Consider the following 72,089-nt stretch of genomic DNA (forward strand, 5'->3'; position numbering starts at 1 on the left):
TAACATATGCCAGTCCTAGGCTGACAAAGGCGTAGTCAAATTACTCAGTCACAGAAAAGGAGTGTTTGGCAATTGTTTGGGCAATCAGCAAATTTCACACTTGCCTCTTTTGGTGTCAGTTCGATGTTGTTACCGACCACCACACACTAGGCTGCCTGTCGTTCTTAAAAGGCCCGACTGGACGCCTCACTCGTTGGGCTTTACGATTACCGTAGTATTATATACGTGTGATTCGTCGCTCTGGATCAAAACAATTGGACGCTGACGCCCTATCTCGATCACCACTGCCTTTCGACTCTGCCGGCTCCTCATTTTCTACTTGTCATTATCATCTGTGACCGTCACAGACATGCCGCCATAACAGCGCAAAGATGGTTGGATCGCTCTTCCGCTTAATATTGTGTCTTCCCATCATCCGAACTCCTTCTCACGTACCCTTTTCTGTCAAGTCCAGTAATTCGCACTTCGTAAATCCTTGCTGTATCGTCGCAATTACCTGACCAACGGCCACAGGTGGCTCCTCGTGATCCCCCGTCATTTGCGCGCGGACATAAGAGCGCGAACATTTGCAGCGCCGTTCACGACGAACCTCAGTGCAGTCCCTCTGGCACGTTCAAGACGTACTCGCGTATTCGCCTGAGGTACTACAGGCGAGGCATGTACCGATTCTTTCGCAGGTACGTTCAGTCGTGCCCTGCGTGCAAACGTCGCAAGGTTCCCACTCACAGCATCGCTGCTCCTCAACAGCCACTTCACTGCCCTGCCCTGCCGTTCTACCGGTTCGACCAATCGAACTAGCAACCTCTCGGTTCCCTGCGCGCGGTGCCATCCACTGCGCCACAAAGCGTACGTTGGCTGAAATGCTAACGGCAAGCGATTAATATACACCGTACATCATTTGGCCGTCCTCAGAGCTTGAAAACTTTAGCGTGTTTTTGTTACCAGTAACTAGAACATGTTACCAGTGACACGTTCATGTTGGGCGTGTTCTGTCCGTCTGTCTGCCACTCTGTCTGTCTGTCCGTTCGTGCGACGCAGGAAGAATCGTGTCTGTTATTCGCGCTTCTCCTGTGTTACGTATGCACTCGTGTCGTGCTTCTTCCTGTTTGGTGGAACAGCGCGCTTTTTGTATCGAGCTGTGATAGTTGTTAGCCCGTGCTTGTCCTGTGAATTCCCATTTTATGCATGCTTTCTGCTTAGGGTGTTCGCTGCAAGCTTCAAGCTACTTGGCGTTCCTAGCGTGACTTTGCAATTCGTTGCTACTGGTAAAACAAAGCGAAGTAAACGCTCAACTACCTCTGCGACGACACGTTTTGCTTTCACGTTACACAGATTCCTGTAAAGTGATATCAGTCATGTTTTTTTTATGTTCAGTGGCTTTGGCAGTGGCTTTGAATTTCAGTGGCTTTGAATTTCAAAAACAGCTCAGGTTCCTGCATGATACGCCTCTGTAGTGCAGACCGTGCTGGTACGCCGCTAAAAAGGGGTGCCGATGCTGCTGTTCAAAATAGGATTTATTATTCACGGCTAAACGTGCCAATTTTATCAGTGTACAAGAGTTACATTAAGCACTTACATGTGTCGTATACGTGTTTTCAAAGCAGGTAATGGCGGCTGGTTGAAGCTCGCTTTCCTGCGCCGCATCATTCATGTATATTTATCTGCAACATTAGTGCAGCCATACCTGAATTCACCCTTATATTCACGTTGACTCACACGTATTCAAGAGCGGTATCATTCATACCCCATTTCTTTGTTTCTCGATCAGAGGCGTGAATAACGTAAGGGGGTGCTTTGAAGTGCCCCTAACCCAAACTATTCTAGGGAATTTCTAGAAAAAACTATATGTTGTGTTTTCATCTAGTTTCTTGTTTGCAAGCACATATATCTCGTATCCGGATGTACTATATCAAATGGCGCTCGGAAGGGCACCAAATACATGAAAAATTCGTGTTAAAAAGTGCTCACGCTATGGTCAAAGAAGCTAATTCCAGACTAATGGACTCATCAATCGGCTCACTTGGAGTCACTTAGGCTCAGATCAAGCCGTGTCTCTGAGTCTGAGTGAATTCGGGTGAGTTCTATACTAGTGAATTTGGGTCTGAGAGAACCCCGTTGAAACCTTTCGTGAGTGTGAACCCGGCTCAAGAAAAATTTGGTGAAACTGCGCCCGAATGCTTCAAAAGCACCAAATATATTTCATGAAGGAGTCTGAGTGAATTCCCAATTATTTGCTTACCTATGGAGTCAGAATTATATTTGGTCACTGCTCTCACAGTCGCGAGCGGCTCAAACACGTACAGATGTGTACATATCTCGACGGGAATTCCGTAGTTGACCATTCTAACAGCAACAATTGATTTTCAGCAGTAAAAACACTAACACGAAATCGCCTGCTGGCGAGTGCAGTCAGCTGTCCTCACCATGAAGATTATGACTTCTTGAAGCTTCAACCTATCGCTGGTGGCGGTGAAAGTCGCGAAGCCGGCCGAGGTGCCTGTTGCTATTTTCTGCAAATTGAAGTAATTTACGCTATTTTTGCAAATTTTTTACTCCAATTTTAAATTCACTGCACGAAACTACCTATCAAGACACCACAATCTCTTTTTTATGAAAAAAAAAAGAGCTTCAGTGTCTTTTTAGGAGAGTGCGACACTCAGTGCACATAAGATAAAGGACAACGGGGCCACCTCCCAATCCCTGCACTGTCGGGCGCTGCGGCATTTATTTTGCCCTTAAGCTTTTGTAGCAGACACTCGGTGACAGTGGCAATAATCCAACGAGGCTACCCCGCTTCTGCTAGCATGCCTGTCTGGGCACAGAAACTGTCACACACCTTGTGACCGCATGATTTTTTGAGAGAAGAATCCTGGCATGTCATCAAAAGAGCACGTTTCACTACTTTCAAATGTGCTTAGTAGAACGAAAGCACAGCATTTCTTTCTCTTGGCTACTGAAGCCCGCATACATGTTTTCCAGTCAGTTAGTTACGTGGAGTTTAACGTCTCAAAACCACCATATGAATATGAGAGACGCCGTAGTGGAGGGCTCCGGACATGTTTTCCACCATAGATCAAGTTAAGACAAACTGAAGCTAACTGTTAGCAGAAGTTTTAGGCGTAAACAATAATCCTCAAGCGTGCACATTGCAATCTTTAAAATGTATTCTACAATACGTTCCTATGTGAAGTTACCGCTAGGCGGCTGCAATTTTGATGGAGGCGAAAATGCTTGAGGCCCGTGTGCTAGGACTGAAGCACACGTTAAAGAACCCGAAGTGGTCAAAATTTTAAGAATATTTATTATTTTACGGCATATATCATTATCATAAGGCGGTTTCAGGACTCTAGACCTAAACATTTATCATTATTATTGTTACTTTCACACTGGTTATCAAGTAGGCTATAAAGGAATCAAAAGGTCATTCACGTATTTATAAACTCCTAGAATGACAGTCTTATCACAAGCCAGGTTAAGTTCGCTATCGATGAAAGCTAAAAAGATGTTGCAGAATATAGGTGCTACCTTCGACACCACGCAATTAGCTTTCTTTTAAAAAAATGACAGCATATCCACGGGGTGATGAATAAATAGAGAGTGGGGCAAAGCTGGGTCCGCATGCTGCTGCCAAGCGACGTCACCCGCGCGTTTCCGAACGCCGGGATTTTGTCGGCGCTGCTTCTCGGCGCACTTGTGCCTTGTGCGCTCGCACATCGGGGTTCCGTCTTTGAGCGCGAGCCGCCGCCGCCTAGCGCGCAGGCCACTCTGAAGCCTTGTCCATCCGCCAACCTTCTGAAGGCGCGTGCGCACCAAAACGGCTTTTATTTTATTTCACCGCGTCCCCTAGCGTACGGCACCACCGATGAACACGCAATCGCCAACGTCTTCAAGTGACGTCATTACTGATTTCTCGCGCACTCGCACACCTGGGCGCCGCCTTCGAGCATGGGCCGCCACCACCTTACGCGTATCATGCTTTTTGTAGGCAAACCGTGAATAATCCGCTGGTGGCGTCCGTCCATCGTCTGTCTGTCCGTTTGACGCATGGACGGATGGACGCATGAACGGATTCATGGACGCACAGATGGATGCACGAGAGGATGGACGGTTGGACGCACAGACGGTTGGATGGACGGATGCATAGACAGATGCACGAACGGATAGGCGCACGGATGAATGGACGGACGCACGAATGAAGGATGATTTCGATATGTGGGGTTTGACGTCCCAAAACTACCATATGATTATAACAGGCACCGTAGTGGAGGGCTCCAGAAATTTAGACCACCTAGGGTTCTTTAACGTGCGCCCAAATTCGAGCACACGGGCCTACACCATTTCCTCCTCAGACGTAAATGCAGCCACCGCAGCCGTAATCGGATACCGCGACCTCTGGGTCAGCAGCCGGGTACCTTAGCCACTAGACCACCGCGGTGGGGTTGGACGCACGGATGAACGGATGGACGCACGGATGGACGCATGGATGCACAGATGGACGCACGGAGTGACGCACGAGAGGATGGCCGGACGGAAGCATGGACAAACGGATGAACGCATGAACGAATGCACGAATAGGCGGACGCGCATATGGACGGAAGAACGCACAGTTCGGCGGATGGATGGACGCACGAATAGACGGAAGCAAGAACGAACAGACAGACGGAAGCACGGACTGATTTACGAACGCTTCGCCCCACTCATCATCATTCACTGCTTGGATATCCTGTGATTTTTATTAGTTATCATACTACAAGTAGCGTCCTCTAGCATCGTACCATTTGCATTTTTCAGCGTGTATACTTTTCGTTATATGTACAAATACCACCATCTATGGCCGCTTCAAGAAGTAACGAGAGGTGGCTACATATGATTACGACGGGACGCTCAGCCCATGCCTTAAAGGGGCCATGCAACACTTTTTGAGCATGGTCAAAAAACGCTGCCGATTGGTAGTAGAGCCTCCCAACAATCCGCAAGCCCAATATTATAGTGCAGCACGCGGCCTGACTTTCACAATCAACTATCAAATTCAGCTGAAAATAGCTTTCTCTTCTCTCGACAAATTACGGAATTAATCCCAGTAAGCCCATCTATCAGCCATTAGCTGATTTGAACATGGCGCGCTTGGTTGTTACAGAGATCTCCGTGAGAGGCCGTCACTTGTCCACGCATGTGCGCGCGAATGCACTGATAAAGTCGCGTCTTCGAAGAAAAAAAAAAGAATAGAAAACGCTAAAGTTTACAAAGCGCGAGTGACGTTTTTTGTTTGCCCCTCCCATCCCTCCCTGCTGAGCTTACAGCGCTTTCGTCGGGACGAGAGAAGGAAGAAAGTGATTTCACTCTCTTAAAGGAATGGTAGTACAAATGTAGTAACGGGACCCGTTACTACTTTTCTGACTCCGTTACTACATGTTGCGGCCATTTGCTACCTCAGAAGTATACCAGAGGTAGTAAATGTATGTGGTAGTATATGGTACTACCTCAGGTAATAAGCATTACTACTCGCGTACGTGCACATAGAGACGCGCGCTGGGTTCCCCATAAGGGGCAGGGGGGGGACTGGCCGAAGGCGTTTATAACACCCATTTTTATCATTTATTTTCGGTAAAACCCACACACATCCATCAGGTATTCGGAAAAGGGCCCAAGCCCCGCACTCCCCTGGCTACGGTGCTGAAGTAAAAGATCATAGGAGCGCCCCCTTTCCCTTACTAGGTCAATGTATCGGGCACTTTATACGCCGCCCTTCTTTTTTAGATAATTATAAAGGGAACCCTCCCCCTCCTTCTCCGTGCGCACGACTATGCGTGCACACCGACGTCCGCTTGTGCCGTGTGAAGGTAGAGGGTGCAACCGTATTTAGAGTTTCTAAGTTTCTAGGCCTAATGGGCCTTGAAACTTCTTGGGACAACCCAATAGTGTATCCTAAGCTGCCGACGGATATATATATATATATATATATATATATATATATATATATATAGTGGGAGTAATAATTCAATGGGCCAGTTAGTCTTCGTGAAGGTATGGGATATGGCACAACGGGAGCGTTGTCAACAAGGATAAATATATTTATTTCCCAACAGTTCCGGGAGGGGTCCTCCCTTCATCAGGGGATGAGTTATACTGACATGAACTTCCAAACTTCGTTGCTGCCGCGTCCCTCTCGCCTTGAAAGATGTTTGCGAGAGTGAGAGGGAACTAAAAAAAGGAAAAAACAAAAAAGGGGGAGAAAAAAGACGAAAAAGAAAAAGAAAGAAAAGAAAGAAAGTAAAAAAGAGGAACAACCACTGTCAACATTGAGAACGAAACCAACTGTCCGTGTACGTCCACATACGGTTCTTATCACGTGCTGTTCAGTTCTCGACGTGTGTCGGGCCACCCAAGATTGTCGGCGCGGTGCCAGGAGGGTCCGTGACGGCGTGCGTAAAGAAAGGGTTTCCCCGTAATGGGTCGGTCGGCGTGCGGCGTGCGTAAAGGAAGGGTTTCCCGTTAATGGGTCGGTAGGCTCTTTGCCTTTAATTTTCGTCCTTTAATCTTATCCCGGCTGCGGCGGCTGCATTTCCGATGGAGGCGGAAATGTTGTAGGCCCGTGTGCTCAGATTTGGGTGCACGTTAAAGAACCCCAGGTGGTCGAAATTTCCGGAGCCCTCCACTACGGCGTCTCTCATAATCAAATGGTGGTTTTGGGACGTTAAACCCCACATATCAATCAAATCAATCGTCCTTTAATCTTTGCCTTTAATCTCCGGATAAATATATTTATCCTTGTTGACAACGCTCCCGTTGTGCGATATCCAATATATATATATATATATATATATATATATATATATATATATATATATATATATATATATATATATATATATATTGTAGAGAAGCTGCCGAACACTGAAGTGGGTAAAACTCTCAAGTGTTCTCTAGTGGGTCTACCCGAAAAAGGACGCCGCTCGCGCTTGGAGTCCGTGCTTGGCCGTTACTGTCGCCATTGTCTATACTCGCTGTGTGCCTGCTAATAAACGCCATAACAAATTGGTGGAGAGTGCTACGATCCCCTTTGATGCCCTGGGAACTGCGCTCACGTACCCTGGAGTCTACCATGTCCCACGACGCCTCTCAGCAAACGCCTCCTCCCATGCCACCCCCTTGTCCCGGTGTCCCCAGGATCCGAGATCCACCCATCTTCACGGGCGCCGATGGCACTGACGTGGAGGACTGGCTCGCTATTTACGAGCGCGTGAGCGTGCCCAACAAATGGGACGAGGACGGCAAGTTGACAAACTTGGTGTTCTACCTTGCGGGCGTTGCGAGCTTGTGGTACAACAACCACGCGTCCGATATCGCAACCTGGTCCAATTTCAAGACCGCTATCACCAACGTTTTTGGCCGCCCTGCCGTTCGTAAGCTGCAAGCCGAGCAGCGCTTACGCGAACGCGCTCAGCAGGCCGGTGAGTCATTCACCAGTTACATAGAAGATGTCCTGGACCTGTGCAAGAAATCTAACGACAGCATGTCTGAATCAGACAAGATCCGGAACGTCATGAAGGGCATTGACGATGATGCCTTCACGATGCTGCTTGCCAAAAACCCAGGCACAGTAGCTGAGGTCATCACGCTGTGCCAGAGCTATGAGGAGCTCCGCCGGCAGCGTTCGATGACCCGTCGCTCCACACCACGAGATGCAGGGCTTGCAGGCTTGGAGGCAAGCTGTGATCAGGTGGCACTGCTGGCAGACCTCAAGTCCTTCATACGTGAGGAAATCGCGCGGCAGTTCTCTATCCTGCACTTCGCCCACCCACCGGCTGCTCAACAATCGGCCACTGCTATTCTTCCGCCCATACGCCGAGCAATTGAGCAGGAAATAGCGGAGGTCATGCCTGCGTACCAACCACAGCAGCTTCCGGCCCCTGCGCCCCCAAGTTACGCCCAAGTGGTCGCCAGGCCGCCTCCAGTCGTTCAACCGCCCGCCCCACTGACTTACGCCGAAGCTGCCGCACGACCTCCATCCTTTGCAGCGGCTACGCCGGCTACGTATGTTGACGTGACCTCTCAGACTCAGCTCCAGCACCCCCTGCAGCCTTTCCAGCCACCGTTCCGTCCATCGGCTCTTGCGTCATGGACAAGACCTACCCCAGCGAACCGATGGCGCACACCCGACAACCGGCCCATCTGCTTTGCCTGTGGTTACGCTGGTCACGTAGCCCGTTATTGCCATCGTGTACAGCCGGCTCGAATTTCTTCGCCTAGTGCTGGCCACCTCAGCCGTCCCTATCACGACGAACCACCGTCTATGCCACCGCCGTCTCGCCCAGGTCCATCTCCTCGAAGGTCGCCGTCTCCACGACGTCGTTCCCTGTCCCCCATGAGGCCAAGTTCAGCTACTCATGAGCGGGAAAACTAGTCGTCGCAGTCCCCGAGGCAAGGACTGCGATGCTATTGCGATGTGAAAGCCCTCAGAGCCGCCCATCTAATGTCATCGACGTGCTTGTGGACGGTGTTCATGCGTCTGCTCTTATTGACACTGGAGCTGCAGTATCCGTTATGGACGAAAACTTTTGCCGCTTGCTTCGAAAAGTGACGACGCCGATTTCTGGGTTGTCCCTTCGTACTGCCGGTTCACATCGTATCCATCCTTCAGCAGAGTGCACAGCTCGCGTTGTCGTTCAGGACGTTCTGTATGTCGGCCAATTCATCATCATTCCTGCATGCTCTCATGACGTCATCCTGGGGTGGGATTTTCTTTCCCGCAACGACGCCGTCATCCATTGTGCCAATGCCGAAATTGAACTCTCACCCTTCTCGCATTTGACGCCGGAAGACAGTCCCTCAAAATTGTGTAAGATTCTCGTGAAAGACGACACCTTAGTGCCTCCAAGCTCAGCGATGGGTGTACATGTCTACTGCGCTGGACTCTCCGACACAATTGCGCTCGTTTCGCCATCCGACCGTGCTTGCCGACGGAAAGGGTTGCTAGTACCTTTCGCGACCGTGCAAATCACCCAGAGCAACGCCGCTATTTTTGTGACCAACCCATCCCCGTACACTGTTACCTTGGTTCGAGGGGAATGTCTCGGCAGAGTGGAACCAGTGGATAACGCACAAGTCCTGGACGCACCTGATGACTCGCGTTGTCCCAGTTCGTGTACTGTCAGCGCTGTTTCCACTTATGATTCATCATCTCCTGATGTATTCGGCCCCTACATTGATGACAATCTTACGTCGGTACAGCGTTCCCAGCTTCTGGACCTGCTGCGAGAATATCATTCTTCTTTCGATGTCGGGCGAAGTTCTCTCGGTCGCGCGTCCGCTGTTACACATCGTATCGACACTGGTGCCCATCCACCATTACGGCAACGTCCCTACCGCGTGTCGCCTGCTGAACGTCGGGAAATTAACGAGCAGGTTGATGATATGCTCAGACGCGACGTTATTCGGCCCTCGGACAGTCCCTGGGCGTCTCCTGTTGTTCTTGTCGCGAAGAAAGATGGTTCTGTGCGGTTCTGTGTGGACTACAGACGGCTCAATAAGATCACGCGCAAGGATGTTTACCCACTGCCGCGCATCGATGACGCAATTGACAGCCTTCACGGAGCCGAATTTTTTTCTTCTCTCGATCTGCGCTCGGGGTACTGGCAAGTACCCATGGCTGATGACGCTCGACCGAAGACTGCGTTCATCACACCCGACGGCTTGTACGAATTCAACGTCATGCCGTTTGGTCTATGTAATGCTCCTGCGACCTTTGAGCGCATGATGGACACCGTGCTGCGCAACTTGAAATGGCACACGTGCTTGTGTTACCTCGATGACGTTGTTGTGTTCGCCCCAGATTTCTCCACGCATCTCCAACGTCTGAAAGAAGTTTTCGCACGTGTGAGCAATGCCGGCTTGCAACTAAATCTGCAGAAGTGCCGCTTTGCAGCACGGCAACTGACCATCCTAGGGTACGTCGTGTCTAAGGATGGCATTCTTCCTGACCCAGCCAAGCTTCGGGCCGTGGCTGAATTCCCCAAACCTGCGTCCGTCAAAGAACTGCGTAGTTTCGTTGGCCTGTGCTCATACTTCCGACGCTTCATACGAAACTTTGCTACGATTATATCACCGCTGACGAAGCTCCTTGGAAGTAACGGGCCCCTCAATTCGTGGTCGTCTGAGTGCGACGACGCGTTCGCGAAGCTCCGCCATTTGCTGACGTCTCCTCCCATTCTACGCCACTACGACCCTACGGCCCCGACGGAGGTGCACACAGACGCCAGTGGTGTAGGCCTCGGCGCTGTCCTGGCGCAGCGCAAACCCGGATTCCCTGAATATGTCGTAGCATATGCAAGCCGTACGCTCACGAGAGCCGAGACAAACTACACCGTCACGGAGAAAGAGTGCCTGGCGATCGTCTGGGCCCTTACAAAGTTTCGACCTTATTTGTATGGTCGCCCATTCGATGTCGTCACCGACCATCATGCACTATGCTGGCTTTCATCATTGAAGGATCCCTCAGGCCGTCTCGCCCGTTGGGCTCTTCGCTTACAAGACTACGACATCCGCGTGCTTTACCGCAACGGACGCCAGCATGCTGACGCCGACGCCCTCTCGCACTCCCCTCTGCCTGAAGGTGATGTGCTCTGCTCAGTATCCTCGACTGCAGTTTCTGCCATTGATGTTGACATCATCGCTACCGAACAGCGAAAGGATAATTCGATCGGCCCGCTCATCGACTTGCTCGCTGATCCTTCCGCAACGCCATCCACGCGTGCCTTGCGTCGTCAAGCTCGCCATTTCGCCATCCGTGACGGCCTTCTACACCGACGCAATTACGACGCCGATGGCCGGCAGTGGTTACTCGTGATACCCCGCAGTCTGCGGTCAGAGATCTGTGAATCCTTCCACTCTGATCCGCAATGCGCGCACTCTGGGGTATTCAAAACCTACCGTCGCATTCGACAACGCTACTTCTGGCGCGGGATGTACCGCTACGTGCAGCAGTTCGTTCGCTCCTGCCTCGCTTGCCAACGCCGCAAACCGTCAGCACACATGTCGCCAGCCAGTCTTCAACCGTTACCTTGCCCTGAGCGTCCGTTTGGGCGCATAGGTATCGATTTGTATGGGCCGCTTCCTCTGACGTCGGCTGGTAACCGCTGGGCCATCGTCGCCGTAGATCATTTAACGCGATACGCCGAAACCGCCGCTATCCCTGCGGCTACAGCGCGTGATGTTGCGTCCTTCCTACTGCAACGATTTATACTGCGCCATGGTCCACCTCAGGAGCTTCTCAGCGATCGAGGCCGTGTCTTCTTGTCAGAAGTCGTCGAAGCCATTCTCATGGAGTGCCATTCTGTCCACCGCAAAACAACTGCTTACCACCCGCAGACGAATGGCCTGACCGAACGCTTTAACCGCACCCTCGGCGACATGCTTTCGATGTACGTCGCCGCCAACCATACGAATTGGGATACTATACTGCCCTTCGTCACCTATGCCTACAACACCGCCCCTCAGAGCACGACCGGTTTTTCACCTTTCTTCTTGCTGTACGGAAGGCACCCGTCACACACCATCGACACTATACTCCCGTACACGCCGGATCCATCTGAGTGTGCACCTATTTCCGAGACAGCCAGGCTTGCTGAAGAGTGTCGCGAGCTGGCCAAGACATTTACGACGCATGAGCAAGAGCGGCAGAAGAGTATTCGAGATGGCTCCGCCGCTTCTGAACCTACGTTCCTTCCTGGTTCCCTTGTATGGCTCTCAATCCCGACCTCTGTAGCTGGCCTTTCTTCCAAACTACTCCCGAAATATGAAGGTCCCTTCCGTGTGATCGAGCGCACATCTCCGGTCAACTATCTTATCGAGCCAATTGAACAATCTTCGGACATGCGCCGCCGCGGGCGCGACATAGTCAACGTGGAGCGCCTGAAGGCTTACTATGACCCAATCGTAGTGACAAGCTGCTAGGTCGCCAGGCGGCTCCCTTTTCGACCCCGGGGTGATTGTAGAGAAGCCGCCGAACACTGAAGTGGGTAAAACTCTCAAGTGTTCTCTAGTGGGTCTACCCGAAAAAGGACGCCGCTCGCGCTTGGAGTCCGTGCTTGGCCGTTACTGTCGCCATTGTCTATACTCGCTGTGTGCCTGCTAATAAACGCCATAACAATATATATATATATATATTTCACCATATTTCACGTTGCATTGTGAAGCCTGTATACAGGACCCGTGTGTTTGTGAGGCATTAAAGTTACCTTCAGTTCATTTTGCAGCAGAGGAGGTTGTTTTCACATTATTTTAAAGCACTGGCGTGGCAGGTTGAGCAAACACCCGCTTGCCATGCGAATGACCCGGGTTGAATACCCTTTCTGATGCAGAATTTTTATGCTTTTATTTGCATATTTCTCGATTTTTCAGTGACGCAAATATGGTCCTTTTTCGCTCACAACCAATGACTCTGATGCTGACGCCGGTGCAAACACGAGGTCTTTAACAATATCGTAATATCGTGTTAATATAAAGCGAAGCACAGTATATATATATATATATATATATATGTATATATATATATATATATAGTGGGAGTAATAATTCAATGGGCCAGTTAGTCTTCGTGAAGGTATGGGATATGGCACAACGGGAGCGTTGTCAACAAGGATGAATATATTTATTTCCCAACAGTTTCGGGAGGGGACATCCATATCCCATACCTATATATATATATATATATATATATATATATATATATATATATATATATATATATATATATATATATATATATATATATATACAACTTTTCAATTGCAACATTTACATTTGTATCATCACATTTACTTTTCCGGGGTTAAGTAATAACGAAGCCAATAATACGCACAATAATCATAGTGTCACTAAGCTCTTGCCGACAGCACTTCCGATGGAGGCGGAAATGGTGTAGGACCGTGTGCTCTGATTTGGGTGCACGTTAAAGAAACCCAGGTGATCAAAATTTCCGGAGCCCTTCACTACGGCGTCTTTCATATTCATACGGTTGATTTGGGACGTTAAACCCCACATATGAATCACGCGATGAATTGTTGATGACAGCACGCTTTATCCTGTAAGTTCAACGTATTTATGAAGACTGTTGGACGACCGCCTCGGCTAAAGAATCGCAGTATCAAGAGCACGTGAAAAGCTTAATGAGAAGAGTCAAAATAACACGCTTTACTACGTAGGACAAGTCTTACGTTGTAATGAAGCTTCACTTGTAACACAGGCTTTTTAGGAAGTAGCCCTGGCTACTGGAAAGTTATAACGAGGGCATGAATCCCAGTAACCCATCGTCTTATTCTTTTCCAACAGCTCATTGTGTGTCACTTGCATTCATTATGAAGTGTGTTGTTATCTCAAAAATATTTCTGAGGTGTCTGATGAAAGTGATGGCAGGTTTTTCGGAAACTCTTACAAGAAATGAATGCCTAGGATTTACGTTTTTCATTCCTACTGAAAAGGTGTGCCTAAAACACATTGAACTGTTTAATATTGTTACAGGGAGAAGGTGTCTGAACAATACCTTTACTTTTGGTAAACAGGCAGGCATACAATATGGAGCCCGGTCTGCACAAGCTTGCCCTCAACATCGTCCTCTTTTCTACAATGTTCTTTTGTGGCACCCTGTAGCATCACCAACGGCGGCGAAGGCACCGTCTCGGTGCTTGGTTGGTCCGAGTAATATCGCTTCAGCCTCGTGACGTGAACAACGTCAGAACACGATCGCGCGCTGGTGGCGTTAAGAGGTTCAATTTCATATGTCACGTCGGTGACTTGGCGCACCACACGGTACGGACCCGAGTACGGTGAAGTCAGCATTTCGCACAGGCCAACTCGCCGCGACGGCGTCCAGAGAAGGACTGTCTCATTTTGACTGAAGTGGACATCACGATGGCACGCGTTGTAGATCTGTCGTTGTCGTTTCTGCGAATCGCTCAGACGCCGGCGAGCAATCTCACGTGCCTCTAGAGCTCTAGAGGTGACTTTGCGGGTATATTCTGACGTGTGGCTAACGGCAATAAAGAGCGTGTCAAAAGGCAACGTAGGTTCTCGTCCGTACAGGAAGAAAAATGGCGAGAAACCTGCAGTGTCATGCCAAGACGTATTATAGGCAAATGTTACAAATGGAAGGGTGGAGTCCCAGTCACGATGGTCGGAAGAAACGTACATGGCGAGCATGTCCGTGATGGTTCTATTTAGCCACTCCGTGAGCCCATTGGTTTGAGGATGATACACCGTTGTGAAATTGTGCTCTGTAGCGCAAGAGTGTAATATGTCTTGGATAACTTGTGATAAAAAGTAGCGACACTGATCGGTAAGCAGTTGCCGAGGAGCACCGTGGTGTAATATGACGTCTTCTAGAAGAAAGTCAGCGACGTCGGTCGCACAACTGGTAGGAAAAGCTCGCGTGATGGCATACCGAGTGGTGTAATCCGTGGCGACTGCTATCCACTTGTTTCCGCTGGCCGATAAAGGGAACGGTCCTAGTAAGTCAACACCTACCCTATAAAATGGTTCGGATGGCATCTGAATGGGCTGAAGGCGTCCCGCTGGAAGGGTTGCTGGTTTTTTGCGGTGTTGACAGGATTTGCATGAAGCGACGTAATGGCAGACGGATCGGTAAATGCCGGGCCAAAAGAAGCGACGTTGAACGCAGTCATCAGTTCTTGAAACTCCCAGGTGACCAGCTGTCGGAATATTATGCAACTGTGCAAGGACAGTCTGACGCATATGTTGTGGTATGACCAACAGCAGCTCAGGTCCGTCAGAATGCATTCTGCAGCGATATAAGACGCCATCTTGTAGCAGGAACATACGGAGAGACGGAGGAGTTGTGAGACCACTAAGCCGAAGGATTATATCTCTGAGGTTAGGATCATGGCGTTGCTGATCTCCGATGTTGCTAAACGTGGAAAGTGTCAAAACGCAAGTAGGCTCATCGCTCTCAGAAATGTCTGCTGGGTCTACTGGATGACGCGACAAGCAATCGGCATCCTCATGGTGGCGACCAGATTTGTATACAACCGTGTAGGAATATTCCTGTAGCCGTAGAGCCCACCGGCCGAGACGTCCACTAGGATATTTTAAGAACGACAACCAGCATAAGGCGTGGTGATCAGTGACAACCGTGAACGGGCGTCCATACAAATACGACCGAAATTTAGCCACTGCCCAGACGAGCGCGAGGCATTCGCGTTCCGTGATGGAGTAATTTAGCTCTGCTGGCGATAAGAGACGGCTAGCGTATGCAATAACGTGCTCGCAGCCATGCTGTCGTTGTGCCAAAACGGCTCTGATTCCGTGGCCGCTTGCGTCGGTACGCATTTCCGTTGGAGCGCATAAATCAAAGTGGCCGAGAATCGGTGGTGTCGTAAGTCTACTCGTCAGTTCAACGAATGCTCTGGCTTGTTCAGGTCCCCACACAAAAGTCAAATTTTTTTTAGTAGTTCCGTGAACGGGCATGCGACGTCAGCGAAATTCCGCACAAATCTACGAAAGTAAGAACAAAGGCCCACAAAGCTTCGAACGTCGTTCGCAGAGGTCGGCACAGGGAAGTACTTGACGGCGCGGATTTTCTCAGGATCAGTACGAACACCAGAAGAGTCGACAAGGTGTCCAAGGACAGTGAGCTGCCGGTGGCCGAAGTGACATTTCGACGAGTTTAGTTGGAGCCCTGCTTTGCGGAAAACCGAAAGAATTGTTGAGAGACGCTCGAGGTGAGTTTCGAAAGTTGGCGAAAAAGCAATGACGTCATCAAGGTAGCATAAGCAGATTGACCACTTGAAATCGTGAAGAAGAGCGTCCATCATTCGTTCGAATGTAGCTGGGGCATTGCATAACCCGAACGGCATTACTTTAAACTGATAAAGCCCGTCGGGAGTTATAAATTCCGTCTTTTCACGGTCCAGATCATCAACTGATATCTGCCAGTACCCGGAACGAAGGTCGATGAAATAGAAATAATTTGCTCCACTAAGGCAGTCAAGAGCGTCATCTATCCGCGGCAGCGAATACACGTCTTTTTTTGTAACTTTGTTAAGATTTCTGTAGTCGACACAGAAGCGCCAGCTGTTATCTTTCTTTCTCACGAGCACAGCGGGCGAAGCCCAAGGACTTGAAGAAGGTTTAATGATGTCTCGGGCAAGCATCTTGTCGACTTCTTGCTTGATCACGTGGCGCTCGGTGCAGAAAACCCGATAGGTTCGCCGGTGTACTGGATTTGCATCACTGGTGTTGATCCGATGCTTTACGACGGTAGTTTGACCTAGGGGTCTGTCACAGAAATCAAAGACGTCTTGATACGACGCAAGAAGGCCACGAAGCGCAGACACATGCTTGGCCGGGCGATCAGGGGCAATCATTCCCGTTATGCAGTCTAGTGTACTGCCCGACTGAATACTTGCAGATGATGGTGTATCCTCTGTTAAGGCCGATATGTGGTAGTCGCCGGCGGGGGCAAGGGTTGCAAGGGATATCCCTCGTTGCAGCACTTCAGAGCAAAGTCCAAAGTTCACAATAGGGAGACATGCCACGTTGTCCTTCGTTGTGATGATGGTGTGGGGGAACGCAACATTGAGCGAACAGAGGACTGTAGGATTAGGTGAAATGACGTAATCGCCGTCAGCTACAGGTGGATGAGAAGAGACGTCGATATACGTCACAGCTCGACAAGATAGGCGAACAAAGTCGGCGGAGCATAGCTTTGGCGGCGCAGGATCAGGAGGGTCTACGGCGTGTGGTAGGACGAGCTGAACAACACCAGCAGAACAGTCAATTAGGGCGGAATGCTCCGACAGAAAATCGAGTCCCAAAATGACGTCATGTGGGCAGTGGTCCAGTACGTAAAACAGAACAGTGGTATGACGTCCGGCAACAGTGACACGGGCGGCACACATACCAGTGCCAGCCGGTGTTGCACCATCAGCTACTCGGACAACAGTGATCAGAGCAGGAGTGAGCATTTTCTTGAGTCGAGCACAAAGGCTGGAGTTCATGACTGATATGGGAGCGCCGGTGTCAATGAGTGCTACCACAGAAGTACCGTCAACATTTACATTAATCAAGTAGTTGTGTCCGGGTGTCGTGTGTAGAGGAATTTCGGGTCGGGTCGTCGAAGCAGGTTCACCTCTAGGAGCTGAGCCCGTCAGTTTAGCGAGGACTGGTGGTAGGAGAGTGAGGACTTGGTTGGGCGGGCCTGGATGGCGAAGCATCATCTTGTGCCATTTAGATCGGCCTACGAGAGCCAGCAGGTGGGCGTCGGGTGTTGGCATAATTCGACCATGGCTGCCAACCCCAGGAAGTGCGGCAATGACGTGAAATATGGCCCACTCGTCCACAGTTAAAGCATATCAGCCTGTCATCGGAAGTTCGCCATTCTGCCGGGTTCCGGTAACGTGGGCGGTTGTTGGGTCCGTGGGACATACTAGGTGTACTGGGCAGTCGATAGTCAGGTCGGTTAACGGGGCATAGCGTCTGAAGTCCGGCGTTGGCCAGTTCCTGGCGTACGACACTCTTGATCAAGAAATCGTGGCGCGAGAGTCGTCGGAAGAAACGACGCGAAAAGTGTGGAGTGATACGGCGACTTTTCGCGTCTTAGAAGCGTCGGCATTCATTGATAACGTCGTCTACGGTCAATGAGTTTCGAAATACGAGGAGATTGGAGGCGTCATCGGCAATTCCTTTGAGAATGTGCGCGACCTTTTTCAGATTCCGGCATCTTGTCATCAACCTTCTGGCAGAGGGCGAGCACATGTTGTATGTACGTAACGTACGACTCGGTACAGGACTGGATTCAGCACGCTAGTTCCTTCTTCGCAGCACGACGACGCCCGATGGGCTTGCCGAAGAGATCGATGAGTTTCTGCTTACAGATGTCTCAACTTGTGATATCTTCCTCCTGGTTGGAAAACCACACTTTAGCTGAACCATCAAGGTAGAAAATAATATTGGCCAACATGAGCGCTCACCCTTTCATACAGCTGAAGTCATTCCTCCTCGTCAGTAGCTGTCACTGCCCGAAAAGGTGCCTGGGTCACGCGGTTGAGTCAGGACGACGGTGCGGGTAGTAGCAGCTGTATGCGGTGCTGTTGGTTGCTGCGTAGTTGGACGAAGCACGGTTGGGGTAGTCTCCGAAGAATCCTCGTGCTCGTCTTGATCAGACATCGCACAGGCAGCCAAGGAACGTCCGCTGCGTAGAATCGTCGTGGTGTTGACTGTGGGAAGACACGCAATCTCCACAAAAATGTTACAGGGAGAAGGCGTCTGAAATATACCTTTACTTTTGGTAAACAGGCAGGCATACAATGTGGAGCCCAGTCAGCACGAGCTCGCCCTAAACATCGTCCTCTTTTCTACAATGTTCGTTTGTGGCGCCCCGTAGCAATATTGTTTAAAGGCCGATGTCTCATGTCAACACTGTAGCTGTTCCTGTGCGTCTACACGTCATGCGGGTGAAACTGTCGGCTCTGCACTGCACAGCCTAAAGAATAACGATTTGATTTAAGACCGACGGGAACAACGTCACGATGGCATATTAAAGGATAGGGAGCACCTCGCCGTGGTGTTATAGTGGCTAAGGTGCTCGGCTGCTGACCAGAAGGTCACGGGTTCGAATCACAGCGGTGGCAGCTGCCTTTTTGACGGAGGCAAAAATTCTGTAGGCCCATGTGCTCAGATTTGTGCGCAAGTTAAAGAACCCCAGGTTGTCCAAATTTCTGGAGCCCTCCACTACGGCGTGTCTCATAATCATATGGGGGTTTTGGGACGTTAGACCCTCCATACTACCACCAAAGAATGGGGAGCTTGATCAGCGCATAGGCAATATGGTTTATCTTCATAGTGTATCAGATGGACCGCTTTCGAAAAATGAGCCTTGGGATTACACTTTTCTGGCCATTAGTTTAACATGAGCCTGCCACTGTAAGTCTCAAATTAGACACCTAGGAACCTAAAATGAGAGACCATTTCGATAATGAAACCCACAAAATCACACAGAAAATTATGTTTCAATTTTTTATGCACCATGAAAAACCATTTTTTTTCTGTGAATCATTCATATAGCGATCACAGCCCTCTCGCTAGCCGCTCTCTCAAGTGGAAAGATCATCACACACGGCCATCCGAGTCATACCATCGTTGGCAAATGGAAGCGCTGCAATATACGTAAGGAAGAAAATACCCCACGTCGCATGACAAGGGAGAGACCTCTGTTCCGACTTATTGGAAGTCATTGCTGCGCAAGTGAGCCTAGGAAACGGAACACTGAGTGCAGTATTAGTGCACACAAAATCGAAAAAGAAGGTCTTCATAGAGGCTCTCCTCAAGGGTAATTGCTCTCGGTATCCCGCTCCTCGAGTAATCTGTAGCAATTTTCATGCACACCATCTGCTCTGTGGAGAAAATATTTGAGGCAAGGAAGTTTTAGCAGCATCAGATGCTGCAAACTTATGCGTTGCGATTGATGGAAAACCAACATTTTCCCGGCCACCAGAATAATTTTGTGCAATAGATCTTGTACTACACCGTACGGGCCCTCTGGTGTCATCGGCAATAGCCCCACACAGGATCGCCAGTGAACATTTCTCCATTTTCAACCATCTCATCGGGTATCGTTGTACTGGTCGTCATTTCTGCTTATGTCTCACTGGAACATGTACAGAGTAACACTCGCCAATGCCCTGGTGAGCTGTTTGCAAATATATTACGACGTAGCGAGAGGCTACTTCGTTGTTGAAATTGCCTACTCATTTTTCTGCTCCTGGGTTAAATATAAATAGCCTTTGACCAGCACGCAAAAAAAGCGAATTGAAAGCTCATGAGAAAAAAAAAGAAAACCAACTAGGGAAAGCTGAATATAACCAAACAAACAGTTAAGAATAATTTAATGAAATAAATTTGATGAACGTTTATTGGTGCTTGCGCCCTTCACCAAATTATAGGGAGTCATAGTCTTTCTGTAAAGATCTGCTCTTACAGGCCATTCCAAGCTCTGGCTTTGAAACAAGGAAAACATTTGAAAACTCTTGCAGATGACTTCGCAGATGCATAAGCATCAAAAATATCGGCAGGAGTGGTGATACCTCTGCCACCTCACTTATTCTATACGACAGATATGCCGTTCACTTTTTGAGAGATGGTTATGGCAGTTTGCAAAATATGAAGACGCTCTTAAGTAGGTCCCAATATGATCCCAGACAAAGACAAGTTTTTCATATAAATAAAAGCACACGATTTTGGACATATTTGATTATGTCAAGAGCACGGGGGAGATCCCACTTGTATGGAATGCAGCATGGGTTGTGCCAGTGCCCAGAAACGATCCTTCAAGCCTTGCCTCGTATCGACTGGTATCACGAACATCATGCGTATCTAGGTTGATAGAAAGCTTAATATGCACAAGATTATCTTGGTACCTCGAGCAAGAAGGAAGATGGCCCGCATGTAAGACAGGATTTTGCCTTTGGCGAAGTGCCCAGGACAGTGTTGGACCTGCTGAGCCACATCGATAGGCACCCGGCAATCCAGTTTACAAGATCTCATGGTAGCGCCAGAACACACAGCCTAGCGAGTATGCGCAGCAAAACCTAGTTTTCCTAAGCGTAGCCTAGCGAGTAGACGCAGCAAAATCGGACTCACACGTGCAATCATTTTCTTCTTTAGTTGTGAGCAGGTGGGTCACGGCTGAATATGCAAGCACCCAAGAAGCGTTCTCTGAAAACGTGCCAACAAGAGAACTGACACTTCAGCGTGCCACTGTTTTCAGTGAAGTGTTTCATTTTCTTAGTATGCCATGTGGTCAGTACCAACAATGCTGAGGTGACCCAAAAAGCTCCTTCGTGCCCTCTGGTTCACTGTCGGGTGCCTATAGCGCCACCATGTCAGCGGCCTTATGACACTGGCAGTCTTTATGGACGTTGCGAAATGATGCGACTGTGTGCTTCAAACAGGCATCATCAACAAACTCTAAGCCATGGGTGTTTAGAGAAATGCTCTTTGTTTCGCACAGAAATTTATCAGAGCCCGGCGTGTTCGGGTAAAGCTTAGAAACGTAACGAGCGACGAGCAAAGCGTTTCGCTCGGCTTTCCACAAGGATTTGTTTTATCTCGCTTGCTTTTGACGCAGTTACGACCAGATTTCTTGTATGTCTGAAAGTAGCTCTAAATCCAGTTCAAATATCAATATACGGGGATTGCATTTGCACCTCGATTTCAGAGTACCAACACAAACATATAGGACGGATAGGACAGGGTACCATTTCAATCAATGAACGTAACTTGTCAACAATCATCTTGTCTCTATCAGCGGAGAAATCTGCCTTCGTGCTTTACTAGCGAGTACGGCGGATGTCAACACGCCCGTCGCTGAACATCTCTGGCCATTCCATTCGTTGTGCAGCAAGGGTTCGTTTGCTTGGCGTTACCATGGAAAATAAGCTTCTATATTGACGAGCGGTTGATGGTATGTTGGCCGCCTCAGCACAAAGGATCGACCCTCTTTGCCGCGTGACAAGTGTGTGCTTGGGCAAGGGTCCCAAGTCGATGCTCAAGCTGAATGCTGCCGTTGCAACAAGCCTTAATCTTTACCAGCTGCCGCTCATATCACCATCACCGAATCTGTTAGAATGTTTAGAGGCAGTGCAAAAGGGTATTCGCAAAGCGATTGGGAGTCCAAGCGGCGTCGTCATACAAGAAAAAAAGGGAGCCGATTCTCAACACTCCGACTTTTGGCATCTCAGGTTTTGCTGATGCAGCTATAGGGACTGAGTGAGTCTCCAGTAAACATGGCCCTGGTTTGATGGCTAAAAGCCAGTACTCACTTAGCCATCTACGTGGCATTGAACACATTCTGACATTTAGCCTTGCAGTCGCCAGAACGGAGCCCTGCCGACCCGTCATGATCTTTTGTGGGCGTTGCCTGTAACTTCAGGGTTCTAAAACTTCTGGCAAAACGCACTATTTCAGCTGCGGAAGCAACACTTCTTGTTCTGGACAATGTACCATGGTCAACTACAAGTGTGCATCAATAAATCAGTGTACATGCAACGGATAGCTGCGCAGCAGCTTTCACCATACCCTCCTGGCCGTGTCATGATAGGGCCGCCTAGATCGTCTTGCGTTGTCTACAACAGTAGAAAACACCGCAATCACCATGGTAGTCAAGTAGCAAACTTCACCGTGGTAGCGAAGTTCTTCATTGAACACATTGTTCTGGGTCATCTCGTGCGCCATGGCACGGGACCATGTCAACAAAAAAAACTGCGCTATCTCGGTGACACTTCTAGGTAGAGCCGTGTTTCGGTGTGGCAGTTGAGGTAGTCGGTAGGGACAATGATCCTTTTATTCGTACAAGTCGACGTCGAAAATTGTCCCAGTAGGTCTATAATGATTAGCTGGAATGGTGGGTGACGTGGTTCGACCGGCTGAAAAAAGCCTGTTGGTCTTGTCGGTGGTGTCCACTGAACTCCTGTGAGGTCGTTCATCTCGCTGTGGGCAGGGCGCATTCACTTCAAGACCGTGTAGCCCCAATTGTCAGCACTTGCAGCGTTGGTAAGTATGGTCAGCTTCCCCGCAGTGGTAGTGTATCGAGCGAGAGTAGAGAGACGTGAGACGACGTCGTAGGCAACCGATGGGGCCGTGCTGGTCTTGCCACTTCATTCCAGGCATGAAGTAGAGCCGCGGCGGCTGCCAGCGTCGCGTGAGCTCCTTCTGTTCTCGCGCAGCTCAAGATAGCCTCAGCCGCGCGAGAGATGCGACGCAGTGGTCAATAAATTGATGATGATGATGATGATTACGACGACGACGACGATGATGGTGATGATGCTGATGATGATAATGACGACGACGACGACGACGACGACGACGATGATGATGATGATGATGATGATGATGATGATGATGATTATGGTGGCGCTACAATAGCATAGTGGGGGGCGGTGGTCGGGTGCGTGTCAAACGTCGGTCTTCCTTGGCCTGTATCGCTGGCCGGCCGGCAGGTGGTATGAGAACGGTGGGGGCAGTGGTGCTGTCTGGGGGCGAAAGTGTGGCAAGGTGGTGTCTTGGTGTGAGCGTATAGGGTGGCGTGATGGCGGGCTGCTTCAGCATAGCTCATGGATTGCAGCTGGGGCTCTGGAAGCTGAGAAATACCCAGTGATTACTGGATTTCCTGGCCGGCGACGTTTGCGATGGAGTGCACTGGAAGCTGCGCTGAAGGTACCAATTTTCGCAGCTCCTCTTCCACGATAGCTAGGATCTTCTCACGCAGGCCGGTAGTTCTTAGCACTCGGTTGTCAGCGTAGCTTGTAGTCGTGAAGCTGCAGCTGTATTGCAGTGTCCGCATCTCGAGCGTCTCCTCAACTGCAGATGAATTCAAAGCGATTTCGGCGACCATCTTCGGCGGGTTCTTGATCAATCCAATGAAGAGTTCTTGCTTGACTCCTCTCGAAAAGATGCTCACTTTTTTCTGCTCGGTCATGCTAAGGCTGGTGTGACGAAACAGCCGGGTCATCTCTTCGACGAAAATGTTCACGTTTGCGTCGGGAAGTTGCACATGTCTCTCTAAGATAGCAGCGGCACGTTCTTTGCGGACGACGCTCACGAAGGTGCTAAGAAACGTAGTTCGTAAGAGATCTCGTGGTTACAGCGTGCATTCCTGGTTTTCGAACCACGTTTTCGTGGTGTATTCTAGCTAAAAGTAGACGTGGTGCAGTTTTTCGTCGTGGTCCCAGCTGTTGAAGGCGGCGACTTGGTCATACGTTTCCAGCCAGCTTTCTGAGTCCTCAAACGATGATCCCCTGAAAGTGGGAGGCTCATTCGGCTGCCGGAGAAGAATTGGTACTAGCTGTGTAATTTTGGTTGTGGTCTGTGCAGCCGATGTCGACATTTGTCGGCGCCTGGTGTTTTTGGGAAGCAGCCCGTACTCTGGCTCCAGTAATTTTTGCCTGTGGCTGACTTGCTGCTCATCGTTGTCGCCAACGTCCTCTTGGCGATATGGGCTTGGCTCACGGCAGGGTGGAGGAGTTCGGTACATGGGCCGGGAAGCAACTCCACCAGATGCCACAGGGTCGTGACATGGCCGAACGGAGCAGATGCTCAGGTTAAACTCTTTATTGAGCTGAACTTGTGGCCACGTAAAAAAAGTCAGATTTTCGCGAGACACTGGCACTGATACACTGTAAGACAAAATTTGCCGAGATGGGAATTTCTCCACCAAATCAGCCCCCAAAACTCCCCTGCTCCAATTATTTACTCCCTAGTATATACGGAGTGAATTCGGCACACGTCGTCGTAAAATGACCCGGCTTAATGACAGAGCTTATGATCGACAATACCTTGTTAAACTCTCCAGGGAGTTTCACGTCACGTGGTTATAAACTTTCTACGGGAGTTTTTAAAATCTTTTTTGGTTGGACACGCGTGTGTGTGTGTGTGTGTGTGTGTGTGTGTGTGTGTGTGTGTGTGTGTGTGTGTGTGTGTGTGTGTGTGTGTGAATGTACGGGCATATGTTTGCACGTCAGTGTGAAACACCAGTGCTTTTTGTTGCTGACCGTATGATCATCTGTCGACAGGCAACGAAATTATCAGTGCAGCAAAAATTTGCAACGACCAGTTGGTGTTTATTGAGAACATTTCAAGATATTTCGCACCGTTGATCTATGCTGGACATGGGTCCGAATCCTAAACCAAAGGCCGCGAATGCCGCGCTTCAGAGGGCGAGATACAAAAAAATTTCGAAAAATAATTTATTGGTAGCAAAAGTAAGCTGTTACGATCGTCAGCAATCGTTCCTAGAGTTTCACCGACAAAAACTTCGAAGCGATGTAAAGTAGGCTTCACTTGACCACGGCAGGCTGGCCGGCAACCGGTGTGAGAGTTGCGCCGGCGGGGCGTCCATCCCGTCTCTGCCGATGGTGGTTTCTTGGAGTGTCACTGGTATTTCATCGGCTGCAACATCTAAGCGGCAAGAAGGTCTCGCTATGCCGTCGGTATCAAGCCAGCGTCATAGCTAGCTCACACTGCACGCCGGCCACCACGGTGAGCTCTACGAACTAGCACCGACCACCGGTGAAGTAAAGGATGTGTTTCACCAAAAATAAAGGCTGCTTGGATGAATAACAGTCTTCTTCACCTTGCGACCGCAGCTGTCAAATGACTGACTCGAAGGCGAACGCCAAATGAGGCGGAAACATACAGAAATGGCGTGCGGCATGCATGCTCATGGAATACATGCGAGCAACAGGAACCACGACTGGAACCCATCTCGTTCGTTCAAGTCCATCGCTCCGCAGCATAAACTGCGTGGATAGCGGAGACCTATTTCTGTGCATAGAAAAAATAACGAGAAGAAAACTGCACATCAGCAAGCATTTTGTGATCGCCAGCAGTCGTTCATCGAATCACCATTCCATACTCGTGAAGGAGGCCTATAGTCATCGAACGCGCAAGTGACTGGTAGCCACGTGTACCTCGGTTCATCGATAGAGCTGCTGAATGTGCGTTATTAATGTGTTCATGCAAGGAGGCTGGGGCTTTGTCTACAATTCAGTGCGTTTTACGGATTCACACACGTTACTGCTAATGCAAATTCCGCCGGTCCGACAGAGCACTAACTGATAAAACGCTTTCGCTATAGTTAAAAAATTATTTATTATTAAGCAGGCTTACAATAAAAGACGTGTGTTGAAGTGCTTACAGTCGGTCGCCGCGAATTTACATCTATGCCCACATATTTATTGCTTATTACTCGCAAAATAAAAATCCCCCTAAAGCTACATGTAAGGTCAGAAAATTGGGCCTATATAAACTCGGTCACTGAAGAGTATGTGTGCAGCGCGAGTAACAAGCTGTGGTGAGTGTGAGTGGTAGAGCATTACGTGAACGTTGTGTGCACGTTTGTTGACTGTGGTCAGTATTGTGTGTTTCGAAGGTAATGAAGTTAAAGTTACGCTTGCGCATGGTATGGCTGCTAACATAATTTTCTCTCATTTGAAGTAAAAATTTACTCTCATACTGACCTGAAAAAGTTACCCGATGGATGTAAATAAAAACCCTCTCCACTTGGGGAGTAAATTTTAGGGGCGAAGCTCCTTAAAGCAGCACCCGTTCGTCCCTCGTCGTAGACGTAACATGTCTTACGGTTTGACCTGCAAGGTGGGACTGGTGGGAGAATTTTCCTGTGCGTTGTTGAACAATAAAAAAATTCGCAGCGTGCGTGTTAACTAAAAGCCGAATTCTCCTGTCTCTCATTCCCCATTAGCAGCCATTGGCATGCGCATTGTGCACTATCCGACAAGAAAGGGTTGCTACGTTATACTTGCTCGGCGTAACCTTTTTGGTTTTAGATAGGTTTAGTGAGCGTTGGGCCGCAGGGCCATGAATACAAAGAACTAGTGTTATAACATGAACTCGAGGTGGTTAAAGGTGGGAAGTAGACACGAAGCGCAAGCCGTAAGAAAGCGTGCGTGTGCCACCTCTCGTTTAGTCCTTGGAATGTCCGCTCGATGGCGGTGCTTCCGTATGTGGAATATATGATTAAAACATGCGAGATAGCGCTACTTGGAGTGTTGACTAGATGGATGAACGGACACACAGACAGATGCATGGACGGACGCCCGGATGGCTGCACGGACGGATGGACGCAAGGGTGGATGCATGTACGAACGCAGGGATGAACGCGCGGTTGGACGTGCGGACGCACGAACAGACGCACGCACGGATGGGCGGATGGACGCACGGATGGTCACACAGATGGACACATGGATGGACGGAAGCAAGAATGAATGGACGGACGGATGCTTCGCCCCGCTCTCCATCATTCACCCCGTGAATATGCTGCCATATTTTTTACTCCCTCCTGACGGTGTTCATGAAACCTTCATCGGGGCATGTGCGAAAGGACAAGCCATTTTCTCCCATCTCGGCTTACTTCTGTTTACAACGTAGCGGCGAACAGAGCGTCGGCCGCCAATTAGCTGACAAGCAGCGCATCGTGTCGGTGTTTATACATATGCCGTCGAATACTGCATCCTTTGCACTGGTCTTCGCGCAAGCTCTATAATAACCTATAGTAGTAGCATGTTGTCTCAATGTTAGCAGAACGATCTACCCAAATGGTGAACCTTCTAGAACAATGACGCAGTTTGCGCTGAGCATTCCATACAGGCTTTGTGGGTGAAATAGAATGAAACATAAGTGCAAATAATAAACGCGCGTAGCAATATGAACTGTGGTCTTGTTTATATCAGCGGGTAGAGAAAGTTAAAAAAACTGTACTATTCCTTCCACTCGCTGAATGCTGAACATTTCGCCTTCTTGTGTGCGCGATCTTCATGCTTAAGTGTACTTTTAGGTTCAGAGGAGGCCCTGTGGGAAGATTTACAACGTTTACCTTATATTGTGGTATAAACGTACGCATGCTACTTAACACAAGCTCTGTAAACTCCTCAACCTGTTCATCAACATTTGCTTTGTCGGTAATTTGTGACCAGACCACGGCTGACAAGTAATGAAAAAAAGCCCATCATTAGTCACCTACTTTGAAAGCAAATCATGGAGATATAGTAAAATGGCTACAGTAGCTCACTGTTTCGGAACATAGAGATAATTCCGCATAAGCGATGGGTGGAATTCGTCAGGACGAACAACAAAGATATTGGAGCATGAAACTTCAACACGTTGATCGTTTGACAAAGAGAAGTCTAGGACATTGCAATTGCTGACTGCATCATGTTGTAGAGATATAAATGCCACGAAATTCAATAGCAGGCTGTACTTTTCCGCGTTGAAATGACTAAATTGAGAAAATTTAAGCGTGCTCCAGTAAATTCCGGGCACATTGATGTCACCAAGAACAATCATCGTGTGCCCATTATCAGTTGATCTAACATGTTCAATAGAAGACGTGACAACATAAAACGTGACAGTAAAACCTCTAGGCGGTAAATATAAACATTCAATTACAAATTTTCTCCAGTGCTCAAGGCTTTGCACTAACTAGATTGATTCTTCGAAAGATACAGGTATTATAATGAACTGCCATAGGGAACCAGCACGCAACCGCCTTTTTCTTTGGTTGCACTGAAACCTCGGTCACTAAGGAGGGTGGTGAAGGTCGGGGAAAGAATTTCAGATGAGGAAATTTCCAGACCGAGCCAGGTTTCAGTAACAGCAACAATAGGATAAGACAAAGAAACAACGTTAGCGAAAGGCTTGTTTGTCTTGGTACGCAGACCGCGAGCATCCTGGTAGATAATGCCTACGTTACGCGGCACTTTCCACAGTAGGCACTAGCTCAGACGGATGAATCAAGTCGTCCTGGAGCATCCCATGACAAGGCTTGAAGAGTCATCTGAGAGGCCCCAACGAAGGGTCATTCAGGCGATATAGTGTCTCCTTTACCACGTCGGTATAGAATGAAAAATGCGTCTTAAATTTAGTTTGAAGGCGCCGGCAAGAGGCGGTGATGGACCTATTGCAGCAAAATGTTTTTGTGTCAGTAGCAGGAGTGCCCAGGCTCAGCTTCGAAACAAAAATGGCCTTTGACCGTTACGGCTGATGGGGCCGTTTAGCTAATGGTATAACTGATGTTGTCATAGCTCCAGTCGAGACAGCATACTTCTTTCACTTTCTGGTGAAAGAAGATCTGCAGAAGAGGCTATCACAGTAATCACGCTACGTCGCACGGAAGTGTCTTCAGCTGGCGGTGATTTCGATATAGAAAGTGTATTGGAGACAGGTTATCTCGAGTATGCAGTTGGCTTGTTAGTCGCTGACAGGTCATCGTTCTAACGCGTTGGGAGGGCCGCAGGTGCCTTCACTGGCACGGCGGTCGTGCGGTTCGTCCGCACCCAGCCTTGTGAAAAACAGCCAGTAACTTATTATTCAAACACGTTTGATTTGTTCACATGATATTATTATTACATTCGCAATTGATTGATGATTTATTATCATGTGAAGTTTAACGTCCCAAAACAATATGATTACAGAGACGCCGTAGTGAAAGGCTCCGGAAATTTTGACCACCTTGGGTTTTTTAACATGCGCCGAAATCTGAGCACACGGGCCTACAAAATTTCCGCCTTCATCGTAAATGCAGCCTCCTCTGCTGGGATTTGATCCCCCGACCTGTGTGTCAGCAGCCAAGTACCTTAGCCACAAGACAGACCACCATGGCAGACCATTCACAATTGTGATTGCGTCAATGATCTTTATACGATTTATCACTACGTACGCTATGGTTGTGCCGATAATATTAATTTTACCCACTTTGGATTCTCTATTGTGTGCTTGAATCTATGTATGCGGGGTATTTTCACTTTTCGCTTCCGGAGACGAAACATAACGTCAGAATAACAAGTGATCACTGATTCTTCATGTTAAGGTTGTCTTGCCGACCAAAACTCAAAAGAGGTCCTTATGTGGTCTTGAGCTTCTTTTGTAATGCATTTTCAAATGCTATAAGTAAAATTGAGCACACCACGGTCTAATGTGCAACGTTTAAAGCTCAGTCTGTCTGCAGTCACCCATATACGTATGCTTCCATGGCTGACATATGTTCGATACGCAGCTAGTCTGAGTATTTCGGCGTAATTGATTCGCGAAGCTTCATAACTAACTTTAGTGATCACAAGAAATAAGTAACATCAATAAAAATATTACATAGGTGGTCTAGTAAATATAGAACAAATGTAGAGAAAGTGACGTGAAAAAAAAGATAACTTGCCACCGGCAGCAACTGAACCTGGAACATTGGAAGAGCGCGTCCGATGCTTAACCAATAGGTGACCGGTAAATTGGGCAATCGCCGGGAACTGTGGGATACGACGGCTTCCGGCTCGACGCACCGCACGGGTAAGCAGTGGCACGCGCGCGTTCTTGTACTGCTCCGTCAAAAAAAAGCACCTCGCCGTGCAATCGCGGTGCTTAAAAAGTTGCTTTTTTTGCCAACCTTGACTGCGACGATGACAAGCTACGAAAGTCATGAACGGTCCGGAAACTTTGTTGTCGCTTTAAAATGATGTGCAATGCTTTTATGCTGCTCGGGAGTGGTGTCAGTTTGGCTAGCAGATCAGTCGATGCGCAAAACAGTTTTCCTTGTATGATACGGTACTGCAGATAAAAAGTCACCATTTTTAGGATCTCGGGGGATGGAGATGACTGTAGCAGTGTGCTAAGAGTTCATTTCGAGATCGCTGCTACAGCCGAACTTGTCAGTCAATCGGCATAAAGCGCAACACTTATTGAGCACGTTGAGATATTTTTTCTGGCCTTCAGCGCGCTATAAGACGCATTTCTTAGTCGAAGCCATATGCTTATTTGAACGCTGATCTCGGTCAAGCTGCACGGCATGGCGGCACATAAACAATACAGTCAGACATGGACGGCGCCGCATAATCGAAACCCTGAGCTTGTTTACCACACTTCTTCCTTTGGGTGCCGTTCTGGCGCACAGTTTGACCAAGATAAACGCAAATGGACTCGTTCAGCGCTTCGTGTAAACTTACTCTTGAGTGAGGCTTTCACGTTTTTTTGTAATGTATATGGGTGCAATGACAGGCGCTCATCTCGTATGGCAGGTAGGTTTCGCCCGCGTGTTCCCTTAATATTTTTGCAAGGCGCGCCTGGGCGACAATTTATTTCTCAAGATAATATTCGTACCAAATTCATTCGTAAGCTTTTTTTAGCGTGGAAAACACACGTACCTGTGGTACAATGGTTTTCGCACACGCTGGCTCCCATGTACCGTACTCAAAGGCTACCTGTCGCTGTGGCTCTCATCAAAGCCGCGGCCCACCTCATTTTCTTTTTTTGTTCCATGGGAGTTGATTGATATGTGGGGTTTAACGTCCGAAAACCACCATGTGATTATGAGACACGCTGTAGTGGAGGGCTCCGGAAATTTTGATCACCTGAGGTTCTTTAACATGTACCCAAATCTGAGCACAGGGGCCTACATTTCCGCCTCCATCGGAAATGTAGCCGCCGCAGTTGGGATTCGAACCCGTTTCATGGGAATTACACCTGCGTTTGCCTTTCACACTCGAGTAGGAGCAGGGAACGGCTGAACAACCGATCATGGTTTATCAGAACGAAGATAAACGGGTGGCCGCGTGCGCAAATTCAGAATATTCTGAGGCTTGCGGCGAAGCGGTTCGCCGTCGTCTACTCTTCTCTAACCGGAAGCCGCTAGCAGACGGTGCATCCCACAATCCTTCGCTCTTTTACTGGTCACCTATTGAGCTATGGTTGGGGTCACCCTCCGGAACATTTATCGCGTGTATTTGTTTATTAAAGCCTGGGAGTGCTAGCCAATGCAAATAGTAGTCATGAAAGCGACTGTGTGACACTCGTTTTCTTTCCTGCTGGTGTTATGCAGCTCGTAATTTTTTCAGAAGCACGCATCTGGGCTCACATGCTACCAGTAGCAATCAAAGTCTGCCAGAACGAGAACATCACCATTATTAACAGAAAAATTGGTTAATTTTAGACCTATTTTTTGTTCAACACAAGTGTAAATGAAATCAACAGGCAAACAAGTCAAGAGTAGAGTGCGTGACAATATGAATACGAAAGGAATGACAAGACAATATTGGGACGAATGCACACCCTCGCCGGCAGTGAACAGCGTGCAACATTTGACAAACGGTTCTGATGTTCGTACAGATGATTAAGCCTGTTCTCATCATTAGGTAGTATGCGAAAGTGTAGTGGTCACCTGTATGTTTTTAAAGAAATCATACGGTTTGTGATGCCAGCAGGTCCATAGGAGTGCTCTACAACTATTCTCACGGGTTCTAGGGACACCGCCTAGCACTTTCTCGTTTAAATGCCCGAATATACTCACGAAAACACATGGAGGAGTAATGATCATCGAAGCTCATTTCATAAAAGCTTGGCAAGTGTTATTTAAACCTTGCACGTGCGGAACCTGTCACCGGCAAGCTTTTTTTCTCTCTTACCTTTTTTTCGCTATCCCTTCTCTTTTCTTTGTTTCTATTTACTCTTAGCTCTCTCGGGTCTGTAATCGTTCTCTCCGGTATCAGAGTAATCGGATCTCATGCTGGACAAAGCAGAGCAGAAGTTCTGGGTGCGAGAGAAAAGAAGCAGAGGATGAAAAGAGCGCTTTCCAGTTTATATGGTAACATCAATTTTTATTGCAGTGTTTATGAGCCCCACGCCAAGGAGTCCTCCTTTTTTTGACACACGTATCCAACAGTCCTACGCACAAGACAGCTAGGACCTACAGTCAGAGTAGCAGAATACACTTACAAAATCTTAATTTTCGACCGCATAGAAATGCAGTTGTCGCTGACGAAACTCGACTTATCTAGAATAACAGGAATTGAAAATCAAGTATAGGCTGATTTCGCAAACTTCACTTCGCCCACCTGCGTTGAAAAGTTAGTCCCTTTTGTGTATAAAAGTTCCACCGTAACCACTAGGTCTAAGAAATATTCAATGAAAAAAATCACAGCATATCCACGGAGTGAGTGATGATGAATGGGGCAAAGCGTCCATCAGTCCATCCTCGCTTCCGCCTGTCCATTCGCTCTTGCTCCCGTCCGTGTATGCGTCCATCCGTACATCCATCCGTTCCTGCGTCCGTCCGTCCGTCAGCGCGTCCGTACATGCGTCCATTCGTCTATCCGTCCGTCAGTCCGCCCGTTCATGCGTCCGTTCCTGCGCCCCTCCGTGGGTCTGGCTGTGAATGATGGAAAGTGGGGCGAAGCACCCGTCAGTCCATTCGTTCTTACTTCCGTCCGTCCATGCGTCCGTCTGTGTGACAGCCCGTGCGTGCATCCGCCCGTCCATGCGTGCGTCGGCTTATGCGTCCGCACGTCAATCTGTGCGTCCGTCCTTGCGTTCGTTTATGCATTCGCTCCTGCGTCCGTCCATGCGTCCATCAATCCGTGCAGCCATCCGTGCGTCCGTTCATGTATCTGTCTGGTGTCCGTTCGTCCACCTATTCAACACTCCATGTACTATCATCTCGCATCTTTTCATCATACATTCAGCATATGCACCGCCATCCAGCGGACATTCAGAGGACTAAAGGAGAGGTGGCACACGCACACTTTCTAACGGCTTGCGCTTCGTGTCTACTTCCTACCTTTAAGCACCTCGAGCTCACGGTATGTACTAGTTCACTGTATTCATGGCACTCTGGCCAAATACTCTCTAAACTTTTTTAAAACTAAGGAGGTTATTTTCAGCGAGTATAATGTAGCAACCCTTTCTTGTCAGATAGTGCTCAAGGTACAGGCCAATGGCTGCTAATGAGGAATTAGAGACAGGATAATTTGGCTTTGGCACACGCACACTTTCTTACGGCTTGCACTTCGTGTCTACTTCCCACCTTTAACCACCTTGAGTTCATGGTATATACTAGTTCACTGTATTCATGGCACTGCGGCCGAATGCTCGCTCAACCTTTCTAAAACCAAGGAGGTTACGCCCAGCGGGTATAACGTAGCAACCTTTTCCTGTCAGATAGTGCTCTATGTACATGCCAAACATGCCAATGGCTGCTAATGGGGAATGGCAGACAGGAGAGTTCGGCTTTTAGGTAACACGCATGCTGCGTTATTTTTATTGTTCAACAACGCACAGAAGAAATCTCCCACCGGCACCACCTTGCAGGTCAAAGCGTAAGACATGTTACGCAATACTACAATGAACGAACGGGTGCCGCTTTGAGCAGCTTTGCCCCTAAGACGGCCTTTTTTTTATTGATATGATATATAAGGAGATGTTGGCGCACCATTATGGCGCCGGCTACTCCTTAGCCGTTGATTGAAACTTGAACACGTATCTTAAAGCAAACCATACAAAGCAGTGCATGGAAAATAGAAAACTCGTACACAGATATGCAAAGACACACCTATACGCACATATCACAATGGTAAGTAAATGTTCGAAAGTCAATGTAAGAAGTCTCTGGAAATGTCTCTCGTTAATATTCGGTCCACCAGCACAAAACAGCAAAACACACGTCTGGTCCTTATAAAGATGCACTCGCTCGTATGTACATAATAGTCGACACGTCATTCAGTTCACAACACACACGTGATGGGTGTCACATGATACTGTACATAATAAGTACATGTGTTACAAATGAAAGTTTGTTCTTTGTTAATACTTGTCTGTGATCCCGCTGTCTTGTAAAAAACGTGTAAATGCTTTTGAAGTGTGGGACTGTAAAACTCCAGTTGGCCACGGGCCCAGAAGTTTTTTCATGCTAAATGGTCTGCGGTCCAATGCGAACAGTTCGCACTTAAGACGGCGTCTCGGCGTGTCATGATGTGGACAGTCTATAAGAAGTTGACAGACGTCTTCATCTATAAATCCACATTCGCATTCGGGAGTTTCAGCTCTGCAGATTCTGTGCAAAAAATGCTTTGTGTATGGGGTGCCTAGCCTCAATCGGTGAATTAGAGTTTCCATCCTTCTATCTAATGCCAGCGTAATTTTGAATTCAATGAATGGATCAATGTTATATAAATCGCAGCTCTTTGTACTTTGGTGAAACCAAGCAGTTTTGCTCATTCTGAAAGTTGTATTCTTTATATTACTACGCAATTCATTTTTCAAAATTGGTAAAGAAACAGTAACGTCTTTACGATGTGCTTGTCGTGCTGCTTCATCGGCAGCTGTGTTTTCAGGAATGTTCCAGTGGCCAGGTATCCACTGGAATTTGATCTCATGTTGCGCCTTCTTTGCTTTGGTGAGCTCCTTCAGCGTTTCGTATGTCATACTATCACCTATTACTGTCCTGTCTGTACTGGAGAGTGATCTTAATGCGGCCTGTGAGTCACTGAAAAGTACCCATTTTCTAGCGTCTGCTACCGAGTTTATAAACTTTAGAGCATACGGAATTGTGAAGAGCTCAGATGTTGTAGAGGACGTCATGCGGCATAATTTAAACGATTCCTGAATATTGAGCTGTGGTATGATATATGCAGATGTTGAAGACGTTGTAGTACTTGAGCCATCTGTGTAAATATGTATGTACCCTGGATACCGCATGCGTATCTGATAAAGCGCTAGATGTTGAGCAGCCTTCTCAATCGCTGTTTGCCAACAGCTCATCATGCCCCTAGTAAGGTGGCTGCCACAGCTGCCATCTTGCGGTTGGCACGGCTGCGCTCATGGGCGAGAATTTCCACTCCAGCATTTTTGTTTGGAAAATGTTGTTAACAATTTAGAGTACCTCGTACTATCGGTTAGAACTGCGCTAGCGTCAGATCGTGGACGACACAAGTGGAATCCACCAAGCGATTCTCCGGAACTAATATTGCAGCTTTTTTCTAGCTTGTTTCCCTTTAAACGGTGCATGCATTTTTTCGGTGGGTGTGAAAGGTATGCATATTACGAGCCAAAGATTTTTTGCTACTACATAAAACATCATGTTTGCTAAAAGTGTTGATGTGATAGGTTCTAGGAAAAATTCCCAGGACGTTAGAGTTTTGGTCTCAGAACCAGTGCCACAATTATGCGCCAACTGTGTGAAGGGATAATCTCGCATGCTCATACAGGAAGTTCAGTTCAGTACAACTATTATAAAATTTGCATGCTTGAGCGTCGTTGACGCGACGTCTTATATAGTATGAATAGAAGAAGTTTACTGTGTCGAGCATTTCGGAGGCCGGAATTATCAAGGCACAGTGAATAGCGAAGCGGCCCTGCCCTGGCTACGGGAAGGTGTTGCATATCACCAGAGGACTCATGGGATCGCGCCCAACCGTGACTACTGGGACGCGATAAGTCCACATATAAATGAAGCCATCGTCACCAGTGCCCAACTATCTCAAGGTCGCAGGCCATCGAGGAACCTGTGACTACAAAGAAATCCAGTGAGTGTGCCATCGATGTGGAGGCAGTGAGCACTCCTTCATGAACTGCACAGCTCCGTTCTGTCGAAGGGGCGGCTTTTGGGCCACGACGGGAAAAGCTGCTCGCTGCCATGTCGCCGTTGTGGAGACCCGCATGCGCTGTCGCCTGCACCATCAGGCCGTCGTATTCCGAGGCGGCGTCTAAGGATTTCCTTCCACTTCAGCCAGGAACGTCGTGTAAGAACGGGTGCGACGGTTCGTCAACCCGAGATGCGGTAACTGACCACGACCAAGGTGCACCAATCACGACGCTGCACCAGACACCCACTGCGTCCTCAACAATTCCGGACCTGGTGATTCCTCCAGGTTCTCAAATCACAAGTTCCCCGCGTACTGTGGCCATTTTGAGGAATCACAGGCCAAGCCCTCGTCAGACAAGGCGCCTCGTTAGGTGGGCGTCTCAGATGGAAATATTGCATCTGACGCTCCTCATGTGGCTGCTCTGTCGACCACAAGTTCAGGTGTCATCGAAGAGTCTACATCTCAAGACGACGACGCCTGCATCTACGAGGACTCAAACAGCACCACGAGTGAGACGCCCTTACAAACTCACGAAGACGCCAGCCCCAGTGACATAAGCCAGGACAGTGTAGACGTATTTGTACCATCCTCGCTAGAGAACCCGGACGACAAACGCCACCGGATAACTACTAGTGACTTAGAAGCCTCCACAAGAGACAGAAGTCCCCTGCCGACTTCGACGTGGTCCCGGAAGTGCTAAGCCTCCGGTAGATCGCCTGGCCACAAAAAATGGCTCAGCCGCTCGCGGGCCACTAGCTCCTGCGCCTACTAAATAAAGGTAAGCCTGCATTTGCATGATCCTATATTATATTTCAATTTTCCCCGTGGCCCTTGCTTTAAGTTTTTACTCTTAACCTTCAAGGTTTCCGCAATCTACAGAAACATGCTGAATTATTAGCTCTCGCGCATTCACTCCACTGTGATTTGCTGTTTGTGCAAGAAACAAATGTTTTCAAGCTTTCTGATGTACTCGCTTTTGAGCACGCTTTCAATATTGATTGCTTCTTTTCGTACGCCAGCACGCGTTCGACTGGCATTAAAGTCATTATTTTTAACCGAGGTATTTTATGCGATTATCATGTTCCTTTCGATGCCTTCGGACGCGTGCTGGCGTTAGACTGCACCTTTTTTACGCTAAGATTGAGATTTGTTGGCGTGTACACCCCAGCGGCGCCCGTGAACTCTAATACGTTCTTCCAATTTCTTGATGCGATCCTTTCAAATTCCCTACATGTCGTACTTTTAGGGGATTTCAATCGTCTCTTAGACTCACACGCGGATATTCGAGGTCCGGGTCACGGCCAGTCAAACTGGAATGCCAAACAACTCGAACGTCTAGTGCAGCAATTATCACTGAGTGACATTCATGAAAGCGTACATGGTAACAATTATGCCTGTACTTGGTGTCGAGTGGCAGAATTGATCGCGTGTATGAATCCCCCGGTCTCATTAACTACGTTCACAACATCGGTGTAATGTTACTGCCACCGACACCAGTGTACATTAGCGACCACCGCCCATTTATGCTCTCCCTCCGCCTTCCAACGAGGACGCCAACGATTCACAGACCATGGTATCTCAAGTGCCGCGTCCTCCGGGACTCTCAGTCTACGGAAATATTGTCCCGAGCGTTACACGCATCGCTCGTTGGGGCAGATATAGCTGATTCGGATCGCCTCAAAGAACAGTGGCGCCATCATTGCAGTGCGTCGGGCAAGGGACTTTGCACCCGTATGTTGAAAGATGCGTCAATTCAGAAAATACGGATTGCCAACCGTGATTCCAGTCCTTCGCCTGTGATGCGGACAGGTCAAGAGGAGCTCGTTGAACAGTAACAACGTACTTTGCGCACTTCTTCGCTCTCGGCTGCAGCTTAGCGCTGTAGACGTGCACCGTGTGCGCACCCTCAGATGCTAAGGTATGCACGCAGAGCTCTGCTTCGTCCACCAGGCTCGCCTGCCCACTCGCTGAACTCTGCCACGCCAGCTGCCGCTGGTACGAGCGACTTTCAAGCATTCACTCAACACTTTCAGTCAATGGCTCAATTTATTGCTAATATCTGTTTCCCAGGATCCGCTTCTTCGCATCCACCGCTAAAAGACGTACCTCATGATTACAACATGTCACATGACATTCTGCTATCACCACCATCTGATGACGAAATAAACGGCGCATTAGACGCAATGAAAAAACGGTTTGGCCCAAGGGCCTGACGGACTCCCTGCAGAGTTTTATGCGCAGTTCTGGCCTATCATTGGTCCAATTATGTCACGCCTCATTCGCAAGTGTTTCCGAGATATTAGCCTTCTAACCTCTTTCCACAAAATCCGTATAACACTAGTTACCAGGAAAGACACAAATCCACGCGACCAGAAGATTGGCGCCCTATTACCCTGCTCAATGTAGACTACAAGCTCTTGGCCAACATCTTGGTGCCCCGAATCAGTTCATCTCTTGCAACATTAATCGCTCCCCACCAGGTCTGTTCTGTTCCGGGCCGAGAAATACACACCCATACGTGGTTAACGCGTAACATCATTCAATACACCACTAGCCGATGTGTGCAAGGACTGTTGGTTTCCTTAGATCAGGAGAAAGCTTTTGATATCATAGAACACAGCTACATACTAAACCTTTACATGCATTCGGATTCCTGGATACGTTATTGACCTTATCCACGCGATGTACACTAATGCAAAGAGTACCCTTTACATGGCTTCCCGTGCGAGTCACCCATTTAAAGTCACGCGTGGGGTCCGCCAAGGGTGTCCTCTCTCCCTAGTGTTATTTATCCTTGCAATACAACCCTAGGGCCGTGGAACGTCACCCGCAGATTCTAGGCTTACCCCTACACGGTAACACTCAAGTAGAGGTCACTGCATATGCAGATGACATTGCTCTATATGCACATAATAAACAGTCGCTGCAGCATGCTCTTGATACTTTCCATGATTTCGGCATTAGCTCCGGTGCAAAGTTAAATATTACTAAAAGCCAGAATTTTTTCATTGGCAACCCCAGCGGTCGTATCAACATCAGGTACCTTTACAGTGTTCTCCTAAGATTGCAATACTCGGAGTTACAGGATTGCATCTGGTCATCCGTTGTGCAAACTCTTCAACGTGATATCAAATCAGCCAGGCACTTTGAATTCCCTCTCTTGGAACGCCGATACTTAACTCAAACGGCGTACCTAGGAAAATTTTGGTACCTTTGCCATTTTAATTTTTAGGGGCGAAGCTCCTTAGGGCGTGGGCTGTGCGTCCCCTGTAGCCTGTATGTAGCCACCTCTAGTTTAGTTCTTGCAGTGTTCACTAGATGGCGGTACCGTCCCCTGTATGTAGCCACCTCTAGTTTAGTTCCTGCAGTGTTCACTAGATGGCGGTACCGTCTCCTGTATGTAGCCACCTCTCGTTTAGTTCTTGTAGTGTTTACTAGATGGTGGTACTTGTAGCTGATGATGAAAAGATGCAAGATGTTATAAACTAGAAAGCGGTACTTGTAGTTGATGAAAGACGCGAGATCTTATAAAATAGGAATGATGTCACATATGGCGCGTGTCATTGGTTGAAGGCGATCGTTCGATTTAGTGCGGCGACGTACGCTAGGGGGAGCGATGTAATAAAATCGAGTGGGCAAAATGTACAGAGGATTCATGGTTTACCAGGCTTACCTCCGGAGCTTCGCCCACTCATCATCATTCACTTCGTGGATATGGCGGAATTTTTTTTTTGGTCTGGTGGCACAGAATTGTTATCTCGTCCAGCGTTCACTCAACCGCGAGATCAAGGCGGTTTTGCACGGCCCGACGCTTCCGTTATGACTTCTTCATTCTGCCTCCGCACTCTATTGCAAATACTAAGCAATAATGGCACGCCCGCTCAAACACTAGCTCACTACCATCTGGGGCCATCACTACGCGTCTTTTTGCCGGATAGCCAAATTAACCAAGGTCCCAAATCAACTGAGTTCCCATCTTTGTATCGAGCCCTTCTGGCATTTATTTATTTATTTATTCACCTACGTTTGGAAACTACGTTCTCAGAGATAGAGGTGACTGATTCTAAAGTGGTGGACACGATGGCCACCCCTCTGCGGCCCTTGGTGCCCCAGCATAGTCAATCTATAATGAAGCGCGCTTGGGAACTAATAACTGCAGCAGTGTTGCCAGGGCATTTCAGAGACTTTGTCTGGCGGTTGAGCTGGGGTTTGCTCCACACGCGATATCGAATGCAGCGGTGGCAGGTGGTACGCTTTTCGACTTGTCCTAACTGCGTCATGGTCGAGACCAATCGACATGCGACGATTGAATGTGTGGTTTCTCTCCTTTTTTGGCGTGCGGTTCATGCTGGTTTTCAGGGACAGGGTGTGCGAACTTTCGTGCCCAATGGCCGATTTCCGCGTGGCCGCTTCTCCGATATTTTAATAGTTGTGGGGCTGTTCAGCCTTTGGAGAAATCGATGTGAGGCCGTAGCCGCCAATTGCCGTCGGCGTGCTTTGTGGCCGATACTGGAGAGAATGAGACGAGCGATCAACGCTTTCCTCTCTGAAGAGCTTTTCTTCCTTGGGGAGCACGAGTTTCTGTGGTATTGGTCGTGCCCTTTCGTCAAGGTTGAACACGAAAGGATACAACTCATTTTTTGACCGACTTGGTGCTAAGCAGCGCCCTTTGAGTTGTTATATATGATTTCAGTTGTTACAAATCGTGTTGGATTGCATCTATTGTATCGTTATACCATTATTTCTTGATATTGCACTGAGTCCTTGTGTACATGTATGCCAACATTGTCGTGTATATTAGAGCAAACGTCTTCACTGTAACATAGTGACGTTAGTCGTGAAATATAGATGTTCCGAAGTGTATGTGCCCTGTTACTAGAATGTTAAGAATCTTTTATGTTCTGTACATACTGTAAATATTTTTTCTAAACAAGAAGCAATAAAGTATTGGAGTTCACTTTTTGCTTTACTGGGATGGCTTTCTGCTCTTTCATAGTAGAGTACCAAGTACTCTAAATCGTTAAACACGTTTTTAAACATGAGTATGACATACGGGACGGCTTTCAGCTCTTCCATAGTGAAGAAGCAACATTTATTGATATCAAAAAAGTTTTTATGGTTAAGGTTGGTGGTGCTTCTTTTTCAGGCTCCACGGGCTACAGGCAGCTCACCGGGCCTGGTTAAGGCTTGCCAGTTGGCTTAACAGTTCCGCAAGCCGTGGCTTCCAACACTGTGCTGCCAACTTTAGGGAAATTTTCCAAATCTACAGGATTTTGGTTGTACTAAGGATAAAAGAAAAATTTATCACCATCTAGGTAAATTTTTCGCTTCTACGTGAAGCAAGCCGATTGACGGGGGGCCTTCCGTCCACAACTTTTTTCTGTTCCCTATTGCACCTTTTTTTACACCCACTCTACACTCACCCATAGGTGCTGTGCCAAGCCCAGAAGCGGTTCAGAGGGGCGCAAGGGGGCAAAAGGGCCGGTCTCCACTCCCAACGCTGCGTCAGCGCTCTCCTATTCCCCACTTTATTGAAAATTATTCTGTGCCATTCGTGTTCGACGTGGGCTGCCTGAATCCTGGTTCGAACGAAAGAAAAAATTGGTAGATCCCACAAACAGTGGGAATCGATCATGTGCGAAGCACAAATAAAGAAGGTTGATATGTCACTTTAAATTCAGCAGAACGCTACGAGTCGGAGGTAAATTGTGCCACACATAACTGATAATCATATTTGTCATGTCATGATTATCATATTTGGACGTGTCATTTACCTCCGTCATCCTCGTCACCTCATAATAAGCTTTGTACGCGTAGAGCTAGAAAAATGGCTGCGACAGGGCTATGAGCGTAGAACATAGTCAAGTTTTACATGACAGGCATGCGATGATTATCATGTTTGGACGTGTTATTTACTTTCCTCGCCTATTCACGTGACGTCTTACCAACATTGGTATATGTTGACCTAGGAAAACGAGCGTGAGCGCGCTGAGCTTAGCATGTTGTCATGTTTTACATGACACGCATATCACGATTATCTTAGTTGTACCTGTCATTTATATTCTTCGTCTATTTATGTCACGTCATACCACAATTGGTAATAAGTGGATCTGGCGAAACGCTTTGAGCGCATCATGAGCGTATGAAGTCATCTTGTTACATGACACGCATCTCATGATTATCATGTTTGCACCAGTCACGTACCCTCATCATCTATTCACGTCCCGTAATACCAAATTTGGTATATGTGAAGTTAGCGAAACGGCCGCGAGTGCCTCATGAGCGCGGCATGTACTCATGTTATTACATGACACGCTTATCATTATTATCATGTTTGCATCAGTCATGTTTGCACATTCATCATTCATTTATGTCCTGAATACTAAATTTGGTATATGCGAAGCTAGCGAAATGACCGCAAGCCCATCATAAGTGTAGCATGTATTCATGCTGTTACATGACACGCATTTCATGATTTTTATGTTAGAGTCCGTCATTTGTGTTCGCCATGCAGTCATGTCATACCATACCAGTTTTGCAACTTGTCATGACATTCTTAACATACATAAACATGACATTCTTGACATACACGTCATGATCTGTATGTCATGACAAGTCACTCTTGTTTTTCATACAGTCATGTTATAGCATACCACGATTGGTATGAGGAGGACAAGAACAACAAGAGAGAAGGCAGGGAGGTTAACCAAGCACATGCCCGGTTCACTGCCCTACGCAGGGGGAATAAGAGGGGTATAAAGATGAGAGAGAGAGAGGAAAGAGAGGAAAAAGGATTGTCAGTCAATGGGTTGACGCCTATGCAGCGGTGGCACTACACAAAAGTTAAAGGTGTTCACATATACCTGTAGCCCTCAAAAAGCACAAGAAGGCTTTGACTGCCTTTTGAGCAGACGAAAGACGGGGACGGCGTTCCAGTAGCATGCGCATAGAAAGTGGCCGATAGTCCGATTGTCGCAATGCGTCCGAAAGTTTCTGTCTTTCAGAGGCAAATCGAGGGCAACGGCATAGCGGATAATGTCTTCTTCGGTGCCGCAGACATCGCAATCCACAATGTCGGTCAGTACAATCAGGGTTGTATATGCTTTTGTGAAGGCAACCCGCAACTAAAGGTGACAAATAAGCGAAGCTTTGCGCCGACGAAGTCCGAATGGAGGTTGAAGTTTCAGTTAAGGGTTTGTTTGGTAGTGTCTCGTTTGCCTTATGCTTGGGGTATTCCGTTCCGGCAGACACAGACTACGTGCTAGGCGACGAAGTTGCTTTGCAGCGTTTGTCTTACACAAAGGAATCGAAAGGTTGTGCTCTTCTTAGTGGTTTGTGCGAACCACGTTGTCTGCAGAATCATTGCAACTGATTCCACAATGACCAGTTAGCCACTGAAAATTGACCTCGTGGCCTGTTTCTGTGACGGGATAAAGAATCTTGACAACCTCGTATGTTAACTGTTCGTGGCAACCTCGTCGAAAGACTGACTGCATGCTCTGTAAGGCTGGTTTTGAGTTGGAAAACACAGCCCAATCACCCGGTCTCTGCGATTTGAAGTACTCTAGAGCACCACGCAAGACGCAAGTTCTGCCGCAGTAGACGTAGTGACGTGTGACAGCTTGATTCGCAGAGTGATTCCTCTAGCTTGGATAACCACCACACTGCCAGAACCAGACGCTGTGGTTGAACCATCGGTGCATATGTGCACGTGGTTATTGTACATTTCATGCAGCAGGTGCAAGTTCAATTCTTTTAGGTCTGCCGATGGCAAATTTGATTTTTGTTCTGTATTTCTGGAATGGAAAGACATACATGTGGAACTGTCAGACACCACGGAGGATACAGTGATTTCTCCGCAAGTGTAGAATCTGACGTAAACAATGAACGATGTGCACAAACAATTCCACTAAATTTCGTGCGGGACCTCTCAGTAGCGAGGGTCGCCAAGTGGTGGGAAGGATGTTTAGCATGTTCGAGCAGTCCTGTGCAATGGCAATGGTTTCAGCTGTTGATGCACAGCGGGTAAACCAAGGCATATGCTGAGAGCCTCGGCTTGAATATTTTGTATTGTGCGCAGGTTCGTTTTGCACGTGTTAAATATGAGGTAGGCTGTACCATAGGAATTCAGTAAATAATACTGTCACGGGGTCCCCAAGGTCCCCAAATGGAACGTGGCAATACCTTGTACAGCTGTAACATAGACTGGGCATACACTCCCCAACATTTTCTGGCAAGAAACCTGAACAAGTGACAATTGCTGGTCAGCCGCTTTAACGTAGTTTGCGTGTTGGTTTTAAAACAGGTTTCGGTCAATTATCATTCCCAAGGACCTGTGACTCCGGCTACATGACACCAATTGCCCGTCAATTGATATGCCGTAAGCGGACATTGGCTTTCTGGTGAAAGCCATGACTGCACACTTTCCACTTGCGATTTCGAGCCCTTGTTTACGTAGGTGGTGCGATGTCACTGATGCTGCCCTCTGAAGTCGAGCGCGAAGTTGAAGTCGAGTCACTCCTGATGTCTATACACAGATGTCATCAGCGTAAATGGAAAGTCGTACACAGCTTGGTTCTTTCAAACTAGTCCAATGAGTGTTACGTTGAAACACGTCGGGCTTACCACTGCACCTCGCGGGACTCCTTGGCTACTGTAATACTCGGTTGTCGGGTCATGTTCTATCTGCACGTGAAATGACCTATTCTGTAGGTAAATCTGTACCGACATATATATCTTGCCACCAAGTCCCACTCCACTTGTTCTAATGCGCTCCGTGGGTGGCATTTTCGTAAGCTCCTTGAACATCGAGAAACGGGACAGCAGATAACCGTTTGCAGGCCTTCTCGTGCTCTACATATGCCATCAAGTCAACTATATTGTCAATTGATTAGCGGCCTCGTCTGAATCCGGACATGGCATCAAGATATATTTCGTAGAACTCCGAGTACCACTCCAGGCGCGTTAAAATCCTTCTTTCCATAGCTTTTCGCACACAGCTCGCGAGGTCAATCATGCAGTAAGAGGAAATGTCCAAAGGTGGCTTGCCGGCTTTGAGAAGTGGAATCAGGCGACTTGACTTTCATTCCTGTGGAACCGCGCCAGTTTGCCAGGAGTCGTTCTATAGCAGCAAGAGTGCATTTCGAGCTTGATCTCCTAGGTGACACAGCGAGCGGTAGGTGATTCTGTCAGGTCCTGGCGCTGAAGGACCTCTACAACACTGCAAGCTCAGCCTTTATTTCTTCCATTCAAAACGAACACTTCATTCGGAGATCACGTGATGATACAGAACAGTCGGGCGTCTTTGTGTCAGCTGGATTTGCCCCACAGGCACTCCTTCGACAGAAACGTTCTGCGACGTCAATCTCTTGGAAGCGTATCTGAAGTGTCAGAGATATTTTTGGGTAGCGCTGAGTAATGGTTGTACGAAGGTCCTGGACAGATCTGCAGATTAGTGACAGAGGGTTTCTGGGATCCAAACACTCGCGAAAAGATGGCCATCGTCGCTTATCCATGTGACGCTGTATTTTATATTGTGTGCGTCTGCCAACTCTCAGATCACCAAATGACTTCGTGCGTTTATAACGTCGCCCCACAAGACGACGAATTACTCGGACTTTCTCGAGTTCGATGTCCATATCACTGCGCGATGAGCTCACCGGAAGCGAACGCATGGTCGACTGTAGGGCACTCTTCATTGCGTCCTCTAGGTTGAAGGGTGAGCCACCAACAGTCTTCCATGATTACCTTTTATTTTTGCCAATCGGTGCAATGAACGGCTCTGGAGGACTTGAGACTTGGACAGCCGTCAATCTTCAGTTATGTTACGACGTGGTCACTACCCCTTGTTTCCAAATCCGAAAATCAGTGCACTGTTCTGGCGAATGAGTGTGAGACGAAAGCGAGGACCAGGCAACTACTATAGGCCGATACACGCAGATATGTAGGGCTGCCGTCATTCACGAGGATAAGTTCACATTCAGAAGAAAGAGACGCTAACTGTTTACCTCTAGTGTTGACCCTGCAGCATTCCAATAAGTAGTGGTGAACATTGAAGTCGCCAGTTAACGCCCATGGCTTGAGAGTTGAATACGAAATTCCGCGCAAACGCTCGTGGTCTAGCCGACTTGATGGAGGTAAGTAGGCTCCGATAACTGTGTATGTGGTCTTCCTGTTTTTTACTGTTACGCAAACATACTAGTTTTCTTCTTCAGGGGGTACAGGGTGATGAACATAAGTTAAGTCGCACCGTATGAACACAACAACCTTGCTGTGCTTTTTTTGGGTAGAAGACATAAAACACTTCTATCCAGACAGTCTCAAATGAGCTGACAGGTTCAGTTCACAAATCACAATTATGGAGAACTGGTTCGTGAATACATATTGCCGGAAATCGGACATAAGCGCCCTAAGCCTTCTGGCATTCCACTAAAAACAGATGCATACTTGACCTCCTCTCGAAAGGATAACATGTTGCGGGCAATAGTTATACCTTAGGGCTGCAAGCACCGGACTCCAAGTGTCCAGCAACTTGAGTGTGCTCTGCGCTGAAGGGGTGTTCATGTTGCTTAGGAGCATGCGCATTGCGCTCATAGGGTCTGCAACATGGGAATGACCTGGCAATCCTCAGCGTCCTTGCATCAGTGGTTCCAAAGGGCATCATGGTCGGCGGGATTCGATGCACCTCTGAATCAGGCTGTGTACGTCGAAGGGATGGCCACTCTTCACGAGGTGGGAGTGTTGACCCTGCTTTTGTTTTCGGTGTATCCGTCTTCGCAGAGCTTGATGATGATGGGGGGTGAAGATGTTTTTGCAGGAGATGGCGTGTCTCTATCAGCAGATGTGGCATTTTGTGATTATCTTCCATGGTGATGCCGACGTCACCTGACAGTAGCAGCAGCTTCTCTGTGTGTGTACTTGTCGTGCCCCATGCGTTTCAGCAAAGCGTGCTCATTCCCCACTCGCGGTCACTCTTTAGACGACGCTTTATGAGCGCCGTGGCAGTTAGAGCATTTCAACGCAGTTGCGTGGCAGGAGCCTTCTGAATGAGGTTTGGCACACCGCGGGCACGCAACATTGCTGGTACATACTCCTTTACATGTCCCATCTTTTAACACCTGTAGCATTGTAGGGGTTTCGGTATGTATGGACGAACCTGGTGGCGAACGTGGACAACTTTGACGTGTGGTGGAAGACTGTCTCTCTCATAAACAATCTTCAGGCAACGTGAGTGACTAAGCTTTGTGGTGTGTTTGATTAGAATGTCGTCTGTAGTTGGCTTTATCAAAATTGAAAAATCGTCAGCGGGAATGGAAATGACAACATCATAAATGACGCCAGCACTGCCCTTACAGTCAGTTGGGAACACTGATTTAACTGTGTACCCGTCGATTTCCGTGATGTTCTGTAGGCTTTGCAGCGCACTACGATGTAGATTATCAACTGTCAGAACATTCTTCCATGATTTAGTCCTCACGTCTTTAATCTCATTTGGAGCGAGTCCTTCGAAATATGCAGAGAATACTTGCCTGTTGAGCCGCCGTAGGTTGGCTGAAGGGTCCACAGCCATGAAGAGTACAGTGCGCCTAACGCACGCTGTACACACTGCGCGCTGGCCTGCACGGTGGATAAACTCGCCGTCGACGATTTTCGTAGCAGTCTCTTTTTTTGCATTGCGGCTCATGGCGACTGTGTAGTCATTATCCGATGACTCGAAGCCGTCTAAGTAGAACTCCGCTGACTCGCTGTCTATGCCAGTTGACCTGGTCTCACGTTTCCTAGCCGCTGCCGGACGTAACGGTTATCCACCTCGAATATGCTGAGAGGCTTCTTCATCCTTTCTCGCAAGAAGGGAGTGGCAGCTTCAAGGACTTTTGGAAAAACAAATAGAAAATTTGAGAAACGGGTACAAGCATTCCATAAAAGAGACACTTCGTTAGGTATTGATACCATTATCCAAATGGCAAGGAAAGCGAAAAGTCGTAAGCGGATAGATAAATAGATAAACAGATCGATAGATAGATAGATAGATAGATAGATAGATAGATAGATAGATAGATAGATAGATAGATAGATAGATAGATAGATAGATAGATAGATAGATAGATAGATAGATAGATAGATAGCAAAAACATTTTTTCTTGATTACGTAAAAAGGCGCAGGTATCATGCTGCCAACCACTTCCGTAAAAAAAATAGGAGAGCGGAGATCACGTAGAACAATGGAACATAAAGCCCGTTCCACTCTCATAAAGAACTCCATAATAAAGAACTAAACTAACGGCTCCTACGGAACGACAGCTGCTCCATGGGCCATTCCTCACACATTATTCATAATACTAATACTACATGTCCGTAAACAACAAAGGCGTATCCATTAGATTCAACTTGAGGCATACGTAATAAGCAGATTTATATTCTGAAAGTACAAGGTCATTCAAATTTTTTTAGGCCACTATTCCAACTAATCCTGTGACAGCGTCACCTGGGAACTTTACTGCACCTGCACTTGCTGAAAAATTTACGAAGTGAATTTAAATGTTTGAAAACCAACAAGGATAAGTTTCCTCTTCACTGAAATAAAATTTTGTTTTCATATGATCATAAAACAAAATATAGCATAGATACCCTAAAAATTGTGTGAAAAACATTATCGAAAATAAATTTTACTTCAGTATCTTTGTATTTGGAATTTACAATACGAAGAATGAATATTGTAATTTCCGGATACCCATAGCACCTCTGTTATTTTCCCATTGTAACAGCATTACGCAGAAGTTCATTCTGAAAAAGAAGAAAAACGTTATTGTAAGCACTACCCCAACAGGTGAGTAGAGAGCAAAAAACAGTGGTAGCACTAATAATACTTTATTTATTTCAAGACTCCTAACAGGCCTTGGTAGAGGCACTGGGTTGGAGCACAAGATCAATGATCGCACATAATGAGTAATAATACATATCATACCCAATGAAATGACTGAAAGCACACACCTCTTCTTAAACACACCAAAATATTAACTAGCAATATTGGTGGAGGGGACAAGAGCACGGGAGTAATTAAGCATATTACAAAATACAACGCTTAGGCTCATGCCTTGCCAAACCACCCAGCGTGTTTTCGACCATCACGAATACGGTCGAAGAAATTTTTACATGTTTTTTGAAGTGCCAAACTCATCCTGGTCATTTAAATCTGTTGCCGAAAATTTTCCTCCTCTTTATGAGAGTATGTAGTGGGCTTGGCAGCACCTTGAGTGGGCTTGGCAGCACCTTCTTCGGACGGACGCTCATGCATTTCTGCTTTTTCGTCCAGATTGCCCTGTTGCGGGCGGATGCCACCGTGGGATTTGCAGATATTGCCTCACCGCAAGACAGTACCATCGCGCATGCGCAGGGACAAGGCCTCGATGGAACATCATCATGGGAAGCTACGCCTCAGGTGTTGTGTCGACGCCATGACGTTCGCAGTGTGACGTCAGCGGACACTGACCAGCTAAACTATAAAACCCAGGTCCATCTTCAGCGGCCTTTCAGTGGGCTTGGCAGCACCTTCTTCGGACGGACGCTCATGCATTTCTGCTTTTTCGTCCATGTTGGTGACAAATATCCTGTCTATCAGTCTATTCGTGACGATTCTCTTACTTTGATAGTGCTGCCGGGCCCACAATGTTTGTTTGTTTCGCTGTGTGACTGTTTGATTGTCATTAGATTGCTCTTGTTAGCATCAGGGGACGTGGAGCGGAACCTGGGTCCATCTTCGGAATCAGAATCTTAGGCTACTGTAAACAGTCAGCTTCTTAGAAAAATCCTACAAGAGCAAACGAAAACCAATAAGACGCTCGCCATGCTTTCTGCGAACCTGAAACAAGTGGAAATAACTATAGGTGGTGTTCAAGAAAGGATAGCGTCGATTGAAAAAGAGCTTGGGCGGCTAAAAAAATGCGAGGAAAATCTGGTTGAGCATGAAGCAGCGTGCAAGGGGACGAGCGAACTAGTGAACGAGCTTACGATTAAAGTTGATGACCTTGAAAACCGAAGTCGAAGAAACAACTTGATGATTTATGGTTTAAGTGAAGAATCAAAAGAACATAACAAATCTCTGCAAGACAGGGTTCAACAACAAGTATTTAAGTGAATTCGATAGAACGCATCCACAGAGTAGGTTTTAAACGTGCTGGGAAAAACGAACCAATTATGTTAAGGCTATTTGATTACACTGAGAAAACTACAATTATGTCGGCTTGTTTCAAGCTAAAAGGAACACAGAATTCCATATCTGAAGATTTTTCCAAGAGAGTTCGCGACTTACGCGGCAGGTTGTGGCATTCGGCAGCAGTGAAAAAAACCAATGGAGCAAAGGTTTCGCTCTTGTTTGATAAACTGAAAGTAGACGATAAAGTTTATATCTGGGACGAGCTTTCAAACCAACGGCTGCAAGTTGCACGACGTGATGCGCAGGCCCGGCGGAATCCTGGTCATTCTGCAACAACCCGAGTGAACAAGAGAAGCAGCAGTAAAAAATGACAGCCTGTGAGCGAAATTCTCAGAGTTGTTTCACTGAATGCGCGTAGTGTTGTTAACAAAGCCAGTTCCCTTGAAGACGTTACCTCCTGTTATCAGCCACACTTCTTAGTAATCACTGAGACATGGCTACATGCAGATGTGCAAGATTCGGAAGTCATACCGTCTTCTTACAAGCTTATTCGTAAAGATAGGGAGTCACGTGAGGGAGGAGTAGCAATCGCCATTAAAAACAACGTCGCATTTACTGTTTTGGACGGCATCAACAACCACGAAAGCGTGTGGGGCAGAATTAAATTTCTTGGTATAAGAATACTTTTAGGGGGCGTGTATCGACCACCGAGTTCTTCGCCCGAATACTTAGAAGCCATTCAAGACTACCTTGCAGATAATACAAATTCTCGATCCCGGATTATAGTGACAGGAGATTTCAACCTACCGGGTATAAACTGGGCTGATTTTTCTTATGATGGCAAAGAATCTCGAAGTGCAGATATACTGATTTCGACCGCATTCTGCTTCTGCTTACAACAACTAGTTTCTGAGGCTACCAGGGTTGACAGTTCATCATCATCCCTCCTTGATTTGGCACTGGTTAGCAACTCGTTCCAAGGTTGTTCAGCCAATGTAGAAGAAGGAATATCCGATCACAAGTTGCTTGCTGTGTCATGTCCTGTTTCAGGAACACGTTCATTTACTAGACCGTCGGATACTTTCGTGAGAGATTACACTCATGCGGATGATAACGCTATTTTAGAATACTTGGAATTGCGCTTTGATTGTTTTAGCCAAGTTAATGATGTCAATGAAATGTGGTCAAATTTTAGATAAATTGTTCTCTTTTGCGAACAAAAATATGTGCCGTTAAAAAAGAAACGAGCTAATAAGGAATATCCGTGGTTAACGAGAGAAATGATTCATTTGAAACGCAAAATTAAGCGCCAGTGCAAGCGTCGGAACACGAGTGATTTTTCAAGCCTTACTTCTAAGTTGCGAGAACTAACGCGATCGGCAAAGGAAAGCTTTTTTTCAGATACTCTACCGTCATTCATGAAGAATGAACCCCCAAAATTTTGGCGCTATCTGTCAAAAGATAAACGAGGCATGTCAGAGATCAGGATCGCGGGAGAAAGTATTGTTGACGCGACTACCATTGCCAACAAATTTAATGTATTTTTCCAGTCCGTTTTTACACGGGCAGCCACGCATGCTCAGTTGCGGTCATATGACTTTGATAACCTTATGCCAGAAGTGTAAATCACTGAGGATGGAGTCCTTTGCCTTTTACACAAACTAGATGTAAAGAAATCACCTGGTCCGGACGAACTATCTAATACTTTTTTGAGTAGATATGCTGTTTGGGTGGCAAAATATTTACATCGCATTTACACTGCATCGTTAGATGCTGCAGTTATTCCTGATGACTGGCGCTCGGCTAAAATAATTCCGGTACATAAATCGGGCTCCACTTTGGAAGTTAACAATTACAGGCCTGTTTCCTTAACTAGTACTTGCTGTAAATTATTTGAGCACATTATATTTAAGGCCATGATCACTTACTTAGAAAATAACAAACTACTGTATGCCCAGCAGCATGGATTTAGGTCTGGTTTGTCGACCGTCACCCAACTGGCTGAAATAACTGATGATTTAATTAGAACGCTTAATTTGACAGGTCAAACCGATGCCATCTTTTTGGATTTTTCTAAGGCCTTTGACGTCGTACCCCATCAGAATTTAATAACAAAATTATTAGCTATAGGCATTGAGCAGAAGGTTGTAGCATGGATCGCGAGCTACTTGAGTAACAGAAGACAGTGTGTTACCATAAATGGCTGTCTCTCGAAAGAGTTGGCAGTGCATTCGGGAGTTCCGCTGGGCTCAGTCCTCGGACCTCTTCTTTTTTTGGTTTTATTAATGATATTTATTTTTGTGTCGAGCCACCGATCCAGATTAAACTATTTGCGGACGACTGCGTAGTGTACACATCCATAAATAACCAAGAAGACCAAATAAACTTAATGATGCCTTGCGCTCAATTAACGAATGGAGTATAAGGTGGGGACTAAAAATAAATCATTCAAAAACAAATTCCGTCACGTTTACCAACAAAACGTTACCCCTTCATTGCACATATTTCATAGGAAATGCTGCAATCACGAGAGCTGATCGGGTTAAATATCTGGGAGTTACACTTACCAGTAACCTCAGTTGGGAAACGCACGTTGAAAATGTGTGTTCGGGTGCACTGCAGAAATTATCCCTTTTGAAAAGAAAACTGCGTAACACTCCTCCCATGTTAAAACTAAAAGCGTTTAAAGCACTCGTGCGACCGGAATTGAAGTATGCCTACATTATTTGGAGCCTTTGGCAACAATATTTGATTAAGAAAATAGAAGGGGTCCAAAATTTAGCTCTGCGCTTTATATATTCCGCTTACTCCCGACAACATAGTGTAACTAATCTACGTAATAGAGCAAGCCTACAAATACTAGAACAGCGCAGGATAATATCCAGATTAGAATTTGTCCACCAACTTGATCCCGGGGACTTTAAATTATCACGGCAACGATACCTTCTGCAGCCTTCTAAACTTTCAGCTAGGACAAATCACAACAAAACGTTTAGGCAGCCACCCAGCCACAATAATGCCCACAAGTTCGCTCTCTTTCCTCGCGCAATTTTTCATTGGAACGCATTACCTGCGGAAGTAGTGAGTGCTGCCTCGACGGCTTCATTCACTCAACAGATAGAAAAGATTAATTTCACCATATAAGTAATGTATGTTGAAAATTGTGTCATTTGAGTAATATTCATCCGGCTACAAATGTTGAAAATATTCTTAGTTGTGCGCAGTTCTGTTGAACAGCGAGAAAATATATTTGACTTTTCTGTACTTGATAGTTATGTATTCTTTCATTTATGCCCTGTACTCCAGTGTCTTACTAGTTATTGCTTGAATGTATTGTTTGTATCCAACTTCTGCATGGACCCGGGTAGGGCCTGCAGTATCTGTAAATAAACAAATAAAAAAATTTAGTATGGCGCCAAGTGAGGTAAAAGTCGTCAAATAATTTTTTCAAAAAACGTTTTGAAATCCATTCAATAAATGGCATTTCCGGCAAGGTAATAAAGTGATTTAACTAAAAAAATGACTAACTTATGTATATTGATTCTTTGAGCGCTTCTCCCACGACTAATATTGAATAACGTTGCCAAGTGTAGTTTTTTTTTCTGAAAACAAGGCCAATTTTAAGGACACAAATAAAATATGTGCTGGTGACCAGTTTGATATGCTAAAATGAAAAATAATTGATCCACTGAAGTTTAGCAGATAGTCTGAAAAAAATTGTGAATTTCACTTTTTTTGGGAAAAGCTCTGTATTCATCTAGAAAAAGCTTGCGTGTGAGCGGAAGGCGACTTCGGTCATATTGTCACGGGGTCGTGACGTGGCCGAAGACAGGAGACTTCGTGTTGGAATTAAACTGTTTATTTGGGCAGACCTGCTCCGGTAAATGGAAAGTTCGATTACAGTAGCAGTCTTGGACTGATAGCGGCGAACGAAGCGTCGGCTGTGGATCAACTACTCACAAGCGGCGAAACGCGCAGGCATTTATACTCTTGCCGTCGAATGTTCTAGCGTTATCGCTGGTGGTAGCGTAGGTTCCAGAATAATCTGTACAGCTCGCAGAGTAGGCGTGATCTTATCAAAATGATCTACTACAGTCAGGAAGCCTCTCAAAAACTGCAGGCGCGGTTTGCGCTGAGAATTGTGTAGTGTTTTGGGACGATAACAAAACTTGGTAAATGGAACCTGGCATTGCCCCCCTCTGACGAAGACATCGTCCCGATGATTTAACTAAAGATGAAGGTGCATCAATAATGCAAGAAAGTACAATGAATAAATTACGATACAATAATAATACAAAACACTGTTTCAGTTTGTTAACGCGCATGAAACGGCTTGAGGCGTGCGACATGGACGACTTCAGGTCGCGATCGGCGTCGTTGACAGTTCGTGATCCCGTCGGGGACAACCTCGTAATCAACTGGCCCGAGACGTCGAACCACCCTGTACGGTCCGAAATACTGTCAAAGAAGCTTTTCACTTAGTCCACGTCGGCGTATTGGCGTCCACACCCAAACACGTTCCTCAGGCTGGTATTCCACGAAGCGTCCTCGAAGATTGTAACGGCGGCTGTCGGTCGTCTGTTGATTCTTGATACCGAGACGCGCGAGTGGTCGGGCTTCTTCGGCGCGTTGAAGGCACTCACTCACATCGAGGTTTTCTTCGTTGGTGACGTTGGGTAATATGCCATCGAGCATAGTTGCCGGGCTCCTTCCGTAGACCAATTTGTATGGAGATATCTGCGTCGTCTCCTGCACGGCCGTGTTGTATGCGAAGGTCATGTACGGAAGAATGGCGTCCCACGTCTTGTGTTCGACATCGACGTACATTGCCAGCATGTCGGCGATGGTCTTGTTAAGCCGTTCGGTGAGGCCGTTGGTCTGTGGGTGGTACGCTGTCGTCCGGCGGTGGTTTGTCTGGCTGTATGCCAAGATTGCTTGAGTTAAGTCGGCAGTAAATTCCGTTCCTCGGTCGGTGATAAGGACCTCCGGGGCGCCGTGACGTAGGATGATAATTTCTACGAAGAACTTAGCTACCTCGGATGCACTGCCTTTGGGAAGGGCTTTTGTCTCGACGTAGCAGGTGAGGTAGTCGGTAGCTACCACGATCCACTTGTTTCCGAAAGCCAACGTCGGGAACGGCCCCAGTAGGTCCACACCAATCTGCTGAAAAGGTCGGCAAGGTGGTTCAATAGGCTGCAGAAGAGCCGCTGGCCTTGTCGGCAGTGTCTTGCGTCGCTGACAGTCCCGGAATGTCCTCACATAACGAGTGACGTCGGTGGTAAGACGTGGCCAGTAGCACCTTTTTGTATCCTCGCGAGTGTGCGAGAAACACCGAGGTGTCCTGCCGTCGGATCGTCGTGCAGGGCCTGCAGGAGTTCTGGTCGCAGAGCTGAAGGCACCACAAGGGAGTACCTAGCTCGAAGCGGTGAAAGGTTTTTCTTTTGTAGAAGACCGTTTCACAGGAAGAACGATGCAAGTGCGCGCTTGAATGCCTTCGGGACTTCGGTCGTCCTGCCTTCGAGGTATTCTATTAGGGCCTTAAGTTCCGGGTCGACCCGCTGTCGTTCAGCGATGTCGTCGGTAGTTATCGTTCCCAAGAAGTAGTCGTCATCCGGGTCGTCGGGTGGTGGTTGGTCGACAGGCGCACGAGAGAGACAGTCGGCGTCGGAGTGTTTCTCGCCGGACTTGTAAATGACAGTATTGTCATATTCTTGAAGTTTCAGGCTCCATCGTGCGAGGCGACCTGAAGGGTCCTTTAAGGTGGCTAGTCAACACAAGGCGTGGTGGTCGCTCACAACTTTGAAGGGCCTGCCATAGAGGTAGGGGTGAAATTTCGACGTTGCCCAGATGATGGCGAGCCACTCCTTCTCTGTTGTGCAATAATTGGTTTCTGCTTTGGATAGCGATCGGCTGGCGTAACTAATAACCCTTTCAAGTCCGTCAGCCCTCTGCACAATAACAGCGCCAAGACCTACGCTGCTTGCGTCAATGTGTATTGCTGTCTCGGCGAATTCGTCAAAATGGGCAAGTAACGGAGGCGTCTGGAGGCGATGTTCAAGCTCCTGGAAAGCGTTTTACTGCGGCGTTGCCCACTTAAACTCCACGTCGGCCTTGGTAAGGTTAGTGAGAGGATCGGCGATGCGAGCGAAGTTTTTCACGAACCGCTTATAATAGGCGCACAGGCCCAGAAATTGGCGCACCGCCTTCTTGTCAGTGGGCGGCGGGAAGTCGGCGATGGCGGCTGTTTTCCGTAAATTGAGACAAACTCCAGACTTGCTATTAACGTGCCCCAGAAACAAGAGCTCCTCGTACGCAAGTCTGCACTTTTCTGGCTTCAGTGTGAGTCTGGACGTCTTGATGGCTTGAAGTACAGCTTCAAAGCGCCGAAGATGCTCGTAGAAACTCGTGGAAAACACGACGACGTCGTCCCAGTACACAAGGAAAGTCTGCCACTTCAATCCTGCCAGTACTGTATCCATAACGCGTTCAAAAGTTGCAGGCGCTGAGCAAAGACCGAAGGGCATTACTTTAAACTCAATGAGGCCGTCCGGTGTTATAAACACCATCTTCTCTCGGTCTCTTTCGTCGACTTCGATTTGCCAAAAGCCAGTTTTGAGGTCCATTGACGAAAAGTACTTGGCGTTATGGAGCCGATCAAGCGCGTCGTCTATTCGTGGAAGAGGATACACGTCCATTCTTGTTATTTTGTTCAAGTGGCGATAATCGACGCAGAAAAGTAGGGTCCCATCCTTTTTCTTCACTAACACCACGAGGGATGCCCATGGACTCTTGGACGGCTGGATAATGTCATCGCGCAGCATTTCATCAACTTGTCTCTTCATGGCCTCACGTTCTCGCGTCAAAATCCTTTACGGACTCTGACGGAGTGGTCTGGCATTTTCTTCGGTAATGATGCCATGTTTCGTGATTGGGGTCTGCTGAATTTGGATGACGACAAGAAGCAATCTTTGTATTGCAGGAGCAGGGCCTTGAGCTGTTCTTTCTTGTAGTTCGGAAGTCTAGCGGGAGGAGGTAAGTTTATTTACAGAAAGGCAGAGAGGTCGGCCTGAGCGATAGCTTGCTCTAGCCTGCTACTCTACAATGGGGGAAGGGAAAGGGTAAATCTGGGATTGACATCGAAAGCTATGGGAGGGGCTTGGTTCCTCTGAGCAGGTCCCGCAGAATCGGCAAGGGCAAAAGCACTGGTGGCCTTGACAATTTCTTCGATGTATGCGACCGTCGTTCCTTTGTTCAGATGTTTGTACTCATTGCTGAAATTCGTGAGCATAACCGTTGCTTTGCCTCCCCGCAGCTCTGCAATTCCTCTTGCGACGGAAATATTTCGGGTGACCAACAGATGCTGACTACCTTCAACGACTACTTCCAAGTCAGGAAATTTAGGAGCGCCGACTGAAATAATGACGCTTGAGCGAGGCGGAATGGTGACTTGTTCTTCCAGCACATTCAAGGCATGGTTTCCTGACGGCGTGCGCGTCGGTAGTGCTTCTTCTGTTGATACCGTTATCGACTTCGTTTTTAGGTTGATGACAGCACCATGGAAGCTTAAGAAGTCCATGCCAAGGATGACATCTCTCGAGCAACGCTGTAGCACTATGAAGTCTGTAGGATAAATACGGCGGTTAATGGTGACTCTCGCTGTGCAGATTCATGCAGGCGTTATGAGATGACCTCCGGCTGTGCAGATTTCAGGGCCTTCCCAAGCTGTCCTAACTTTCTTTAACTTCGCGGTGAACGACCAACTGATGACAGAGTAGTCGGCTCCAGTATCGACGAGAGCGGTCACACTGTGGCCGTCGATAAGAACGTTGAGGTCGCTAATTCGCCGTCTCGCATTACAGTTAGGGCGTGGCGTCTTCCACTGCTTCCATGTTGCGTCGTCACGTCACCTTCGGTAAGTGAGGTTTCGCCGTCAGGGCTTTGCCTGGTTGGCGTTGTGTTCGGAAAGCTCCGTCGCGGCGTCGTCGTTGTAGGAGGATCTTCGGTAGTTCATCACACAGCAACCGCACCTCCATCGGTTGCTGCCCTTAGTTTCCCGGATACGGGCTGAGAGACCAGCCCCGCGTTGGGCCAGAGTACTGCCGGTGGTGCGGTGACATGCGGCGGCTGGGCGACGGCGAACGGGAAGGACTTCGTGGTCTCCATTGAGTTTCTGTCAGGTAGTCGGCGATGTCACGTGGCCGTTCCCCTGGCTGCGGACAGGGTGCATTGACGGCGAAGCCACGCAGTCCCATCTGTCGGTACTGGCAACAGCGGTAAGTGTGACCGGCCTCGCCACAGTGGTAGCAGAGCGGGCGGTGGTCAGGGGTGCGCCAGACGTCAGTCTTCCTCGGCGCACTGCGCTGGGCTGGTGGCGAACGGTAGGACGTCGGTCGGGTTGGTGGCGGCGGTGGCGTCTGGCGATGGAAGTGCAATAGGGCAGTGTTTTGGCGTGCGCGCGGATGAGGGGAGTGGTGGCAGGCTGCAGCAGCATAGCTCACAGCTTGCAGCTGAGGCTCTTGAGGCTGAGAAACGCTCAGCGATTGTTGGATCTCCTGGCGTACGACGTCCGCAATGGATTCCACGTGAGGCTGCGCTGAAGGAACTAATTTTCGTAACTCTTCTTGCACGATCGCTTGGATCGTCTCGCGCAAGTCAGTGGTTCCAAGCGCTTGAATGCTGGTGTAGCTTGTGTACGAGAAGCTACGGTTATATTGCCACGTGCGCATCTCGAGTGTCTTCTCTATCGTAGATGCTTCTGACATGAATTCGGCGACCGTCTTCAGTGGGTTTCTCATCAGCCCGGCGAAGAGTTCATGCTTTACTCCTCGCATGAGCAGACGGGCCTTCTTCTCCTCGAACATGTCGGAGTTAGCGTGGCGGAAAAGTTTAATCATATCTTCCGCGAATAGCGCCACGTTTTTGTTTGGCATCTGCATGCGGGTTTAGAGAAGAGCTGCGGCCTTCTCTTTGCGCACCACACTTGCGAAAGTAGTGAGGAACCTGGTGCGAAAAACGTCCCACGTTGTAAGGCTTCGCTGTTAATTCTCGAACCATGTCCCAGCAGCATCTTCTAAGGCGAAATACACATGCCGGAGCTTGTCATCGTCTGTCCAGTCATTGAAGGCGGCGAGGTGGTCGTACCTTTCGATCCAGCTTTCCGGGTCTTCCAGTGGCGAACCGCGGAAAGTTGGCGGCTCTTTGGGTTGCCGGAGCAGGAGTGGTGCAGGCTGCACGGGGGTAGTCATGGTTGCAGTAGTTGATGTCGGGATCCGGGTCTGCCTGGCTGCTTCAGGAAGGGGCCCGCACTCTGGTTGTAGTCCCCTCTGCCTGCTGCTTGTTCGCTGTTCAGGGTTAGTGTCCGTGTCTTCTTTGCCGCTTGGGCTGGGGTTGCGGCTTGAAGGGCGCGTCCACAACATCAAAGAAGCAGCACCTCCACCAGATGTCACGGTGTCGCGACGTGGCCAAAGACAGGAGACTTTGTGTTGGAATTTAACTGTTTATTTGAGTGAACCTGTGCCCGGTAAATGGAAAGTCTGATTACAGTAGCAGTCTTGGACTGATACAAAGAGAAGTTTATTAACTTCAAACTCAAAAAAACTCTTTACATCATTTATTCATACAGTGCTCGTTTAGACACCCCTCTTGTGCACTATGGGGCATACAAACTCCATTATCCATAGAGGAAACTAGCGGCACAAACACAGACTGATAGCGGTGAACGAAGCGTCGGTCGTCGATCAACTACTGACAAGCGGCGAAGCGCGTCGGCATTTATACTCTTGCCGTCGAATGTTCTAGCGTTATCGCTGGCGGTGGCGTAGGTTCCAGAATAATCCGTACAGTTCGCAGAGTAGGCGTGATCGTATTGAAATGATCTACTACAGTCAGGAAGCTTCTCGAAAACTGCAGGCGCGGTTTGCGCTGAGAATTGTGCAGTGTTTTGCGACGATAACAAAGCTTGGTAAATGAAACGTGACAATATTTTATGTACATTCGTGTGTGTTTGTGTGCACGTAGGTGTGTACATGCAAAACTAAGAAAATCACAGCATACCTATGAAGTGATTGATGATGTGTGGGGCGAAGCTTCAGAAGGTTTTATCGGTAAACCGGGAGTCCGACTGTCTGTCTGCCACTCACACTAGCGCCTTCTGCTGAGCCATTCATAAACTAGGCTGTCACAAACCGGTCACAGCAGAAGTACAAACCCATGGTCTTAAGATAAAAAATACCCTGACTACGCTGCGAGGAGGGGGGAGGGATACAAACAGATCTTCCTGCCTTCCTGGCTTTACTGCTGGTGATGACTCCCAGTTGAGCCATCGAGCCATTGAAAAGTAAGCAGTATACAATAATCTCTTACGCATAACATGAGCGAGACTATTGGCTTGTCTACGAGTTCCTAATTTGAAGATTTTTTCACTTCTGTATTCACATTACAGGCTTTGGGCCTCAAGAAGCAGGGCGCTCTCCTGAAAGCCGAAAAAATAAGACACGTTTGTTTTACGTTAGCGTTTATCAGTGTACTGCATCAATGCTACTAGCAAGCTATAGGACGCCTGTACTGGATATGACTAAATATTTTCATTGAGTGTTTAAAACACACCTACTGCATTTACAGAACTGCCTAGGAAACTATGATTTCTGACTTTATATCTCTAAAACTGCATGGCTCATCTGGAAGTCACCACACTGATCCCAGTCCTTGTAGCACATTTCTGTTGGCAATGGAATGCAGATGATAACCCTTTTCCGATTTCTGTGGCTCTGCAGAGAGCACAAAATTTGATCTCTGTATCTTAGGTCTATGGCATTCTGTGTAAGATTGCCCTTGCAAGTGTGTCATGTTGCTTGAGTTATGTAGGCAAAAAGCTGGTGCAGATACATAATTAAAAAAATATATATTCCTCGAATTTAGAAAATAATACCCTTCACTTCCCTCATAGTACCTTCACTTTTGAAGAGCGTGTACTTAGAGCTTCAAAATTAAATATTGTGCATAATATTGGTTCGGCCACCAAGGCAAGTCTTTGACGCTGAATACAGAGCTCTTCGCAAACAAAGTGACACTCACATTTTTTTTCAGACTATCTGCTATAACATCAGTGCCTAAATTAGTTTTCAAATTGTAGCATGTTGACAGGTCACCAACACCTATTTTATTTGTGTCCTTAGAACTTGACATGTTTCTGGAAAACAATCCTAAACTTGGGAAATTTATTCTGAATTGCTTGTGGGAAAATACCTCAAAGAATTGATATGCATAAGAAAGTCATTATTATAATATTATATAACTTCATTGCCTTGCCAGAAATGTCCTTTATCGAAAGCATTCCAAACACAGCTTTTGAAAAAAAAATTGTAGTTCGATGCCTTTTGGTTTACTTGGCGCCAAACAACACCCTCTCATTAAAGGGAGCAAAATTTTGGCAATTAAAATAAATGACTAGGTTAAGGTTTGCACTTAGAAAAACATGTGAAAGTTTTTTCAGCCATATTCGTGATGATCGAAAAAACGCTGGATGATTTGGCTTGGAATAACTCACTCATTAGAGATAACATCCAACAGATAGATATGCAGAGTGTTTCCAGAATTGTGTCAAATGTTTTTAACAATTAGAGAAAAGAGGTATTTGCGTGCTACATCTGGCATTGCCTTCCTGTGGCAGAAGACATATTCAGATAGGTACAGACATTTATTATGGGAGTAATTACAGAAATTAACACAATTAAATATTTAACGTGTGGTAATAGTCAGTCAGATAGAATGGGCAAGCTGAAGCTCTGCCAACAAATAGTCCATAGCCAGTTTAAAATGTGGGAAAAGCGGCCACTGGTAATCACCGTTGGCAGAGCATTGACTTCTGCTCAATTTAGCTGGCGAAATTGAAACTGACGCCCCAAACAGTGAATCTACCATTCACTTCGACAACGCCCTCCATGGCAACACCATCTCTCTTGCTTTGGGGGAGAAGATTAAATGACCGTCAATATGCGAGCTCAAAGCAAAGTGCCTAAATTGACGGTTGATAACGGCTAGAGAAACAGTGTCGTCATTGAGGGCGTTGTCAAAATGAATAGTAGATGTGGTGTCTGGTGCATTCGTTTTCGTTTCGCCAGCTAAGTTAGGCAGCTTGCATCGCTCCACTGTGATCACCAGTGGCTGCTTTTCCACATTTCAAAGTGGCTATGGGCTTTTTGTAGAAAGGACTTGAATTCGCCCATTTGACTCAGCCACCTAATACCACTCGTAAAAAAGGGATTTGTCTTAATTGCTATAATTACTGCAATAATAATTGTTTGTACGCATCCGACAACTCCTTCTGTCACAGGAGAAGAAACACCGCAACTAGCACGCAAGTACCTTCTTTCTCTAATTTTTAAAGAATATTGGTCACGTTTCTTGAAAACCCTGTATCCTTTATTTCGTACACATGCAGACAATGCGAGGTAAAAACTAAGTGTATGAGAAATGAGCAAAAAGAAATAACGAACTCATAAAGAGACAGCCCCGTGGCCAGGAATATTTGGGGGGGGCACATGTTAATGGCCATGAAAAATGACTTTCTTTCTTACTTATGCTCAGTAGGATAACCCACAACATGTGAATTCCAGTGGAGGACAAACCCTTGGCCACCCCTCTGGCTATAGGCCTCCAATAAGCGCACTTCCTTGGAATGCACCATATGTCATATAAGCAGAAGAAAAGTTGTCATTTTCAACAGATGTAAATGTAATTCTCCAAAAAAGGTCTTTAATCCAAGTGAGCACATCAAGAGGAATGAGTGAGCACATCAAGAGTAGAATATGTAGTGAGAAACTCTGTCAAGAGCTTTAGAAAAGTATGGAAACAATGTGTCAACCTGTGAGCCCAGGTCAAGTACCAAATGTTTACAGTCAAAAGGGCCAGCAAGTCCAGTGTCACATCAAAAACTTACGAAATCCGCACTGATAATTGAAAATATTGTTACGAACTTCGAGCTAGAGGCTTTGCCTTGCAACACGAAAGCTGCTACTCATTACAAATTAAACTTCGTAATTGTTATACAACTTGGTATAAATGGGTTTGATCTTCCTAGTTGAAAAGTGTCATAATCTTGCGCTCTCCAAATCAAAGGTATAGTTGCTGACCTTTCATACCAACTTATTCATGGCACCGCCACTCATCCCATTGAAGTAATGTACAATTACGAACGAAAATTTGGATGCCAAAATGGGTGCTGTTTTGACTTGTGCTCTAGCTGATTAATTGTGCTCTAGCTGAAAAGCTCAGTTGTGCTCTAGCTGAAGAGCTGAGTAACAAGATGAACAATGTTTACATTAATCTTGCTAGGTTGTCAGCACTAAATGTTTCGACTCACTACGGCTTCATGTTCCCAATGTCAAAATCAACGCAGAAATTGCAACTGCGGGTCTTGAAGGTCACCTTACGAAGGCTATGTTTTCAATGCGCGATGTCGAAAGCAAATTTCAAACTTGATAATGACAACAAAGTAAGCATCATGTACATGGTACAGGTTTGTTTCACACTCACTAATGTGGAAGAACATCAACAATGAGTATGAAATCTTGTCTGTAGTACTATAGCCTAATGCAACGAAGATATGGTTGTGCTTATGAGTTGCTTGATGACCTGTCACTGTTCCATACTGCTGGACGCAGAACGCGGAACCGTCTAAAATTGGCAGTAGGAGATGGAGTGAAAATGATGGCGCCTGGTACTTTACTGCTGATGCAGTGACAGAAATTCCTGCAACAGGACTCGATGATGCTTGTGGCAAAAACAGTCATAGTGGCACTGGCGTGAGAGGCGACAACTGGCGTAAGAACAATAGAAGCAGCACCTGGCAGAGAATAAATATTGAGCATGACATTGCAACTGCTGTGTCATGGCCTCTAGACATAAATAATGCGACATAATTGTCCAACACGATGCTAAACCTTTTTCAGTGACGTGTGTGCATACGTTCTCACTACTGTCTGTGGGATGTGGGTATGACCCACATGGGATTCACTGCCTATGGTAACTCAGCAACAGCAAGAATTCACTTGTAAATCTTTGAGTAAACATGAAGGAGACAGTACAACAAAACATCTGTCGCCAATAGCAGCAGGTTCACAACGACTGAAAAATTTCAATGAAAAGATACCGTAAATATCGTAGTTGTCGCCGCATTTGAACCTTGGCATTCCAGGTCGTGTAAAACTGTACACAGTCGCATTAGTTGTTTTAAATGCTCCAGAAAAGACTAATCAGGTGTCGTATTGGAGCAATGTTTAGTGTTTGCTATCTTCGGTTAAAAATGTAATAAACAATAAATATGCACTCGTGTATGACTCAACAAGCTACATAGAAGCACTGTTTTAGGTGCAGAAATTATGATATGCACATCATCACACCATGACATGCACCCGGTTTTGTTAAACCTGAAGTCTGCGCTTTTAAAAGCACAGATGTGGGAGCAGGCATAGCGTTGCACCATCAGTTACTCCTTGGGCATCAGTGTGATCGACATGCCTGGTAAGTCCTTGATATACTTACAGCTAGTATGTTTACACATATATATCTATTACCTTAGTGATAATTCACTCGAGGAGTAAAAAATGCAGGCAATACAGCTTGCCATTGAATATTTCACATAGAATCGATCTCCACAAATCACGAGATTCACTGCTTTGGATTTATTTCATGATAATGTATAAAAATCACAAATTTAAATTATTTCGTGCCTTCTGATTCACTGCGAATAGTAATTATATCCCACTAGCAGAACTTAAATCAAAACAGTATGTTTAGAATAACTGTGTTATATGGGCATCAAACCATATATGGGCTTCAAAAACATCTCTACACTAACCAACCTGAGCCAATTGCTTGCCCTGTAATATCGTTGAAAAGAATAAGAGCGTTTTAATCTCGCCTCGCTGCGGTGGTCCAGTGGCTAAGGTACTCAGCTCCTGACCCGCAGGTCGCGGGATCCAATCCCGGCTGCGGCGGCTGCATTTCCGATGGAGGCGGAAATGTTGTAGGCCCGTGTGCTCAGATTTGGGTGCACGTTAAAGAACCCCAGGTGGTCAAAATTTCCGGAGCCTTCCACTACGGCGTCTCTCATAATCATATGTTGGTTTTGGGACGTTAAACCCCACAAATCAATCAAATCAAAGCGTTTTATTCTAGTATACAAAAGTTGGAACTATTGCAACCCATCGTGTAAATCATTTTACATTTCGAAGCTAGCAATGACCAAACCACATAGACTTGAAAGTGTGGAAAAAAGATAGCCCCTTTTTGAATGTAAAATATTCTGCTTAAATGAAGTGTGATATTTGTTTCCAATTAAGAAAACAATTGATTCTATTTTATTCTTATATTAAGGTATAAACTCTGTTCACAAGTGAACAAATGAATTGATTCCATTTTATTACAACATTAAGGTATCAAATCTGTCCCTTTTAAGGTGGAAGTGACATCAAAGATATTAGGTAGCTCTCTCTTTGCAAACTTGACACAGAACTGAAGAAAAAAACACAACTTCTAATTGAAGCGTCACCGTAGAAGAATCAACTACCTTTATGATAAATGCCCCACTATGGTTTGAATGTTTTTTTTTTCACTTTTTGCAGTCTATGAGAAGAAGTTTTTCACTGCAGATAACAGCAGTCATTTATTCTGCAGAGGCTTCAATAAATGCCAATAAGCAGTGTCTTCGTATTCTTTTTAGGGGCGAAGCTCCTTAAGGCGTGGCCCGTACGTCCCCTGTATGTAGCCACCTCTCGTTTAGTTCTTGCAGTGTTCACTAGATGGGGGTACTTGTAGCTGATGATTAGAGTTACTGTATATGCTGTATATGCTCTACTGATGAAGAAAAGATGGAAGATGTTGTAAACTAGATGGCGTTAGTTGTAGTTGATGATGAAAGATGCGGGATGTTATAAAATAGGAAGGATGTCACATATGGCGCGTGTCATTGGTGGAAGGCAATCGTTCGATTTAGTGCGGCGACGTACGCTAGGGGGAGCGTTGTAATAAAATCGAGTGGGCAAAATGTACGGAGGATTCATGGTTTACCAGGTTTACCTCCGGAGCTTCGCCCACTCATCATCATTCACTTCGTGGATATGGCGGCACTTTTTTTATCCGTGTGTCTAAACTTCGCTGCTACTACTTGGCATGCATTGTCACTTCAATACAGCTGTATTGGTTCATGATTAAAACGTTTCACTTTTGTTCTGATTTTATTAAATCCTCTTTCTTCATAGTAGCCTTCTTGCCACTTCCAAATCTTATCGTATAGATAAAGGGTTACTGCATGCATCGGTGTCACTTACCAGTGCTGCATAACCACACTTAGAACTTTCAGAAGATAGCTGCATGTGGTTAAATGCGCCCTAGTATGGTTTAGATCTCGCGTTTACTCATGTAGACTAATATTAGATAGTAAGCTATTAAAGTAAGCACAGACAAAACTGATTTGTTGTCTTAATGTTCCTCATGTCTGTGCAGCGAGTACTCACAACTAGGACGCATTGCTTCAAGGTATAAACACGGATTAGCACAGAGTCCAGCAACTACATCAAAAAAGTTTTAATCTCCTAAAACAAAAAGTGATTTGATGACTTTCTCGGACAGTAACCAATGAAGGTTGCAAATAATGTGTTATTCATTATATTTCTTACTAGGACCACCTAAATGCTAAACTTACACCAAAACATTTACAAAAACCAATATTTTGCAACTTATTCACCAGCTGTAAAAATAATTTGGCACTGTACACATATCAAATTATTTTGCTCACAGAAAAAACACTCTTATAATAAGCTAAAATGAACTATCATATTTCACTAAATTTTATCTCTCTAATAAAAAAATCCTCATTACGGACGATATTCTTTATATACTGAAAATCCTAACTTTTTTCTACACATAAAATTTGTTCCAAACCGCATTGGGAATTAACAGATGCTTAAATAAAATTCGTGGCGTTTGACGTCCCACAACTACAATATCATTACGAAGGACACCGAGGTGAAGGCCCCCGGAAATTTTCATCGTTAGGTCATCTTTATCGTGCACTGACATTGCACAATACAAGGGCCTTTAACATTTCCCCTCCATCAAAACGTTACTAAATACCACGGCCGACATCGAACGTGCCGTCAGCAGCCGTCCACCATAACCACAATACCACCGCGGCAGACAAAGCAGATGCACTCTTTTTATTATTTTTTATAACGCGCTTTGCGAGTAATGGTTTCGAGCTTTCTGGGAGAATTGACATGCCACTTTATAATTCTTGAGTTAAAGTTCTCTCTCGTTGTTTGACCCTCGGTGCTGCCTGCCTTCAGGCGCCTTCAGCCACCTTTTATTAGACAACGCAGACAAGAGGAACTACGGCCTGACGGGGAGAACACGCGTGTAGGCTGACGCGCGCCAAGATTTCATGGTAGATATCGTCTCGTCTTTTGCCGCAGTGGCGTACCAGCAGCGTAAACGAAACGCCGCCGGCATAAAGGGAGGCGCACACATTAAACGGCTTCACTTCGGCGTTGACAAGCACGAAATCTGTTGGCATAGAGTGATGCATCTGCTGTGGACAAGCAATCAGAGCGCAATGAAAATGACACGCTCAAAATGTAAACACGACCAACACAGTCCATCAGCGATTTCCGTAAATGCTGCATTTTCTGCTCTCAGTACGCACTCCGTCTCAGAAAAAGCATGCATAATACAAGCCACGCGAAACCGTTATCGACAAAGGACCACTGCGTTTATGGCTTCGACATTACTCAAAGCGACCTAATCTAGATATTGCGTAGGTACCACATGACATAGATCATTAGTGGCACGAGCTGTAACGCAAACGAATAAATCAGAAGTTAGGCGCTCACCCTCACGATGCAGACCGGATAAAAAAGGCAGCGCCAGCCAGGTCCCGTTCCTTCTGTGCGTCCTAGCCATTGAGGAGGATGGTCAGCTAGTGACTAGAGTAGTGACTGCCGACAGATGAGTGACGATGGCGGTGTGACCGCCGCGGTCAAATGGTTTCTTTTTCCGCGATGTCCGCCTAAACCGCCGTTTGGGAGCAAATACAGTTTCGTAGAACAGACGCGGTGCAGAACACATCGTGGTGATGAATGTGGTGGTGGTATGCGATCGTCATATTAGTATAAATTTCTGGAGGTCATCCGTATTGCAAATGACTACTTTCGTCTATTTTTTTACGGAGGAGACACTTATTTTTGCATTATTAGGCAAAACATCATTGGTAAACGTCTGCTGTATTGATGATATTCGTGAAGTCTGTGATTTTTAGACGTGTGCTGTATTCTCGATGTTCGCGAAGGGGTGGAGTGTATTTATTTCCTGCTCACTAAATCAGCTTTTCTGTCCCTAATTACGTGCCATTTTTTTTCGAGTCAAGTCACCAAAGTTCCATGAGAAATGCTTCGCATTTTAAAAAAGTGCTCTCTCCCGAGCCTGCCAGTGTGGGTTTTTCTTTACGCCAACCTCGGTAGGTGCTGCGAACGCCGAAATGTACAGACGTGTGTGCCTCGGCTCCCGCATTTGCCAACGTTTCCGCGGCGCAATCGACCAAGAATTCTTGCAGTGTTGGCACCAACATTTCTGTGAAGTACCAGGGATACCAACTTCGGAGGTGGGCCACCTTTTTTGGTGATTTCTTGCGGACCTTAATGTTGTGGCCACCTTGCAGATCAGATCAGCCTACTGGACGCATACCGCGTTCACGTCAGCTGCTCGCCGGAGCAAAGGCGCGCGGCGCCTGCAGCGTTTGGTCTGCCGACTGCGTCGATGTTAATCAAACGCTCATCAACGATGGAATACAAAGTTACCGCCAAGTATATAACGCCAGAAGAAGCCAGCGAGGCCACAGGCTGGAGAACAGCCGGCACCCGTAGGACGGGAGCTCAACGACGCGGCGGTGCTTCGCCGGTGTTGGAAGGCGCTGGTCCGAAGGAACATGAAGCTATTTCCAAGACGCTAGTCGAACGCGCAGTGATTCAAGCTAGCAGGATGCCACCGCTTCCACGAGAAGAAATCAAGAACATTATCAGGCCCAGGGAGGCCTCGATATAATTAAGATTGCTGCGCTGATGTTCTTGACCAACATTTTTGCCGCTGCTGGGATTTCGACTTAGGCGAGCATCGAACCCATGGTCTGCCTGAACCAACTAAAGAATATCTGGGTCGTGAGCACACTAAGACGCACCAACGCGGATCGCTACGCTCACGTTCGGCAATTAAGGATCCGAGAAAGTGTTTACGAAGTGAACGTGTATGAGACAGCCCCCAATAACGCTGCCAAAGAAGTGATTCACGAAGTTCTTATTGAAGACGGACCCCAAGAGTTAGACCACAAGATTGTAAACTCAAAGCATTCATCAGCGCTAGCAGCCAAACGCATAGGAACGACAACCACTGTGATAGTGGCGTTTGACGGACTGAAGGTGCCAAGTCTTCTCAGGTACGGTGCAACGCTGTTCAGATGCTGCTTGTACCGTGAAAAGATCGACGTGCGCTATAATTGACCATTTGCGGAAAAACCACTGCGCATGAGCAGTAACCGCACAGGTAGCGTTCCTGTACAGGCGTTTTGGTTTTGGTTGGAAAACATCAGCCTGGCGTTCCATCAATATGACCCGTAGTAACGGCGAACACTGCCGTTTTCACGCAAACACCGTACCTCACAGACGGTGCACAAGCCGTCCTCACTGAACCTATAGTTAATCGACAGACATTTCAAGGTTCAGTTTCAAGTGTATAACATAATGTTCTTCTTAAAAGAGCAGGCGTAATGAGCCTGGCGAACCGTCGAGGTAGCGGAGTGCAGGTATCACCTCACTTGGTTATTTCTCAGGCTGAAACGCGAGAAATTCTTGTTTTACAACGTGTATACAAACGTCAACAGAATGTTTTTTTCCTTTACCTTCTTGTTTCAGTAACGCGCATGCGTTTTTGGTCCTAAAGCAACAAAACAAGCGTTTTGTTTTCCAACCAAAAGCGAAGCTTTCCTGTTTACACGACAGGGGGCGCTCACTTTTCGCAAATGGTCAATTGTGGCCACCTTGGCCATCAAATGGACGTGTGCTCCAATCCAAACAACAGGGCGTGCCAGGGTTGTGGACTGCGCAACCGGGATCAAGGACACAAATGCCACCCAAAGTGCGACTAGTGCGACGGAGTGCACCTTGCTGCCGACAAAACAAGCAAGGCGCAATACAAGACTCCGTAACTGGTTCGCAGAAGGAGATGAGAGAAGCAGCAAGCCGAGCACAATCTGCCCACAACAGAAGAGTTCCCGTCTTTGCAGCACCATTCAAAATCGAAATTCCTGCGCTGATCGCGGAGCCAATTCTAGAGCCAATCCCGAAGCAAGGCACGGCCTTGTTTCAGGTCCACATCCCGCAAGCGATACGGCACTACCAAATCGGTGAGCTATGCAGACGCGGCTGGGGTCACCTCGCAGAGGCTATCGGGTACTATTAACCTAGCGCATAGTAATACTTGTACTAGTAATAACGATGAAGCAACGGACAACAGAGACAATGAAATGTCAAAGACATAAAATGAAAATATGCGTGACCTAATTCAAAGACTGACATGTGAAGTACATGAGATTAAATAAGCACAACCACTCTCTGACTTCACGCCTGTTAACAGGACTGCGAGTACTTCGACAGATGACGCAGGCACTCCCGCAGTTAAAACGCGGGCTCTGCAACCTCAGAAGGGGGCACCCTCACGGGTCAAGTTAGTATTGACAAGTTAGTATAGTAAATATCAAAAATATGATAATGCTGATGCAAGAGGACATCAACAACCTTCAAATGACCTTGGCCAGTCTTGTGAACAAGGTTGCCAGCATCGAGTGCAATGTTAACAGCCTCATGGCTACCAGCCAGCAGCAGCAACAGCAGATAGTGAAACAGCAACTATTCAATGAAGCTAAATTCTTACAACCCATGTGTGATGTGCAGGGCCCCGGTTATTCAAACAGCCATCATGTCAACTCTCAATAACAGCAATCTCATTATATGGCAGTGGAACTGCAGGGCTTTCGGTAACAAGACGGCAGTTCTGCAGCAATATATTAGGGGGGATGGAGTGGAAGCCAGTAGTCATCTTACTACAGGGGACTCTCAACACTACAGCGAAAATTTCGGGATACCAAGAGCACGTAGCTGTGACTGAGAGTAGAGGTACGATCACCCTCGATCGGAATCGGTACACCGTAATCACTCACGAAATCACGGGACTCAAAATTGAACACGTTCTGATGAAGCTGCTTCCAGATCGGCGTATGAAAGGCAGCATATTTATACTAATTGTATAGAATAGTCCGTCTAACTTGAAGCAGCGTTTTCTGGCTCTCTTTAAGACGGCAGCCGCTGTGGTGAGGGACAACCCACTAACTGTAGGAGGTGACTCCGCTCCCAGCAAGGCGTGGGGCGACGCGTATGATACCATGAAAGCCAGGCAGCTATAGCAAGACACGATTGAGCTCGGCTACACATTAGTCACCTTGCCCCACCAACACGACGAGACTGGGAACATCGACTTGCCGAGACCACCACACCCGACCTCACCTTCGTCAGACATGCGGGGACGCCACGTGGAGAAACACCATGGCAGATCTTGGCAGCAACCACATGATCGTTGAGATACATGTACCGACACTGGACCAGATATGGTTGCACATGTGCGAATTTCCGTGGACAGACTGGGAGGAGTTTCGGTCCAAAAGGGATGTACAGCAGTCTAGTGACAATGCCGTCACCGACATCGGCGAGTGAATGCAGTTGCTCAACGCGGACGTCAAACGTGCAACTAGGACAATAACAGCTCATGTCTAAACCTATAGAATGTACAGGCATCTGGCGCACTTATTCGAGGCTAAGGTGTCAATTCTGAGTCGCTGGAAAGGCCAGTGCCTTAACCGTAAGCTATGGAAGAAGATTGCCGTGCTCAGCAAGGCCATTGAAGAACACTGCCAC

Source organism: Rhipicephalus microplus, chromosome 9, assembly GCF_043290135.1.
Source record: "Rhipicephalus microplus isolate Deutch F79 chromosome 9, USDA_Rmic, whole genome shotgun sequence".
Lineage (NCBI taxonomy): Eukaryota > Metazoa > Arthropoda > Arachnida > Ixodida > Ixodidae > Rhipicephalus > Rhipicephalus microplus.